This window comes from Impatiens glandulifera, chromosome 7 (assembly GCF_907164915.1).
Source record: "Impatiens glandulifera chromosome 7, dImpGla2.1, whole genome shotgun sequence".
NCBI lineage: Eukaryota > Viridiplantae > Streptophyta > Magnoliopsida > Ericales > Balsaminaceae > Impatiens > Impatiens glandulifera.
The window spans coordinates 49,784,904-49,845,428 of NC_061868.1; the positions used below are offsets into that span (position 1 = coordinate 49,784,904).

Consider the following 60,525-nt stretch of genomic DNA (forward strand, 5'->3'; position numbering starts at 1 on the left):
AAATTTTATAGATCTAGGGTTTAGATTTTACAGATCTAGGGTTTACATTTTACAGAAGTATTATGGATTTAAACTGTTTGAATTTTCAGGAAACCGAAGCACCGAACTTGAACAACCCAGTAGATGAAGAAACTTAACCTGAACAGATCCACCCTTGTTGAACCCGAAAGGTACCCTGAACAGATCTAGTGGTTTCGGGACAAGAAATGATCCTTCCTTGTCCCGAAATGGTTGGTTTCGGGACAAGAAATGGTCATTCCTTGTCCCGAAATGGTTGGTTTCGGGACAAGAAATGGTCCTTCCTTGTCCCGAAATGGTTGGTTTCGGGACAAGAAATGGTTAGTTTCGGGACAAGAAAGGGTCCTTCCTTGTCCCGAAATGGTTGGTTTCGGGACAAGAAAGGGTCCTTCTTTTTCCCGAAATAGGTGGTTTCGGGACAAGAAAGGGTCCTTCATTTTCCCGAAATAGGTGGTTTCGGGACCTGAAATGGGTGGTTTCGGGACCTGAAAGGGTGGTTTCGGATCCCGAAATGAGTGGTTTATGGACTTTTTTCTTATGATTTCACTTAATTTTTGCAGTCACATTCCTAGTGTTGGAATGACATTTTCCTCCGAAGAACAACTTCTTGAATTCTACACATCATATGCCCACTTAACGGGATTCGGCATTACCAAATTAGGGAGCAAAAATGTAGGTGGTAAGAGGAAATACTTCAGCGTTGGTTGTGCCAAGAGTTTTATGAAAGAATCGAAGTCAAAAAATAAGTTTCATCAGCCTAGACCAATAGCGAAGACAGATTGTAAAGCAAAGATTAATGTTGTTGTTCGAAATGAAGGAGAATATGTGATAACAAGTATTTCTCTTGAGCACAACCATTCTTTAAGCCCTAAGAGAATACGTCATGTTAGATCCTACAAAGTAATTGACGGAAATGTAAAGAGAAGATTGGATACAAACGATGAAGCTGGAATAACTGTGGCCAAAACATTTCAATCACTTGTAGTTGAAGCTGGAGGGTATGAAAACATGTTTTTCGATGAGAGGACATGTAGAAATTACGTTACAGAAGCACGAAGGTTGAGGTTAGGGAGTGGGGATGCTGAAGCACTCACTAATTATTTCTTAAGAATGCAAACCAGGAACTCAAACTTCTTCTACCTTATTGATTTGGACGAGGAATCCCGAATTAAAAACGTGTTTTGGGCAGATGGTAGGTGTAGAGCTGCCTTTGAAGATTTTCATGATGTTATCTCTTTCGATACAACATATTTGACAAATCGCTATGACATGCCTTTCGCTCCGTTTGTTGGTGTTAATCATCATGGTCAATCCATTTTGCTTGGATGTGGGTTATTGTTAAGTGAAGATTCAAATTCTTTCACATGGTTGTTTAGAACTTGGTTGGAATGTATGCATGATAGACCTCCAAATGCCATAATCACAGACCAATGTCGATCCATGGCGATTGCAATTGAGAAGGTATTTTATAAAACTCATCATCGATTTTGTTTGTGGCATATAATGAAAAACTTCCTATAAAACTTGGAAGCCATACTGAATATCATCTAATAAAGAAGAGGCTGAAAAACATTGTATACAATTCCATAAATATTCAACAATGCGAAGAGGATTGGAATAGACTAATTGAAGATTATCAGTTGGAAGATAATGTTTGGTTGAAATCTTTGTATTTGGAAAGATCTAAATGGATACATGTTTATGTCAAAGGACAATTTTGGGCCGGGATGTCAACATCTCAACGGAGTGAAAGTATGAACGCCTTCTTTGATGACTACGTGCAGTCCAAAACATCCCTCAAACAATTTTCGAGCAATATGATAGGGCTCTGTTGAGAAATATCGAGAGAGAAAAGAAATTGGATTTCCAATTGTTTAATTCTTTGATACCAACTGTTAGTGGATTTGCCTTCGAAAGGCAATACCAAAACTTATACACTCCAGATATATTTAGATTGGTTCAAGAAGAAGTTAGAGGTTTGATGTTGTGCGACATCTCAGCCATTGAAGAGGAAGGTTCAGTTTGTATATTTAGAGTTGAGGAAATCATGTTGGGGGTTAATGGAGAACATCTAAGAGATGTTTCTTACAAAGTACATTACACCGAAAAGGATTGCAATGTGAAATGTCAATGTCGATTGTTTGAGTTCAGAGGTATTTTGTGTAGGCATATCATGGCTGTGTTGAAAAAAATGAGGATGAATGAGGTACCAATGTATTATATAATGGACCGGTGGCGTAAAGATATTAAGCGTGGGTATCAAAATATCACCAACATTTATGATTCAGATATGTCCGTGGAAGAAAAAAAACGTCACAATAGTCTAACTCGATTGATGCAAGAGGTTCAACAAGTTGGAGTAAAATCTGAAGTAACTTGTTCTTTTTGGATGAACAGAATAAAAGGCTTGATGGAACAGTTTATGTCACTTAATTATGGAAGCACTGAAGCATCTAAAGACCAAAGCACAGAAGCATCTCCATCTCCATCTCCATTTCAATCTCCCGCTACATCCATTTTGATACACTCTCCTAACAAAGTTAGAAGTCGAGGACGACCACCAACAAAGAGAAAACAATCTTTAATTGAGAAAATCCCCAAGACTTCGAGATCAAAAAAGAAGGGAAATACGGCCACAACATCTACAGTTTTGGATTCAACACAACAACAACAACAATGGAATGATCCACTTTCAACTCAATTATCCTTCACATCACTTTTGTCCTCTCAAGTATATGTCGAAGATAATGCGTGTGGGGATAACATTCAACGAAGATAGTACTTATTTTGATCTTGTTGTAACTTTGAATATTTTTACATTTTTATCATGTTGATCATTTTTAACGAAGATAGTCTCTAACCAAGTTAAAACAAGTTAAAAACCAAGAGAAAACAAGTTAAAAATCTAAATTTCGGGTCCCGAAACCACATTTCAGGTCCTGAAACACCATATTTCGGGTCCTGAAACCACATTTCGGGTCCCGAAACACCATATTTCGGGTCCTGAAACCACCCTTTACGGGCCCCGAAACCCCTTATTTCGGGTCCCGAAACCACATTTCGGGTCCCGAAACCACATTTCGGGTTCCGAAACAACATTTCGGGTCCCGAAACCACGTATTTCGGGTCCCGAAACCACTTATTTTATACTTGGTTTTTAACTTGTTTTAACTTAGTTTATACTTGGTTTTTAACTTGTTTTAACTTAGTTTATACATAATTATAATTGAAGACTAGAAAATAATTGAAGACTAGAAAATAATTGAAGACAAAAAATGTACTAAATTAATCAAGAGTTTCTCTTTATATACAACTTATATGTTTCAGGACAGTCTACTTTTAAAATGTCTACAAACTTCTGTAAGATGTTCTTGATATTTTTGTTTAAGTTTGAACGGATGATCATTGCAGTGTATTTGACTCGCAATGCTTCAAGCATTCCCCTTGCCTATAGGAAATTATAATTCAGCGGTTATTAAAGATTTGCCTATAAAATCTTGATTTACCTCGCATTCGAATCACCTGCATAAATGAATCCCACAACGACTTCATCTCGGTATTCTATCATGACAAAATCATAGAACTGTTTATTTCTTTGCTTGTTCTTCTTCATATATTGAGATTGAAGGCGTGCTGGATGTTCCATGATATGTATGGGATATTTCTTATGTTTTTTGGAAGCAACCAATTCTTTTCCCGCGACATCATGAATTTGGGCAGGCTCGATGATCTTCGTCGGCTTGTTCTGCGTCATGTATGGAGATTTAAGGCATGCTGGAATTTTCATATGTCACACTGGATTTCTCCTTCTTTTTTTTGGAGACCCATCTTTTTCAGGTACTTCATCTTCATCTTCCTCTTCGAGAACACCCTTTTGACCCACCTCAGTGTGAGCCACCTTAGTGTGAGCCACCTTAGTGTGAGCCCCCTTAGTGTGAGCCCCCTCAGTGTGAGCACGCTCGGTGTGAGCCCCCTCAGTGTGAGCGTCCTGATCGTTTACCCCATCATCCTCAGTGGGTGTTCGATCTTTGAAGTATCTGTGCATGGCATCCCTAAAAGGTTTATTATTGTCAATTGCTCTATAAATTATGTGGATGGCATTGTCATACATTGGCGTTGCATCCCAGCCTAAAGTTAAAGACTCTAGTCTTCTCGTGGCTTTTTCAATAAACAACATACATTTAACAATCCACGCCAAATTCTCTGTAAAACTCAGTTTATCAACGTCCGGAGCTGCCGTGTTAATAGGTGTTATATTCATAGGTGGTAGGCCTTCATTCATAGGTGTTGATTTCGTTGGTTCTGACCTCTTCCGAGGTGGTGACCTATTCCTAGGTTCTGCTGCTACTTCCGCCGCCGCCTTTGGGGTCTCAAACACCCCCTCATTCAAATCCTCCTCCTCATTCTCCCCCACATCATTATCCTCCTCATCGTTCTCCCCCCACATCCCCGGTAGTGCAATTCGTCCCACAACGCTTCCACGTCCGAATCCTCCATTTTTCAACTCCGTATCCAGCCTAAACTTCAACGTCGTGTCATTCCAACATGACAGTATTGGAAATCGACGGTCATTAACTCCTCCCAGTTGTGGGTTGCTCACCCTATACACGTAGAACAGCTGAAAACAAACATATGTTAATTAAAACCAATTATTTTTGCAAACAGAGAAATTAATTAGTGATAACTTACTATAAGGAACGTCTGTGGTCCTTGGAAATGTCGTTTTTCAATCTCCTTCACTTTTGCGCATGATTGAACTAATCCTTCAAGTAAAAATATGCACCAATTGAACTTCTTGATATTATGAACATCTGAAATAGATTTCAGAATTCTATACCTGCAAGTGAAAAAAACATATTTGAGGATTAATTAACATGTAATATAAGTTGTCATGCAAATGAAATAACAGAAATGAGATATACCTTGATAGTTGACCTAGGTGATCACACCAGAGAAAGTAGCTGACAACAAATAATACGAAGTCTATCTTAAAATTGTTGTCAGCAGCTTTGTTCTCAATCATTTTCGTCGGCATATCAGTCACTAAAGGAGCGCCATTAAGAGGGTTACCCCATCGAGTCCTAAAAGCCTTCAGCTTGTCATCAGTCTCGTTATTCTGATATTCTACAATGTCCAACTCCCCTCTGGGGAGACCCAATATCATTTCAACATATTCTTCTTCGATTTTCACTTCCTCGCCATTCTCTAGAGTGAAAGAACATTTATCACAGTCAAACTGCCTGACTAGATAACGAGATATCTCCCCGGGGCATTTTGAAAGCGATAATGAAAATAGATGGCCAAAGCCTATTGACTTCACAGCCTCCTTTTGATCATTAGACAGTAGTTGCAGAAGATTGAAAAGCCCAAAAGAAGATGTCCTAGTTAAAAAAAGGTTATGGGGGGCTGCTTTGGGAGCTGCTGCTCTGGGGGATTTCGGAACTAATTTGGGAGCTTTTGGGGATTTGGGAACTGCTTTGGGAGATGCTGCTTCTTGGGCATTCCTTTTACATTTATTTGCCCTACAAAAACAAAAGATAAACATTTAAAAAACATGAAGCAGATAATCAGATAAAAATAAACATTTAAAATCAAATATTTACTCATTTCGGGTCCCAAAACACCATATTTCGGGTCCCGAAACAACATTTTGGGTCCCGAAACAACATTTCGAGTCCCGAAACCACCCATTTCGGGTCCCGAAACCACCTATTTCGGATCCTGAAACCACCCATTTCGGGTCCCGAAACCACCCATTCCGGGTCCCGAAACCACACTTTCGGGACCCATAACAGCCAATCAAATCAAAATCCAATTTCGGGTCCCGAAACCACACTTTCGGGACCCATAACAGCCAAACATTACAAAATCCGATTTATGGGTCCCGAAACTACCCATTTCGGGTCCTGAAACCACACTTTCAGGACTCATAACAGCCAAAAATATCAAAATTCAATTTTCGGGTCCCGAAACTACACATTTCGGGTCCCGAAACAACACATTTTGGGTCCCGAAATAACACTTTCGGGTCCCGAAACCACACTTTCGGGTCCCGAAACCACACTTTCGGGTCCCGAAACCACACTTTCGGGTCCCGAAACCACACTTTCGGGACCGTTCATTCAAAAAACATATCAAAATCAAATTTCTGGACTATATAATCATACTTTCGGGTCCCCGAAACAATACTTTCGGGACCCATAACAGCCAAACATATCAAAAATCACATAAATCATCACATAGAAGCAAATACACACAAAATAATCAACCATTTCTATCGTTAAAATCATTAGAATCAGCAGAATCATAAAAATCCATAACCCTAACCGCAAAAACCTAAACGGTCTTCAAATCATCAAAATGTTTTAGGATTCTAAAGGAGATGTTATTTACCTTGTCCTTGGAGATTTTGGAGTCTTGCATGAAGATGTACCTGGACCACCAGCCTGAAAAAGAGAAATGATATTCACGAATGCAGACAGTGAAGTGAACGGAAATATCCGAAGGAGAAGACCTACCATTTTCGATCGAAAGAAAGAAGATGAATAAAGTTGAAGAAGTAGTCGGGGATACCGCCGCCGGAGAGAAAAATCGCCAGAGAAAAATCGCCGAAAGTGGTAAATGAAAAGAAGAAAGAGAGAGGAAAGAAGAAAGAGGAAACGTTTTTTTTTTCTTTTTCTTTTTTTTTTCTTTTTTTTCTTCTTTTTTCTCTCTTCTAGCTAGCAAGGCCACGTAGGATTCGTAGCCTTGCTTTCGCTAACTTGTCGTTGAGAATATCATTTCTCTTTTTTAAATGGACAAAGTTGTCATATTATTTTTATTTTTATAATTAATTTGTCACTATTTTAAATGAAATGATATTTTGAAACGTTTTGAACGTATTTTTATAAAATTGAAATTTATATATTTTAATTTGTCGAAATTTGTTTGGTGATTAGAAAGTGTATAAATCTAATACAAAATTGATAAATAAATTAGTATGATAAATTTTCTATTTATTTTTTAAAGAATTTCGTAACTTCACAAAAAAAAATTAAGATTTTTTTAAAAATATTTATTTTACGAGAGTAAAAAGACAAAGTCCTAACAGGATAAAATTCAAAATTTGAATCCATAGAAAATTTGTTTTTTTTTAACTATGCAAGTTAAGTGGTTGGATCGGTTAAGTTTAGTCTGTTCTGTTATAACAGTTTCAACAGCGTATAATTAAGTTGTAACAAACATCAAAAAGATTAGAGAGAGAAACCAAACTTTATTGGGCCCCACATGAATTAGTTTGTAACAGAAAAGAAAATAGACAAAATGAAAATAAAATTTCAAACAGCCTCCACCATCTCTGTATTCATCCTCTCATTATTTTCTTCCGCCAGTTTATTATTCTTTGCCGTCTTATAAAACACCGCGTATATTACTAATTGGGCCGCCGCAAATAATATCCCAAGCCCATTAGGTGCCTACAACAAAACCCAAAGCCCAAAACATCAATTACACTAAACTCAAAATAATAATTTATAATTAAATAAACGTACAGCAATATGGGGATCGAAGTCGGTTATAGTTCCATAAACGGTCCAACAAACGGCGTTAGCAAATGTAGCTAAAGAAAGAGTAAACGGCATATACTCCACGCTTTTAGTTGTAATCACCAGTTTCTGTTTTTATTTATTATAATTAATGAATAAATTTCAAAATATATTTTCAAAAAATAATAAAAAATGATAATTACCATGACGGATAATGGGGCGGCGTACATAAAAACATTTCCGACCATGCAAATACTACCGACGATAGTCGACCGGAGTTTGACGGAATGAGTGAGAGAAAGGACAAGGACGGCGAGAACCGCCACGAAAGACAGCTCAACCAGAATAACCGCCGCCACCCGGAGTCTCAACCGTTTGTTTGAGTAAATAATGAATATGAGCAAATAAACGAGTTGGATGAAGAAACCGGCGCCGTTAATTGTAACGACGAGTAAACTGTGGGGATGAACCATAGGCAAACCGTAAACAACCCACAAAGCGCAGTTAACTACGGTGGCAATGTACGGCACCGGCGAATATTGCTCTACTGATTTTTTCTTGTATATAGCTAAGAATGTCGGCCTAAATTATGAATGAATAATTAGGGATTGATTGATTTGAATTTGATTTATAAGGTGTAAATAAGATATGAATCTTACAGTGGAGATAGGAATAGGATAAGGGCGATTACATTTCCTGTGGAAGAAATTTATAAAGATTTGAAGAAAACCCAAATGGTTCTTGAAAACAAGTAAAAGAAAGAAGGAGATGGATTGTGTATCTGACCTAAAACTCCGACTGCCGTGCGAACTTGATCTAAAGAAACCATTTCTGATGTGATCAATGGAAGTGATGATCGATTTCAGAGAGGAAATGGAGAATTGGGTTGATGATGATCTTCTTGATCTGAAATTCACTGATTAATGAATTAAACACTCTCTCGTGATCTATGTAAAGAAGAAGAATAAGAAGATATAAGAGATGAGAAAGTATTTATAGGGTATCTTCTAGCTAGAAGAACCCTTTTTTTTTAATTGATATAAGTTATTGAAATTCGGATATAAGTAATAAGAAATTACATATAGTTACAAATTTTGACTTGCTACTTTATTTCTTCCAATTTCCAAATGATGAATACCTCATTTATTGTTTTACAACTTATCTTGAAACAAGTTTACTATTTATTTTTATTTTTGAACAATAAACTTTTTTATAATTTTTTGATTTCCTTTCAAATTATATAAATATACTAACTCTCATCGGCCACCTTCACTATAAATTCAATTGCAACAATAAATTTTATTCATGTAGTTGGCTTCCTCTCATGACTCAATCAACCCAAATTCGCCTCTAGCTTGAAACCTTCAGAAGTCATATTCACTCAATCCACATGGATACCGTCTAGATTCTCTAGAAGTCGTCTCACGACTCGAGCATATATATATATATATAAAACAAGAAGTGGGTCAAGAAACATGATTTGTAACGTTTATATCATAAATAATAAAATAAATAAGTTACAAGTGTCAAATTCATCATAGTTTAAAATGCATAACATGAAAATTTATACATCTATATTCTCATTCGTTCAACGTGATGATTATATTTCTTTGTGGACAATTATTTCGATAATGGTATATGTCATCTTAATAAGAATAATGATGTTAATATGTTCAATTGACACTTTCTTTTTTTTTATAACTCATTTTAAGGACAAGATAGGTCAATTCCATATCTTTAAACATCCCAACAATCCATGTGATCATTTCAATATAAGCATAATGTTTTGATACCATATGTAATATATACTTCCTAATTTCATAAATGTTAATGCCCAATATATATTTAGATTATATGATTTTTATGAAGATAAAACCATAACTTGTTCCATATCAAAGGAATCTTGATTTGGAGGACAAAGTTACTTACTCTTTTAATTAATTTGACAAAAGAATTTACATTAACGATTGAGGGAGAATTTGAGAGAGAATGATCGGAGGGCTCGCCAAGAAAAAATAACAAAAATTTTCTATATTCTCTCTTCTCGCCATTTTATTTTTTTTCTAACCAGTAAAGTGGTGACATGTCATTCTCTCTTCTCATTCTCTTTCCCAAACCAATATTATAAACTCAAATTGAGCTTTTTAACCTTACAACAAAATTGGGTAAAAAAAATTTTTTGTTAGGCTTAAGCCTAGCACAACTCCGGCATAAATTCGCCTCTAGGTATGATAGATTTGGTTGATTTTGACTGACCTGAAGCCTAAAGGAATAGAAAAATAGTTGATTTTTTTGGATACAAAGTCTCTAATAGATCTAAATAAATCTACTAAAGGTGATTTAGCCAAATAACCAAATAGAGTAATATTATACACAAATGAACCATTGTCTATAATTAAAATTGATTTGAGTTTTAAACATGTTAATGTTTGAATAGATTGGAAATTTTGTAGATATAAACAATATATAAAAAGGTCGCTTTTAACCATGAGAACCGTGGGTAGTATTGTACCCAATTTCAATATAATTACTTATCTCCAACCGGTCTTTGACTAGTAAAGAAAAAAAAAAACAAGTGAAAACTAAATTTAAGATTCAAGATCTAGGTAGGTAAGTTCTAAATATTTGTTAGGATAATTTTAATATGCATATGTAGGCTTGGCAAATTTCCGGTGTTCGGGGACCCAAATTTCCCCAAAAGATAGGGTTCATGATTTACCCAAACTTGACCAGTTCTGATCCGGACCCGATTTTTAGATTACAAGTTTTGAGTTTTTTATAGATTTTATTTTAATCTATCTAATTTTTGTTTTTATCCAATTAATAATTTAATATTTATTTTCACCTTTTAAACTATTTTTTTTACCTATTTTAAAATAAGATAAACAAAAATTAATTTTAAGTAATTCTATACACAAATTTAAAGAAATTTAATACATATTACATCTATCATAATCTCAATATGCATAAAACTAGCTAGTTGAATACCATCTTAACAATTATAGAATTAATATTTTTAATCTATTTAGAAAAGTCCAGCAATAACATGAAAAAATACATATTTCCACTATTTTGGCACAAAATTACATATTTATCTAATATAGTAATATAACATACAACTTAAGTCCCCTTTTCACAACAATATATCCAAAATCAATTTTAGCAAATAAAATACTAGATCTAACTCAAACAAAATATTAGATCTCCAAAATATATTAAATTCAAAAGACTAGATCTAACCCAAATAAAATAATAGATCTACAAAATATATCGAATTCAAAATACTAGATATAACCTAAACAAAATAATAGATCTCCAAAATATATCAAATTCTTAAAATCTTCATTTTTCAATCATCTTCTCAACGTCATCTACATCTGTAAAAATTCAAAAATAATTAGCTAAAAATATTTACAAATTATGATCGCAAATGATATAATTATACCAAAATCTTTATCGCAATCTAGGTCCAAATTTATATCTACATCCATGAACGATGTTTCATTTGGAGGTTCACCTACACATTATTAATAAAAAATTGAATAATAATAAGAAAAGGAGAATAAGAACTTTATTGTTTTTCAAAATATTATTAACAATACTTGATAACCATTTTTTTTCACATATAAGAGCCTCCAACATCTCCACATTAAGCACTCCGATAATGACCAACAATTCTACCACTAGTACAAAACGTAGACTCTGAAGCAACTGTTTACAGTGGAATCGCCAACAAATCTCTTACAATTGCTCGTAACGTGGGATATTTAAAGTTATTATTTCAATAAGCGAGAATATCAATATTCATGGTTGTTGGGAGTAATTTTTCCTCCAAAAACATATCTAGCTCAGATTTCATTTGTGTGCTCATATATTCGTCGCTCTCACAAAAGCTACTAAAGTCTGCAGGATAGATAATACTCATTGACCGGAGAATATTTGTGTCACTCGTGGTTAGTGGGGCATTGAAAATATCATTTGTGTATTCCTTCAACAAATGATAAAATTTTTGACGCACTTCAACTAACTTTGTTTTCCATTCACTTGGGTAAAAACGTATAAAATAATATTGAACCAACTTCCATTTACTTCTCGGATCCAGAATACAAGCAACAATCATCAAGATATGTGTATCTAACTTTGACATCATTAAAATTTTCATATCTTAGATCTTTTCAATGGGAGACTTTTTTTAAGTAGTGAAAGTCAGTTTAATCTCACATATTTTAGCAAAACATATATTGAACGTAGAATATTTTGTTGAAGAAAACAACTCAATCGCATTGAAAAATAGTTCAAGTCTTTCACACACTTTTTGGGAAAGATCTCATTCATTATCGTTTGGCTCGTGTTTGTATTGTCAATCCCGAAGAGAGCATCGACAAAAAATCAACTTATATTGCAAAGCAGTTCTTAGCAAGAAAAAAGTTGAATTCCATAGAATTGGAGAATCAAGAGACAATTTATTACCCATGTGAATTCCAAGTGTCCTTGTATTATCTTCAAATTTCTCAATCCTTCACGGCGAAGCCAACCAATACACGACATTATCACGTACTTTCTCAATTGACAACTTAATCACATCTAACCCATCTTTCACAATCAAATTCAAAATATGTGCACAACAACGCATATGAACATATTCACCGTTAGATAACAAATGACTTTTGTGCAACCTACGCACCACATCTTGAACAATTACATCATTTGTAGAGTAATTGTCAACGGTGATGGTTGACAATTTGAAGTCAAAATTCCATTCCAACAATGTATTCGTTAACACATTGGCCAAAGTTTCACTCTTATGTGGACATGGTACGTAGATAAATCTCAATAAAAAAAATTTGCGACACTCATTTATCGTCGATAATTGTCCTGTCACAACCATATACCCTTTTAGTTGGTATGTGCAAGTCCACAGGTCAGTGGTGATAGCGATTCTTGATTCATTTTTTTAGCAAAAGATTCACTCTAACTTTTTCAGCCTCATAAATCTTTAACACTCTTTTTTTGTGGTGTTTCTCAAAGAAAATTGCATCGATTTTTGACGAACATATTCAAGTAAATCTCTTATCTTGATGTGTTCTACCCAAATTAGTGGATTGTCATGGAAAAGATAGGCATGAAAAAGTGGACCCGACGGTTCGGGTATCCGAAGGAACCGAATCGATCAATTTGGGTAGTTTATTTGATTTTCGGTTCAGTGTCAAAATTGGGGCAGAACCGATCGGTTCGGGTACCCAATGAATAACCGAGTCCATAACTAAAATAAATTAATCATCCACTACTTCCCTCTCTTCTAAACATTGGTCGTCTTGACATTTAGTTCCCTTCGTCCGCCGCCCAAAGAAACCGTCTAGACCTCTAGTTCCCTCCGTCTGCTGCCCAAAGAAGTCATTTGGACCTCTGGTTCCCTCCATCATCCATTTATGGTGATTTCAACCAAGGTCTTTCCTGTTGATTTGATCTTATTTTCTCTTCTTTCTACTCTCAACTATTGTTATCTTAGGGTAGAAAGAAAAGAAAACAATAATAGTTGAGAGCAGAAAAAAATAAAAAATAAGATCAAATCAACATGAAAGACCTTGGTTAAACTCACCATAAATGGTTGATGCAGGGAACTAGAGGTCCATGCGACTTCTTTAGGCGGCAAACGGAGGGAATTAGAGGCCCATACAGTTTCTTTGGGCGGCGGACGGAAGGAACTAGAAGTCCAAACGACTTCTTTGGGCGGCGGACGGAGGGAACTAGAGGTCCAGACGACAATGTTTAGAAGAGAGGGAAGTAGTGAATGATTAAGTTATTTCAGTTTTAGACTTATTTTATTCATTGGGTATCCGAACTGATCAGTTCCATCCTGATTTCGCCCCAGAACCGGAAATCAAAGAAACTATCCGAACCAATCGGTTTAGTTCCTTCGGGTACCCGAACTGTTGGGTCCACTTTGCCATGCCTATGCATATGAGCTATTTGGGTCGGATATCAATTATTACTAATATTGAATTGTTATTTCTTAACAGATCTCTAATCCTATTTGAGTTAACCATCCGGACCGATCTGAAAAATACCCGAGAGATTATGTTTTTGGTGGAATTACCCATCTAGACCGGTTCGAAAAATACCCAGAGATCATGTTTTGGCTTTGTTTAGAAAATGTATATTAACTACTAGTGGTAAAATTGTCGCTAAAACAAGACTTAATTTCAAATTCTAACATTTTTTTAATCATTCTAAAATCACACAGCCTGTTTTAACTAATAATTTATTTTAATATAATATTGTTTTGATTGATAACTAGGACGGTCAAACGGGCCAACCCATGGCGGGGCGGGCCTACCCACTGAAAATTCTCAACCCAAGGTGGGTTGCGGGTTAGGCGGATCAGTCCGCGAGTTGTCTCACTACAAATAAATAAAAATCATTAATAATTCTAGAAAATAAGAATTCAAGAAAATGATGAAATAGTCATAATACACACCAAACAAGAGTTTTGTCTATCGTTACACATTAATTGATCAAATAGTTCAACAAAGTAATTAAAATTTGAAAATTTCATAAAATAGAAATTTCAGTAAAATCAACATTATTTAAATATCATCAATCGAGATATAATCCATGTCAAATCATTCTCCTTCATCGTCTTTCTCTTCAATGTTTGCACTAGCATCCTTTAAAACATTTGGTTATTGCTTGGACAATATTGATATAACTATTACGTTGCCTTCATCATGATGAGCACTTTCAAATTCATCAACATCCAAATTAATACCTTGATTTTGAGAGGAGTCCATTTCGAAAATGAATCTGTTATTTAACATAATATTTAGTTTCAGACTTTCAGTGTGAAGTTTCTGGAACTGGAACCAAGTTTGAATCCACGAACTCTTAAAAACGAGAACGAAGAGAAGAAATGCGGAACAAATAAGTACCCGGCGGCCAATGGGCGAAGTATTGAGTATTAACTACTGTAGTCTGGAACCAAGTTTGAATCCAAGAACCTTTGAAAGCGAGAACGAAGAGAAGAAAAGCGGAACAAATAAGTAATTGGCCGATGGGCAAAGTATTGAGTATTGACTGTTCTAGTGTTGTTTGGTAGAGAAAAAAACTAGGGTTGTGCGGCATATGTCTATAAGACTATAAATTAGATAAAAAAAATTCAACCCGCGGGCCAACCCAAGTTTGACCCGCTTAGGCCCACGATCCGAGCGAGCTGGCCCGTATAGGCCCACTTTCAAATGGGTTGCTAATATTTCAACCCAACCCGTCTAAATTGTTTGGCAGGGCGGGCCAACCCAACGGGCCTAACCCAAATTGACGACTCTATTGATAACATATGATATTTTTCATTAACATTCATTAGTATATTTATATTTTGGAGAAATGATTGGGAGCGAAAATTTGGGTAAGAGAATGATGTGACATTGATTGGCTTAGAAAATAAAAGAATTTTCTCTATTTCCTCTTTTTTTTCTATTTTTTCCAACCAATGATATAATTTCACCTCATTCCCTCTCACATTTCTTTCCTCAAATTCCTTTCACCTATTACTACTCTATATTCTATTATAAATCATATATGACCTAAAATTTTGCATTTATTATACTTAGGAAAAACACAATCAATTTAAGTGTGTCAATATATATACAAGTCTTTAATTTTTAAGGTCTAGTTTGTTAGGTTAAAATTAGTATGTTATCTACTAATTTCACCCATATGATAATTTTATATTTTTATTAAAAAAGTAGCACTGAAAACATTTCACATAGAAATTGCAGTAGAAAGTTTTTTTTGGAGGGAAAAGTAGTAGAAAGTTATATTACACAAAAAAATATATTCTGTTACTATTGACATTCAACCATAAAAACAAGAATAAATAAATTTAGGACTAATCATCGAACACAATCGTCAAAAATATACATAGCTTAAGAAACTATGATGACCTTAATTGAAAGTTTAGGTCTAACATCAAAAGTGACAAGAATGTAAACATTCAAGACAAACCATCAAGACCTTTAAACTGATCTAGATCAATAGTCACCAATATAGATGAGATTTGATCGAAGAACCATCGTTACCAGATCTTGGTGCTGGATTTCCTTTGGTCCAATCGAATCTGAAAGATAGGTTCAAAAGACATTGTTTGAGTCATTTTCAATTTTGTTCTTCACAAGTTATATTCAAAAGAAAACTCACCATTGTTAACCGATTTGTAACACAACATGCATGCCTCTCATTAGATCAACCACCGTTCCTGCAAGCTGAAAAACAAAACACCCTAAACAGTAGATAATCCTTCACAACCGATATTATCAAGAAAATAAAATTAAAAAAATATAATAAAACAATCAAAATAAATAAAAAGATAGATATATAGATAGAGATGCGAAAAGCATTAAACATTTGTTGGTACATAAAATTTTGGGCCCAACACAAATAAGCCCATAATTTTAACATTCATTTTTCCTTCCTATTGCATTAACTAAGAAAGAAACCAAGTCTTTATACTATAGATTATTATTAAACTAAGATTTCAGACAGCCGCCACCATCTCTGTATTCTTCCTCCCAATCTTTTCCTCTGCTAGTTTCTTCTTAGTGGACTTATAAAAGATAGCATATATTATCAGTTGGGCCACCGCAAATAGTATTCCCAGTCCATTAGGTGCCTACAACACAAAGCCCAAACTCAAACCCCAAAACAAGATTACACTAAATTCAAATGAAATTGAAATTTCTGATTTCAAATAAACTTACAGCAATGTTTGGATCGAAATCCGTTATGGTTCCATAAATAGTCCAACAGACAGCGTTAGCAAACGTAGCTAGAGAAAGAGTAAACGGCATATACTCCACACTTTTTGTTGTAATCACCAGTTTCTGTTATATGTTTTTGTTAATAATTAATTTCACAACATGTTTAATAAACAAAAAAAACATTTACTTACCATGACCGATAATGGGGAGGCGTACATAAAAATATTTCCGACCATGCAAATACTACCGATGATGGTCGACCGGAGTTTGGTGGAATGAGTGAGATTAAGGACAAGGACAGCGAGAACCGCCACGAAAGCCATCTCAGCCAGAACAACCGACACGACACGGAGCCTCATCCGTTTGTTTGAGTAAATTACGAAAATGAACAAATAAATAAGCTGGATGCAAAAACCGGCGCCGTTAATTGTAACCACGAGTAAACTGTGTGGATGAACAATAGGCAACCCGTAAACCACCCACAAAGCGCAGTTCACAATCGTAGCTATGTAAGGTACCGGGGAATATTGCTCCACTGATTTTTTCTTGTATATAGCTAAAAAAGTAGGCCTGTTTATATACATAATTAAAATTAAAACATGCATATAATTAATTAAGTAATAAGTTAAACAAGATATATATCTTACACTGGAGACATGAACAACATAAGGGCAATTACATTTCCTGAGGAAGATGAAATGAAAAAAACGAATTAGTTAATGAAAAGATGAATTGATCATTTGCATGTATAGATAAATCTGACCTAAAAGTCCGACGGCCGTGCGAATTTCTTCAAGAGAAACCATTTTTTTGCGATGAACTTGAGAGAAGATGAATTGGGTGTTGTAATTTCGATGAAAAAATGAGTGAATTTAAAAGACAAATTTTGAAAGCTGGATCTCTCTCATCTGGACGACATGTATTGGGCAGTAAAGGTGAGGAAAACACATGTACACAATTTGATTTGAATGCAAACTAAGTAATACGTTAAGTTAAGTCAGATGAGGAAGAAGTGATCAGACCTGAGATATTAGCCACTCGTGAATAGAATATTTATAGGTCTATAAGAGAACCCTAGGCATATTTTTTCTTTTTTTCAAAATTTACATTTGATAAAGTGATATTGTTTTTTTTTCTTTCAAAATTTACATTTGAAAAAGTGATATTGGTTTTTTTTAAAAGGTGAGAAGGTATATTATCAAAGGGTTCTTCGGGTTGAGATTGGGTTATTTAAAAATTAATGATTATCGATAATTTTGATAATTTTAAGGATTTTTTTATATTAAAAAAACTTAAATAGATTAATATATATTAGCTTAATTGTTAAATTGGGGTACTTATTTAGGGCCAAAGTTCAAATATCTTCTTTTATACCACAAATTTAGAGCTCCTTAGTGTTATAGTTTTACAAAACTTAATAGTTTCAAATACTCTTAATTTATTATATACTTATCATTTATAAATAAATAAAATATTAATGTCACTAATTTAATTATTAAATTTCAACGAATTAAGGATTTTGATTACTAATTCTATAAAATTCAATAATTAAAATATTCAATTCGTTGAACCCTAAATTATAAGGTTTGAAAGAAGATGTCTGAAATCTCAATTAACCCATAATAATGAGCTTTAATTTGACTATTAGCTAGGCCAATATATTGATAAAATAATTTCAGAAAATCAATAGTCAAAATCTCAAATTACTAAAATTGAATAGTTAAATTAGTGATATAAATCTTTATTTATTTATAAATAACACGTATATAATAAGTTAACTACTTTTAAAACTGTTAAAACAAAACCTAATTAATTTTTGTATAACTTTAACACTAAATAGTCTAAATTGTGAGGTATGAAAGATTCAGTCTGAAATCTTCATTGGTCCTTAATAAGGAGCCCCAATTTGATAATTTCATACTCAGTTATTTTTTAAAAAAAAAATCACTCCATCAACAATTTTTTTAAAATAATTAAGAAATTGTTTTAAAAATTCCTGTCAAACAAGTTCTAAGTCATTATCTTATACAATTTTGTTAGATATAATTAAGATATTGAAAATGATTAAAAATATCAAAATATTTTTTTTTATTTATCACTAGTTTATTATGTATTAAGTTTTATTGTTTATTTATTTAAATCGAATAAATTTTTGAACAATTAAGACGATAAAGTGGTGTACAGAGAGGACAGACACGGGTCCTCTTGCATGGCAGAACCATTGGTTTTACAGAATACAATTGTAGTTTTAATTTATAAAATATATTTTATTATTATAAAGTCAAACTCTTCGGGATCAAATTAAATTCCTGGTATTCCGTGCCTTAAAATTATTTTACTATCATGTATGTGGTCTGAAACAGTATTAAGTTTTTGAATGGTTATTTTTCAAAAAAAAAAAAAAATTGTCTTTTGGTTAGGTAGTTAGGGTATCTTGTCTTTTTGTACCACTTTTTGTTGGTTTAGATTTTAATTTATTAAATTATTATTATTTAAAATTTGATGTTAATTCTCTATAATTCAAAAAGAAAGATTAAGAAAATAACTATGATAGAACAATAATTTATAAAACACCTGGTAAAATTTCAAAAAAAAAAAAACTGAAAAATACACATCAAACAAAGCTATTAATGTAAATGCCATGAATTTCATAGGCACTCTCCACGCCTGATTTTATTGAGGAAGAAAGAAGCGGTTCTCTTTTATAAAATTCATGCTATATTAATGATCTTAGTTATGAACAGTTTATTTTTTTAACTTATTGTAATAGATATTTTATATCATTGTTTATTTAGTTACTCTATAATATTTAAAGGGGTTGGTGTTATGTCTTTATTGTCATCACATCTACCATTATAAAGACAATGGTTAATTCTCAAAAGTGATGTGACTCCAAACATAATACACACTCGGACTAATTTTTATTTTTAAAACGATGATTCCGTTTGTTTTTTAGGATGCGATTAATTCTCACGGGTGCGATTAATTCTCACGGGTTAAATACCTAATTTGCAAACACACTTAATCATTTAACCAGAAACAGAAGTCTAACTAACTAAAAAACCAGAACATCGCAGATAAACTGAAAATATCCGCATTTTATTACCAAGGGATCACTCGGTTAAAAGTTAAACTTAATATGACATAAGCATGAACATATAATGATAGTATCACATTCTCATAATATTTTGATAAAAAAAAAATAATGAATTTATACTTTCTTCATTTAAAATATCCTAAAGTAAAAAACGATATAGAAAACAAAATTTCAAAATATGTTGTTTCTCCTAAATTTTGGACTCATCCACCTAAATCTTTAATATATTTTAAAAAAAAGTTATGTTAATAACTTTTTATTTTTAACATTAAAACATTAAAAAGAATTAAATAAAAAAATGCATAAATCTTGTTGAGCTCTCCATTCTTCTATATAGTCACTATTCACAATCAAAACAAATCAAAACAGGTCGTGCTAGTTTTGAACAAATATAAAAAAAAAAAATTAAAAAAATTAGTACATTTTTGTTAGAGGGTAATCTTTTTGGATTATGAGTATTAATCTACTATTCTAAGGAGCCAATTAATGTATATTTTTTTATAAACTTTTCTTCATCACTTTACCCATGTTTGGCATGTCTCTAATACACTAATTAATTTATGAATGATATGGCACACTCGGATCATTTAAAAAATTATATTTTTCAGTTCAATTAAAAAAGCTCGTGACATTGTGGGTCCAGCACTCCAGCTACTTAATTATTTTACAGTTCTGGAAAAATAATAAAATAAATTTTAAAGGAAGGAATTCAATATTATACTTATTTTTATGAAAATAAAAAGTAATATGTCTTCAGTTAGAACTTTGTTTCATTTTGGATTATTTGAAAATATCTAGTCTTCAATTAATTTAAAATGTTGTTTAATAAAAAATAGAAGATTAATTGTGGATTTTGTTATTCCAAAGAAGAAAAAATATATTTTTAGAATTTATTTATTTATTTATTTACGAGTTAACTATTAACTTATTCTTTTATTTAAAAACTTTAAGTTTCATACCAAAAAAAAAAAAAAATAAAAAAAAATAAAGCAATAATATTTTATTTAATGAATAGAGAAATTTAAATATTATTTTAAAATACTTGGGTAAAAAAAAAGTTAAAAATAATTAAACAACCCAATTAAGATCAAACCAGCTGAATTTACTTTGGTATAATTTTGTAAATAATTATTTTATTTACTTTATTTAGAGTAAGAAATGAACCCAAAACAATCTCAAATGCTTGAAAATGGGTATGTAAATTGACATTATAGATCAAGACATGTTTACATGAAAACATAAAAAAGAAACGTACATATATATAATAACTTAAAATCAAATCAAATGATAAATAAATTATTTAAATGTCAATCATGAAGAGATACCTAGAATAGCAATTGCTTGAATTATTGTTGTGTCCAATTCTATAGTGTTTAAAATGTTGTTTAGCCAAATTCAAATTGATTTTAAATTTCTATCATCTTATAGAATAAGTCATCATTTTATCTCATTAATAAAAATATGAAATACAACCAATTCTAGTTTGTTTCCAGAGTCTTCGGTAAATGTCACTATCTTTATTTCTTTAATATTTTACAGAAGTGAGAGTCCCAATACAATAAATTACCATTTGACTGTGACTATTATGAGTTATTTATGTGTGACAACAGAATTATTAATCACTGACCTTATTTTAAAACATTATTATTTTTGAAAAATAAATTGACTTTGTTAATAATTTGTCAATGCATGTTAGAACTTAGAAGGTAAAAGAACATCTTTTAAGTTTTACTATCATTATTCACAGTTAGAATATTATAATTTATTTTAAATTGTATTATTTTATTAAAATTATTATAACAATCATCATCAATGTTTATATATAAACAATTACATGACTTTCTATCAACTAAAAATAAAAATTCCTAATTTGTTTCCACCGAAAAGCTAGCACATGATGAAATTATGGAACTCCTTAAAAATTAAGGTATTTGATGATCAGGGTTATTTAGAGTTATGATAGACTTGTAAATTTTTTATAAAAAAACATTATTATATAAATAATAAGTCATTCTACGAGTGAAATGAAAATTTAAAAATTATATTTTCTATTGTATTCTCAATTTAATTATAGAATTACACAACATTCTCTACAAAAAAAATAAAAAAATAAAATATATATATATAAATCTTCTACCACTATCATTACTTATTTAAATAATTATGTTGTTATTTAAATACTTTAACATCTTATATATCTCATTTATCAAATTTATTAATTTATTAATCAAAATATTTTATTTTATTAATATAATTAAAAAACTAATACTTCAAAGGTTTGAGAAATTTTAACATCGGTTTACGTGTAAAAGAATTTTTTTAAAATAAAATATTATTTAAAAAAAATTTGACACGTATAAAATTAATTATAAAAATAATTAATTTGAATTCAAATTTAAATAATTCTTTAAATTTTAAATAATTAAATTAAAATTTGATTTTCGAAATTTGAATTTAAATTAATTAAAAATAATTAATTTAAAAGATTATTTATTTGAAACAGAGAGTCGTCAATTGACAATAAAAGTGTACAAACGTATTTTTTATAATATTTTCGTTTAGTTCGAAGTTTGGTGATATTTAGAAAATGGCTTTCGCGCTTCATCCTCCGTACCCGTTTATAAACGGTCTATACTTTATAAAATATTGACTTTTAAAAATTGGTTGTATAACGTTTTATTTTAACCAATTATTCTTTCGGTCTTAGACATACACAAGTTTTTGTGTATTTAAAATTGTAACAATAATATTTAAATGTTGATACATATTGATGATGACTAGGGAGAAAAATACCCCAAGAATATCAATTTAAAAGACATTAGAGTTTAAAAATAAATCTCAAATAAGCCCTTATCAAAATATTTTGTGGAAAATATTCAAAAAATATTTTGAAATCATTTTCTATTTTTTAAGGATTTTTAGAAAATGGTCTGAAGTCCCAAAATTACAAAAAAAAAATGGAAATTAAAAAATGCAACCAAACAGACCCTAGGACCGGTGTCCTCGGTCTTAGGTGCATTTTTATTGGTCGGGGTTAAAAACCCTCAGTCCTGGCCCATGGGTCAGAAGTTCCTCGGTCCTAGCTTAAGATTCTCGGTCGGGGTGTGGAAGTCCATCGGTCGAGGTGCGAAAACCACCGGTATTGGGTTAGTTTGGAGCTAACTTCATCGGTCATAAGTTTTAGAGTTCTCGGTCAGATGTGAGACTCCTCGATCCTAGGTTAAACTTCTCGGTCATGGCTGAAAAACCTCGGTCGGACCTCTCGGTCATAGTTTTAAAAACTCGATCAAACCTCTCGGTCCTAGGTTAAAAAACCTTGGTCGAACCTCTCGGTTGGACTAGTTTAAAATTTAAAATTTTCATTTTTTTATGAAAATATTGATTTTGATCAAACATGATCGGGATGGATCAAACATGATCCAAATAAGTTTCAAACAATATTAGAAACATGTTAAGAAGTCTTTTGGGCTTCTATTCCGGAACAAAAACTCAAGAACAGAAAACTCGATTTTGAAAATTTTTAAATTAAAATTTGGAGGTTTTTGTTTTAGACTGATTGATCAATTCTAATTTAAAAAAAAAACTTAGATATGATCATGTAGTCATTTTTCATTTAAGAAATCTAACAATCAGGCAGTATATAAACTTATGAGAACTAAAATATAAAAATTTCAATTTCAAATTGTAAGATTGAATTAAAAGGTGATTGAAAGTTTACCAAAGATTGAAGAATACTCATTAGACCCTATGGAAGCTTTAGGGATGTCAATATCCGACTTTTAAGGCCTTATATGAAATTTCCGAAAATCCAGAAGCTAAAACTTTATTGGCACATTTCTATTTTTTTTATTGAGGGCTTGAGAGGTCATCTATTGCCTTCGAATTTATCACAGTGGTAGGGTGATCATTTGAGCTTTCGATTCAGCCGATATGATGGACTATTGACGAAGCTCCATCTTTGACAAATCAAATATGAGATTCGTTCTTATCAATTTTGTCGTCGCGAGAGGAAGAAGACAAACCAGACGTGAAACGACGTTGTTTTGGACGTAAACTCGAACGTGGAACGCTCCATTAACGTTTTGTCCGCGTTCCATCTGCGACTGGGCATTCCGTCGCGTTTCAACTAACGACATTGGAGCATGCGTTAGCTGATCCTATGTTTCGCGGAAGCGCGCTCCTTTCGTTGTAGCGAGTGATGTAGGCAGCTCTTGGGCGTTGGATGAAAATTCAACGCCTATCCGATGATTGTGGTTTCGGCTGCAGCAATCCTTATGGATTTCACCTACTCCCGATTACAAATTTATTTATTTTATTTAAACCTTAAGAATTTATTTGAAATTGATTTTTCTTTCACCATTTGGATTTATTTTTAAATCTATAAAAATATACACAATATTTAAAATAAATATAACACATATTTGTTAATTTATTTTATTTTTGCATATTTTTGGGTTAAATAATTAATTAATTTGAGAAAAAAATGAGTACAACATTTATCTCAAATTAATTATCTTTAATTAATTAGGATTAAATTATCCTAATAATTAATTAATGTTTGATTAGGTTTGACATTCGAGTTAATAATCTTGATTTTATTTATTAAAAAATAATTAAAATAATTATTTTTAAATTCATAAATTGGGTGGGTAGAATTTTAGTGTTTACAATTAAATATTAATAATTTATTTTTTAGAAAGCTGGTTCCGCTTCTCTTTTGGATTGCGGTAAATCTCCGCGGGTTGAGCACATAGCTCGCAAACACTTAAATTTTTATAACTAGGCGCAGAACATACCGTTTGACGGGCTCGAACTCAGTACCTCGTGGAGACTAAAAATATTTTTTCTTGTTAACGCTTGGTTAAAAAATTGGATATATATCTCTTATTACTGTTATGCTAAAAGAGAAAAAAATATTAATAAACTTTAATCTTTATAGAAAAGAGAGAGCTCCATCTGAGGTTGTTGTATTTTGGGATAAGAACTAGTTTAAAAAAAAAACAGTTTGATATTTTTATTATTTTAATAAATCATTATATTTAAATAAAAGATAAGTTAATATTTTGTTTAATAAATATAATGATTTGATTGATATAAAAGAAGAAAGGTTGTAATTGAATTTTGGATAAAATCCCTAAATAACTTAACCAACTTCAATAATCTAACTTTTCATAACAAGATTATTTAAATAACCATAATTCAAAAAGATCTTAGGGTGTGTTTGATGAGGGGGAATTGGAATTAGAATTGGCATTGGAATTCTAATTCCAATTCCATGAGAATTGGCATTGAATTACAATTCAATTCCTATGTTTGGAAAAATGATAGAATTGTAGTTCAATTCCAATTCCTATGTTTGGGAAAATGATAGAATTGTAATTTAATTCTAATTCCAATGTTTGTATAATAAAATATCGGTTCAAAATGTTAACTTTTAAAATATGTTTTCACGTTTTGGCACGTTTAATATGTTTTTGACATTTTTTCACAAATTTTACACATTTTTCACGTTTTTCACATTTTCACACGTTTTTTACGTTTTTCACACATCTTCACACATTTTTCACGTTTTCACACGTTTTTCACGTTTTCACGTTTTTCACACGTTTTAACACGTTTTTCACACGTTTCAACACGTTTTTTACACGTTTTCACGTTTTAACACGTTTTCACATTTTAACACGTTTTTCACGTTTTCCACATGTATTTCATGTTTTTTCAAACGTTTTTCAAAACAAAAGTTCCATTTCTCTCTCTACACGTTTTTCACGTTTTCACGTTTTTCACACGTTTAACATATTTTTCACGTTTTACACATTTTTATGTTTTTCACGTTTTTCACACGTTTTAATACGTTTTCAAACGTTTTCACGTTTTTTTACACGTTTTAACACGTTTTTTACGTTTTTAACAAGTTTTTCACGTTTTTCACACATCTTTCATGTTTTTACACGTTTTCACACATTTTAACACGTTTTTCACGTTTTTCACATTTTCCACATGTTTTTCACGTTTTTCACGTTTTCACGTTTTTCACACATTTTAACACGTTTTTTACATGTTTTCACGTTTTTTACATGTTTTAACACATTTTCACGTTTTTTACACATTTTAACACGTTTTTCACGTTTTTCACACGTTTTTCACACGTTTTTCACGTTTTCACGTTTTTCATACGTTTTAACACGTTTTTCACGTTTTTCACGTTTTAACACGTTTTCAAACGTCTTCATGTTTTTTACACGTTTTAACACGTTTTCACGTTTTTAACACGTTTTAACAAGTTTTTCACACATCTTTCATGTTTTTTACACGTTTTTCACACGTTTCAACACGTTTTTCACACGTTTTAACACGTTTTTTACACGTTTTTCACGTTTTTACACGTTTTCACGTTTTATCACACGTTTTTCACATTTTGGCACATTTAACATGTTTTTGACATTTTTAATATGTTTTTTTTACATTTTTAATATGTTTAACATGTTTTTCACACGTTTTGATAGGTTTAAAACGTGTTAAACCTATAAAAAATGTAAAAACGTGTTAAACGTATCAAAAATGTGTTAAATGTGCCAAATAAGTGAAAAACTTGTTAAACGTACCAAAACGTGAAAAACGTGTTAAACGTGTTAAATGTGTTAAAAATGTGTCAAACGTGTCAAAAACGTAAAAAAAACATGTGAAACGTGTCAACAACATGTTAAACGTGTTAAAAACGTTTTAAACGTGTTAAAAACATGAAAACGTGTCAAAAACGTGTCAAAAACGTGTTAAACGTTCCAAACATGTGAAAAACTTGTTAAACATGCCAAAACGTGAAAAACATGTTAAACGTGTCAAAAATATGGTAAACGTGTCAAAAACGTAAAAAAATGTGTTAAATGTGTCAAAAATGTGAAAACGTGTTAAACGTGTCAAAAACGTGTTAAGTATGTGAAAAACTTGTTAAACGTGCCAAAACGTAAAAACGTGTAAAACATGTCAAAATGTGGTAAATGTGTCAAGAATGTAAAAAAAACGTGTTAAATGTGTCAAAAACGTGAAAACGCGTTAAACATGTCAAAACGTAAAAACGTGTTAAATGTGTCAAAAACGTGAAAACGTGTTAAACGCGTCAAAAACGTGTTAAATATGTGAAAAACTTGTTAAACGTGCCAAAACGTGCAAAATGTGCCATCATATAAAAAACGTGTTAAACGTGTTAAACGTGTTAAAAACGTGAAAATCATGTTAAACGTGTCAAAAACGTGTTAAACGTGTCAAAGACGTGAAAAACTTGTTAAACATGTCAAAAACGTGTTAAAAAAGTCAAGGACGTAAAAAACGTGTTAAATGTGTCAAAACGTGTTAAACGTGACAAAAACGTGACAAAAACGTGTTAAACGTGTCAAAAACGTGTTAAAAACGTGAAAATCATGTTAAACGTGTTTAAAACGTGAAAATAATGTTAAACGTGTCAAAAACGTGTTAAATGTGTCAAAGACGTGAAAAACTTGTTAAACGTGTCAAAAACGTGTTAAAAAAATCAAGGACGTGAAAAACGTGTTAAATGTGTCAAAACGTGTTAAATGTGACAAAAACGTGTTAAACGTGACAAAAACGTGTTAAACGTGTCAAAAACGTGAAAATCATGTTAAACGTGTCAAAAATGCGTTAGACGTGTCAAGGACGTGAAAATGTGTTAAATGTGTCAAAAACGTGTTAAACGTGCCAAAAACGTGTTAAACGTGCCAAAAACGTGTTAAACGTGCCAAAATATAAAAATATGTTAAACGTGTAAAAAACGTGTTAGAACGTGTAAAACGTGTTTAATGTGTGAAAAACGTGTTAAACATGTTAAAAACATGAAAAACGTGTTAATTTGGAATTACAATTCCGACCTAAAAAGATAGGAATTGAGAACTATCAAATTACACTATATTGAATTCCATTGGAATTCTAATTCCAATTCCAATTCTTAATATTAAAGTGTCTAACAAACATAAGAATTGGAATTGGACCCTCCAATTCCAATTCCAATGCCAATTCCAGGATTATCAAATACACCCTTAAAGATTATTCAAACCAGATAGTCCACCAAAGAATAATTGGAAAGGTAACCCAAATATGTAGGTCTGCCATATCAGTCGCCTCAATTCAAACTTTTCAACAACTACCTAAGGACTTGGGTATCATCCAATAAATCTCATTAATTAATACTCCACAAAAGACTCCAAATACTAGTCACTCTTGACAATACAAAAATAAATGAGTGGACAATTGAACCTCTTCTTGACACATATAACAACGACTAGTCATAATACAACATTTTTTCATTCACATTTATATACTTTTTATTATATATATATATATATATATATATATATATATTATATACTAATACTCTAAGAGTTAGTTTGTTTGATATATAATTTTTTTAGTTTTATCTGGATTTTGAATAAAATCTTTGTTTGATTTTTTTTAAATTAGTTTTTTTAGAATTTATTAACTACTTTACCCTTTAAATAAATAAGAGATTAGATATTAAATAAAAATGTATTTTGTTATTTAAATAGATAAAATGAATAATAAGACAAATAAAATGAAATAAAAAAAATATATTTTAATTTGGTTAAAAATTCCAAAAAAAAACACACTTTCTTAACATCAAGCACATGAATATTATTTAAATAGATTAAAATTTATTTAAATAGCCTATAATCCAAATAGTTCAATTATATTATACTTTGTTGATAGACCCAATAATAAATGAATAATAAATAAGTATATTATGGTTATGTCTCTCATCCATATAGATAATTAATGTATTATGTTAACCTATCCAACTAAAGATAAATGCACGTTCACTCTTAAAAATACTCAAGTACTATCCATATATAGTTGAAAAACTTAAACCTCACATTAGATATTTCAGTCTGATCGTTTCATCAAAGATCAATATCCATAATTGAGAAATTCAAAATCGATAGAAGATTTAAATAACAATTTCATGAACCGTTTCACTACAAATCCATGTATGTTTCCGCGACTTAAATTTATCTCGATTTATCGACTTAAAATTTTAAGATTATAGTTTTGTAAAATTGAAAAAAATAAATTAAAGATCTACTATAAAAGAACCCACATTAAAAATCACAAATTAAGATTTATTTAAATAGCCTATAACCCAAATAGTTTTATAATATTGTTTCTACAAACAATATAACAGTGTCCATGTGAGGGGTTATAAAGAGAGACCTACTATTGATTTTTGTGATGGGGATAAATAATATTGACAATGACATAGTAAGAGGAGGAGGGTCAAGTCTAAGCAGCACTTTGTTTGGGACATAAAAGTAGAAGGGCCAAAGGACAATAAGTTGAGATCACATGTAAAGATACTCTATTTTTAGCTAAACAAACCATCCATGGATTGCAACCGTCCCAATACAGTCATATCATTTCCAGTTTCAATGGCTTTGATGTTTTTGCCTGTCAACTTATCAATTTTCATCTTAGGCTCAGTTTGATTCAGTTTCATCCTTCTTGATGATTGGTTGGGTCATGGGTGCTACTTGAGTTTTTGGGAATCAAACTAGGCTTTAACAAGTTTCCTACATCAATATCATTGAAGATAACATTAGTACCATAAACAATAGGATCAGGTCTAGGTATTAGGTCCTTAGTAAAGTGACTGTCTTCATCTACTTTGGGCGCAGGTCTAATCTTTTTGAAGTTGGATAGAACTGAAATAATGTCTAATAATGTTTTAGGAGAATTTCAGAGAAAAGCCCTAAAACTTTGTCTAAAGGAGCACAAATGGTCCTTGTACAAAGAAATGGTACAATTAAACCCTGTTTTGTTTGTAGACAAAAAATGATGAAAACGGCCAACAATCGGTTAAAGCAAGACACACTTTAGTTGGAGGAAGTTAAAGATCGATTTCAAAATGGAGCACAAATAACAAAGCAAGCCGTTGTCATGCCAAATAATTGCTAAGACCTTGTTTGGTTGGGGTTATTTACATCAACTTTGGTTTAATTTAAAATGTTTAGTGTTGGTGTTTTTGAGTAAAAGTATTTAAAAATTGTTAATATATATAGTAATAAATTTATTTATTTATTTTTGTAAATATAAGTTATTTTAGTTAGTAAAATAAGGACGGATAAAATGTAGTTTGAGTATGACGAAGGAAAAAATTCATTAATATAATTGGAATTAGTTTAAAAAAATTTAGGGTGAACTTAAAATTTAAAAAAAAAAAAATTATAAATAAAACGAATAAATTATTATGAATTTTGTTATTTTTTAAAATAAAATATAAATTAAAAATACTTAGAAAATTAAAAGGTCATCACATATTGTTTTTTTACCTTAAAATATATATATATCAAAGACATCTAAGCCAAACATAGATATGCTCTTTTTATTGATTTAATTTAAACAATTAAAACTAAAAAAGGGAAAAGATGTAAGAGCTTGTTTGACATTTTTTTTAAAATTCAATTATAATAAATTATAATTTAATTAACTCATTAATTATCGTACTAAATTTATTAATAAAAATATGTGAACATTTTTATTTATAAAAAGAATCATTATATATTAATATTATTTTTCAAAAATATATTAAAGTCCAATCACTTGGACAATTAAAGACACTTTGTTTTGGGCCTAGTTTACAACCTGAATTGATTTTTATTGGACTTTTCAGAAGAAGAAAAAAACAATATGAATTAAAATAAGACTGACTAATGCAATTAAAATTTGTAATTTCTTAAATATATAAATTTTTACAATTTTAAATTTTAGAACTGAAAAAAAATAAATTTATATTTATAAATTAAAATAAGATTATTATTTATTATAATAAATAAATTAGTATAATTAATTTTATAAATATAACTTTTTATATTGTAATATACTTATTATATCAAATAATTGTCTGTTTTACAATTAACTAGTTTACAAACCATATTATTTGAAATGAACTTTTTTAGTTGAAAATACCAACAAACAAACAAAAAATTGGAAACTCAGAAAGATAACCTGCTATACACATTTAACACAAAGAATTGGAAAGCAAATAACAGAAGGTTACATCTGGGGACAAAAAAAAAAGAATGTTACAGTTGAAGGATTTTCTCAAAAAGACCAACACATGAATTAATATATGAAACACAACCATGTGGATGACAAAAAAACATTTGACCATATCCATGTGAATGAACAAAGAACTCAGTTCACAAGCATGTTTGCTGCAATACAATGCTGGAAGAGTGTACATGAATGATGCAAAAATCCAGACAAAATATGATTTAAATGAAAACTAAAAACTAAAAATATGCAACAATTTCCACAATGCTTACTTGCAAGTTGCAAAAGGCCACAAAAAATAAACATGTATAAACGAGACCGACCAATCGAGATATGGAGGAGAGGCAACTGACATTGCTGTCCACATGGTCGTTATGGGCATATATTAAAACAAAACATAGACTCTTGACCATGCTCGGCTCAGCTCAATTGATTGGCTATAGAACCAAACCGCCGCCTCCACCTCCTTCCCCTTCAACCGAATGCATGCTTGTACTGTTGTATGTACCCTGTTGTTAGTGATGACACACCAACAAGGGAACATATGCTAAACTTGGAAATTGCCTCCAAAATTGGCGATGACCAGACTCATGGTATGAAAACAAAAAGACCAAAATGCATGCATGCAAGGACCGGAATATACAGACTCACTCAAATCTCAAAAGGCAACCGATCTACTTATAGCCAACTTAGCCCATTCCGCAGATTCCTTCACCAAATGATCCTCCGATGTCAAACATTCCTTCAAGAACTCTTTGCTTGATACAGAATGCTGAATCAAAGGCCCGGCGTTGGGCCCAAGTGTGTCCGCTAGATCTCCCAAAACTCCAATTGCAGTCTTACTCACCACGTCATCCCTGAAAACAAAACACCATCAATCAAATCATCAAATAAATTACTAAGGTAAATTCTCCATGGTTCGAGTGAAACTCACATGTCTTTCTCTGTATACAAACTGTCCAAGAACTGTAGAACATGTGGTGCATAAGGCATCAGTAACTGAGTTTTAGGTGATCCCTTAAATCCCTGAAAGATGCCAGAGTAGGCTTCCAATATCCCATTTCTCAGAAGATTAGTGTATTCGATATCCTCGTCAGCATCTGATGTGTGAAAGGATAGTTCAGCAGCTCCCTGAAGCATGGGCATTGCATACATCAAGTACTTCTCAAAGTTCTCTCCGATAGCCAGAGCAATATCGCCAAAGCAGGAGAATATAGGAGGCTTCACAGAACGGTGCAACTGATTGCTCGATAGGTCCTTTAATAGTTGAGTCATTATTCCATCGCAATAAGGCAATATCTTATCCTCAATCGCTCTGCATACATCACCCACAACACCAACTGTGATTGCACACACCTGATAATCTTCAAAATTCTGAAGACCCGTTTCCAAATATTTATAGAATTCTGTCATGTATTTCGTAAAATCCTGACCCATAGCGTAAGCGAGAGCCCCAATCGCGAGCATAGCCTCCTCATGTGCCGTGGCACTCTTAGAAGCAAACACTCTCAAGAAGAGATTCATCATCTGGTCAGCATATTGCAGAAAAACATACTTTGTAGTTTCGGACGAGCCTAACTTCTGTATAATGACCTGCAAACATCCACAGAGAAGTCCTTGCAGCTCGTTTTGCTTCTCCCTCTCGTCAGAAGAGAGCTGTTGGGCTTCAACCGTCTGGTGGAGCTCCAACATAATCAGAGGAACTAGTTGCATTACCATGGGCCCACTTTCCTCCGTGGATGACCTAACAACTTCATTCAAGGTTTCATATGCAGCAGTTCGAAGACGTGATTCTCCAGAATCCTCTCTATGAGTCGCAGCTAAAAGAGATTGAACGATTTCCTGCAAGTAAGAGGATAACGGGGATGTTGATTCGACATCCTCGTAACCTTGTGCGAGAAAATAGAGAGCGCCGCAAGCCTTTTCAGCGACATTTGGGACATCTTTCATGCTGTGGAGTAGAACATTGATTATCTGTTGGACATTTGCAGGAGTGATTATCGATGTCTCTATAGCTGAACCATGTAGGAACTCAAACATCCTTCCTAAGGTCCAGGCGGTTGTGTCTTTCACATGGCTGTTTGGATCGGTCATCAGTGCATTGAGCATGAAGGGCAAAGCCTTGTCAACAAGTGGAACGAGTTTGTCAGGTGCAGGACCTTCGAAAATGGAACCAAATGCATACGTTGCAGCTTCTCTCTGTCTCCAATCGGGTTTCGTTATATTCTCTTGAATGAAAGGCATGACAAGAGGAACGATGTCATCACCGACAGTCCTTGCAACAAGACCCAAGCACGTTCCCCCCGCCATCGCAATATTCCAAGCTCCTTCATCCTGATCTTGATCCTCTTCCTGCTTCAGCAAAGTCTCCAGAAGCATAGGAACTAGAGCTGGTAGTGCCTTCTTAGTGAAGTAAAAACAAGGAATCTCAGAATCACCACTGAATTCACCACCATATTCATCCAAGATATCTATCTCTTCGTCGCATATAGAGCTCCAGAACTCCATGGCCTGTAAAGCAACGGGCTCCTCATCGTCCTTCACTGCCTTTGCAGTAATATTGAATATATCATGTATGTAAGGAGCTAATTTGTCATAATAAGATGATGCTATGGCAACTAAACACTCGAAAGCTGCCTGACGTAACTTCAATTCAGGAGAAATAGTCGCCTCACAAACAACTCTCATGATATAATCACGTTCCATGTCATTGGAAAAGTTGGCTTGAGCAAATCCTAGGGCATTATATAGAGCCCTTGTAGCAGCAAGTCTCACATCAGTGCTAGCCTCTGAGGTGTTCATTCCTTGAACGACGGCAGTAAGGATTTTATTCACCTGGTCTTGGTCTATAACTTGAGGAGAAATTTCCTCGCACAAGTATCCAAGAGTCTCGAGGGTTGCCTGCTTGGCATGGACTGACTGTTGGTTAATGTTTGACAAGAGAGATCCTATCAGTTCTGGCCATTGTTTGTGAGGAAGCTCTATTCCAGATACTTTTGCAATGACTTGCGAGGCTGTTGAGCGAGCCTCGTAGGCAGGAGAGGATAAAGTCTTTAATAAGGATGACTTAATTTGTGCCTTTACCGAAGCATCGAGTGACAACCATCTCTGTACTAATTCAAACTTTCTATGCTGCTCTTTGGCATCCAAAGCATTCTTCAAGATTAAACCTGCTAGTTTACGACTCTCGACGGGCTTTTCATCATTTGCCAATTCTCCGGAGATAGAAAGCAAAAAAGTTGGAAGGTTTTGCTCTTGAAACTGGCGCAGGTTATCCTCTGCATGCTTCCGCACAGACCCATCAATTGACTGTGCATTCAGAAGTATCTGAGTGACTTCCATTGCCATTTGAACCTGACAAATAGCTATCAAATCAATATACACAATAATTATGATAATAACCACTCATTTAAGTAGCACAGAAACTACAGCAATATGAAGACTTTGAAGAATTAAACTAAATACTGTTGTGCAACCAAATGATACAAGAATACAAATTTAAAATGCTAGATAAACACACTTAAAAACATTACAAAGAACACATGAACGAAGTTTGTCGAAGATAAATAGAACGATATGTTGAAAAGCATGTCTGCAACTTAAACTAAAATGAAAATTCAGGAACTCATGATGATGGAAATGAAAAAGAGAGTTTACAAATTTCTAGGAGCAAATCAATTATTAACCATTCAGGGAGCAGAAATCAACAAAAGCTAGAGACTGCAATTAAATTCACTTGATCAACACCCGAAACTATATTTCAAAAATAACAGTGCACATATCAAGTAAGTTCCAATAAATTAATCTCATTTATTGTGTCCCACTTGATAGTGGATTACTTAATGGAGATCAACCCAATTTGAATAAACAATTTCCAGAAGGTTCTAGACATGATAAGATTGAATTCGATCAGTAGTAATCAGTGTCGATCAAAGGCAAATTCCGTCCGAACCCAAAACAATAATTGAATTTATTTACCAGATCAATCTAACATAATGAAAATTCAACAATTCCACACACTGCAATTCACAAAAGCAAAGATTGAGCATCGCATATTCGGACAGTGCTCAATCAAAATGTACAAACACCAGATCCCAAAACGTTTGAAGATCGGCACTGAGCTGAATCAGCAGGAAAACAAGACTATACATACATAAATGAACTGTTTTAGCAAAAGTAATATAAGTCAATAAACTTACAGATAATCGATGGAATTGGCCGTTGGACGCTGGACGCAGACAGAAGAATAATGAATGGAAAGTGATGAGGAAACACGAGCGGCGTTTCTGAAACCCTAGAGAGAAAGAAGTAGGCAAATCAGCTTCTTCAGCCCAATAGCTTCAGGAATCGCAGGCAGGCGATTTCCAAATTATATTGGGGTTTTCTTCAAATTACTGCTGCCACAGTGGAGACGGATTTAGGCCGTGCGATTACGATCTGAGGGTGGTGAGTGGCTCAAAAAGAACGCGCGATCCTGAGGCGCGTTGGAATAGGGAATTCTTACTCCTTTGTTATCTATTTTATTGAAATTATCTAAGAAATTAAATGAGAAATAAAAAATATATATAAATAAAATTGGCTCATCCCATGTCTCATTTTTTTTTATATTAATTTTGTATGCTTAAATTTAAAATAATAATAACAAAATTATGTTAAGTTGAAACTAATAATATAATACAAATTCTTAACAAATTTTAATACACATTCTTCATACTTTGTCAGTCTATTAATCTGGAATAGTATACTATTGTTTTTGTTTAGTAAGCATACTTCTTCATTAAACTGAATTTTCTTTTTACAAAATATAGGAACTTACCATTTTTATTATTTTTTGTAATGAAACGATTCATTAATAATCTCAAAAGTGGAATGGTGAAAAATCAAAGCTACACGAATTCGTGATATTAAGTCATTTTCACTGTGGCATTATTGTGACTTATAAGTGTTATAATAGTTTTTCTTATTTAAAAAAAATATATATATATTCATATTTTTATATATTAAGTAGATATAAACTTTGAAATACATTTCTATACCTTATCTTAAATATATATATATATATATATATATATATATATATATATATATATATTGACATTTCTATGTATTAAGTAGATATAAACTTTGAGATACATTTCTATACCGTTATTTTATAGTTTCACAGAAAAATAACATCTACACAGATAAGTTTAATGAAATATTTCAGTTGAATTTTCATATTATATGGATCACCATTAAAAAAAATGGAGTAATCATCGTTTACGAGGAAATTTACCTTGTACTGTATTATTAAGATTCGTTTTAAAAATATTGTCACAATATAGTTTCAACTAAAAACACTCCACGATGTTCTTTATGCCATACAAATATAAAAATTATTTTACGAGATTAACTAATAACATAACTCAATGTACATATACAACATAGTTCAATTTGATATCATATGTGTTATGGCTCTATATTTAATTTTAAGATGTGACATGAAGGAATCATAATATTATTAGAGTCAGTTTTAACACAGATAATATATTCAATATATACAGGGAAAAATCATATTAAAAAAATATTAAAAATGATAAAAATAAAATACACTACTTATTTACCCTTGATTTTGACAAAATTTTAATTAGTGTTTAATGTATACCCATATATTTTAGATATTCAATATTTTCGTTTATAGAAATATATTTAAATATTTAAAAAAAAAAAACCATTAATCTTCTACTACTTCTACGTGTAATATGTTATATAGAAGGACCTACCGAACTGGAGATGTGATGCTATTGGTTGAGTGACTTTACACTTAAATCTGATTGGTCCACGTCATCATAAATGACATGTTTCTGAACTCTCATTTGTTGTCATGACGAAAACTAAAGCGATTCAATTGTAAGAGAGAGACACCATAAGCAAAAACTTCCTATAAAATCTAGTTATTTCTCCATTATTATTATTACACTCAAAACATCATCGAATTCCATCGAACTCCATAGAGAGAACTCATACAGGCGAGATTGCAGCCATGACCGGCTCTTGGAGAAGAAACGGCTCCATGATCGTGTTTTTGATCGTCTTCATTGGTAAGTTCTTCTGTTTTCACTCACCAGATCACATTATTGCATATCTTCTCTGCAAAACCCATCAGATCTATTAATGGATTAGTAGAAATGTAGAAGATGATGTTTTCAAATAATTTGATAACATGTTTAGAATGTTTAGAATTTAGTGAGTATTGTTGATTTACCTGCATTTCAATTGACAGGATGTGTATTTGGCATTTCATCTGCCAAAGAGGAAGCTACCAAATTAGGAACAGTTATTGGGATAGATCTTGGAACAACCTATTCTTGTGTTGGTGTTTATAAAAATGGTCATGTTGAGGTTATAGCAAATGACCAGGGTAACCGTATTACACCTTCATGGGTTGCTTTTACGGATACTGAGCGTTTGATTGGTGAGGCTGCGAAGAATTTGGCAGCTGTTAATCCTGAAAGGACTATATTTGATGTCAAGAGACTCATCGGAAGAAAGTAATGCGTCTTACTTAACCATTTTGTATATTCTAGATTCCATTATTCTTTTGTCACTTGGAGTTCTCATTTACATTTCGATTGATATTAGGTTTGATGACAAGGAGGTACAAAAGGATATGAAGCTTTTTCCTTACAAGATTGTGAACAAGGATGGAAAACCTTACATCCAGGTTAAGATTAAAGACGGTGAGGTCAAGGTATTCAGCCCTGAGGAAATCAGTGCTATGATCCTTGTTAAGATGAAAGAAACAGCTGAAGCATTCCTTGGAAAGACTATTAGGGATGCTGTCGTGACAGTTCCTGGTGAGTGAAGTTCTTCTTTTAGCCTAGTTGATTGTATTTTGTAAGACATAAGCTGAGTGTTTGAACTTTTTAAATGCAGCATATTTCAACGATGCCCAAAGGCAGGCTACAAAGGATGCTGGAGTCATTGCCGGTCTGAATGTTGCTAGGATCATTAATGAACCAACTGCTGCAGCCATTGCATATGGGTTGGACAAGAAAGGTGGTGAAAAGAACATCCTGGTCTTTGATCTTGGTGGTGGAACCTTTGATGTCAGTGTTTTGACCATTGATAACGGTGTCTTTGAGGTGCTTGCCACAAACGGAGATACTCATCTTGGAGGTAATGAACTATGAATGAATGAATGATTGATTAATTCATTTCAATGAAATGAAAAATCATAGGACTATAGAAGATCATTTAACATTATTTTTGTTCATTGAACTTGCAGGTGAGGACTTTGACCAGAGGATCATGGAATATTTCATCAAGTTGATCAAGAAGAAGCACGGAAAGGACATCAGCAAGGACAACAGAGCCCTTGGAAAGTTGAGGAGAGAAGCTGAACGTGCAAAGAGGGCTCTAAGTAGCCAGCACCAGATCCGTGTTGAGATTGAATCCCTCTTCGATGGTGTTGATTTTTCTGAGCCATTGACCAGAGCCAGATTTGAGGAGTTGAACAATGATTTGTTCAGAAAGACCATGGGGCCAGTGAAGAAGGCTATGGATGATGCCGGTTTGCAGAAGAACCAAATTGACGAGATTGTTCTTGTTGGTGGTAGTACAAGGATTCCCAAGGTTCAACAGCTCCTTAAAGACTACTTTGACGGAAAGGAACCCAACAAGGGTGTCAATCCTGATGAAGCCGTTGCTTATGGTGCTGCTGTACAAGGAGGCATCTTGAGTGGAGAAGGTGGTGATGAAACCAAAGGTAAGACTTTTATTAGTTGATCTATCTATTAATGAAAATGTTGGTTAGTGCAGATGATTAAAATGTTATGAATTTAACTGAATTCCAGATATCCTTCTATTGGATGTTGCACCTCTCACCCTTGGAATTGAAACTGTTGGAGGAGTAATGACAAAATTGATTCCAAGAAACACTGTCATTCCAACCAAGAAATCTCAAGTCTTTACAACCTACCAGGATCAGCAGACCACCGTCACCATTAATGTAAAACTAACTTCCCTTACCTTAAAGTGCGAAGATGAAATGATTCAAATGAGGAAATTGATGATTTAACTTTGATTTGATTTATCTTGATAGGTGTATGAAGGTGAAAGGAGTATGACAAAGGATTGCAGAAATCTTGGCAAGTTTGATTTGAATGGAATTCCTCCTGCCCCTAGGTATGTTCACTGTTAGAACATTCTAACCATGACTGAAAAATAAATTGATTGATGGATATTATGTTGACATCGAATGATTTATGTATGAAACAGGGGAACTCCTCAAATTGAAGTAACATTTGAAGTAGATGCCAATGGTATCTTAAATGTCAAGGCTGAGGATAAGGCTTCAGGGAAATCAGAGAAGATTACCATCACAAACGACAAGGGTCGTTTGAGCCAAGAGGAGATTGAAAGAATGGTTAGGGAAGCAGAGGAGTTTGCAGACGAAGACAAGAAGGTGAAGGAGAGAGTTGATGCCCGTAACAGTTTGGAGACATACATTTACAACATGAAGAACCAGATCAATGACAAAGACAAGTTGGCAGACAAGCTTGAAAGCGACGAGAAGGAGAAGATTGAAGCAGCAGTTAAGGAGGCTCTTGAGTGGTTGGATGATAACCAATCTGCAGAGAAGGAGGATTATGACGAGAAGCTTAAGGAAGTTGAGGCAGTTTGTAATCCGATCATCACGGCTGTTTACCAAAGATCTGGCGGTGCTCCTGGTGGAGCTGGAGCCGGAGGTGAGGAAGAAGATGAAGATGATTCACGCGATGAACTTTGAAGTTAAAACTGGATAATTTTGTTGAAGAGAAGGAAGGAAGAAGATGTAGGATATAATATTAAGAAGGAGCTTCTTATATATACTATATATGTCATTGTAATTCTTTCCTGCCTTTTTTTTTGTTTTTTGGTTCTCCCCTCTATTAGGAAGGAAGGAGATGATACATTTTGAAAAAGTGGACATTTATCTTATTATTTTTCTGTGCCTTTTCTTCTCTTTTACTTAGGAAGATAATAAGTCTAATTTAAATGTGTAATCTTCTTGGTAATCATTTATATATTCTTCATTTTTCGGTTTAGTTATTGAAAGTTTTTACTTTTTTGGATTTTCTATTTGTATTTATAGAGTATTTACAAATTGGGATGGATGAAGATTAACACAAGATAAAGTTACTAAAAATATTGTTCTTATTCTTAATTTAATTTGGTGTTATATTATTGTAAGATATTGAAAATATTAATAATTTAGTATTATATCATTTATATATAATATTCTTTATAATAAGTATGTACGATTTGACCCGTTTGACTTTATAATGATATGGAATTTTTGTTAATAATTATTTTTAGATTAGTTAAAATATTTTTCAATCAAAGTGTTTCTAAATGAATATTAATTTTTCAATCTCTTACACTACTTTGAGCAATGAAATGAAAACTATTCTCTATTTGAAGGAACAAAGATATGTACGAAAAAATTCATACAAGTTTCAAAATTTTAATACACAAAATCATAAAGTTTGTTGTATTAGTCCTGATATAGAAACTAAAAATGTAATCCATTTATTAAATTAATAAAAAAAATCAACAAATTATTTGTTTCCTACATTAGGATGACATCAAACTTGCTGTTGGGTATGGATTTTCTAAATAAAATAAATATTTGTCTGTAAAAAAAAGGGTTAATATCAGTTGATTTTGTGGAGATGAATATTTTTTTATAAAAATTATAAAAATATATTAATATATAATAATATTTATTTTTAAATTGAGAGAAATAAAATCTTTACTATTTTAATTAATGAATAAAGTGATATAAATAATTAAATATTAGATAAAATTATGTTTAATTATGCTGAACTTTTATAACGAAAAATATTAAATTTAATTAGTTTGAGTTAAGATTACAATATTATGCATTAACGGTTCACCATTTATTACAATTTGAAATATATATATGCTAACTAACCTAGACTAATAAAAACAAGTACAACTCTTTAACTAACTATGCTAACAACATTTATATTTAAGATTCAACATCAAATTTGATAAACTCAAGACATTTTAACAATAAAAGTTGAAATTTTTAACTAACTAACTAATTTCTCTCTCTATATATAATGATGCTTAATTTTTAAAGTGTTCGGATTGCCGGGTCGAGAACTGTGATTAATTTGGATATATATATGAGAGTAAATGGATACTTGAGTTGTGGGTTGACCCGTCCATAAATTTAAAATGGTTAAAAATAAAATTAAAAATGTTATTTGTATGTTTTGAACTTGCAACATAACAAAACAAGTAAAACCTTTTACCAAGTGTGATTAAGATCTTTTACCAAGTGTGATTGAGATGTGGTTTGCTTATGGATAATAAACCGGTATCATTTGAAAGTGGTTAAACAAATATGAATCAAATATTTGATTGACCAAACTGTGATGTCACGGTGCTAATTATTAAAAAATATGAATCAAATTTTGATTGACAAAATGAAAGTGTAAAGTCACGAGATTAGAAATTAATTCGAAAAAAAATATGTGAGAAAATAAGGGCATGCTTGTTACGTGATTTTTGTACTAGGAATTGGAAAGAGAATGAAATGAGATGTTTGGTTGGTGGTTTTGATTCCAGGATATTGATTTGATTCCCGGATACTCAATAATCATTTAATCCTCTCTAAAATGGGATGAATGAATCCCATTACGGAGCGATACACTTTCTTTCTCATTATCTCCACTCTCTTATTTTCTCTCTCATAATTATAATTATAATTATATTATACGTTATTTTATAATTAACATAATAATAAATTTTTATTTATTTATGAATAAATAATTTCAATCATTTAAATAATATTTAAAATAAAATTTTAGTAATAATTACATTAACTAATTTTATATAATTAATTTTAAATATTATATATTAATAATAAAATTAAAATAAATTAATTAAAATATAAAAATATAAAACTAAAAATAAAATAACAATTTTATATAAAAAATATTAAAAAATTAAATATAAAATATTTTAATAAAAATTATTATTAAAAAATTATACCATGTTATAATATATTATTAAATAAAATATTATATTTAATTTAAAATATATAATATTTGAAAGACTTTGTCTTATATTATTTATATTTAATAGATAATTATTTATTTATAATTAATAAAAAATTTAAACATTCAACCTTTTTTTGTTATAAGTATTTTTATTTTTATTTTGAAAAAATATAATTAATATGAAAAAATGTTAGATGTTTATATTTTATTAAATTATGTCACTTAAATCTTTTATAAATTTTAAACAATTATGTTATAAAAATAATAATATTTTATATTTTTAATTTAATAAAATAAAATTAAAATTAATCATAATTTTAATAACAAAATTATATTTATAACTTTTCTCTTATAAATCTAAATGTTGTTATCAATTAGAATGAGAATGATTAAAACTCTTAACCAAACACTACACTTTTATAATCATACTCATTCACATTCCACACATCTATCAATCCCAATTATATTCCCATTTCATTATTTGAACCAAGCATACCTAAGTGAATAAAATGTGGAACTTTATTTGAACCAAACATACCTAAGTGAATAAAATGTGGAATGAGAACGTTATATTTTTTATTTTAATATATTATTCGTAATTTATTAACAATTTTAAATATTGAATAAATATTATTAAATATTTTTTTTTATTCTTATCCGTGTGTATGGTAGGTAAATTTTGCTAATTTTTTAAATTGATCTTATAACATTAATAAAATATAAGTTTCAATATTTTTTCTTTTATAAGTTTCTTTTAAAATACTTTCATTAGAATACTTATTTATATAAAATAATATTTTAAAAAAAAATATTATTATTTAAGCCTAATTTTAGGCGTTTCCAAAATTGAGTATATTTAAATATTAAATGTATATAATAATTCATTATTATTTCTCATAAATTTTAGTATCTATTAATTTTTATTTCATAAATGCGATCATCAGATCACAAAAACTCTTGATAAGCCGACACTTGTAATATCCTACGGCTAATATATACCCAACTCTAGAAGTGATGTAATTGGTTGAATGACTTCGCCCTAAAATATGATTGGTCCACGTCATCTCAAATGACATGCTTCTCAACCCTCATTTGCTCAAATGACGAAAAATAACATTTTTCCATAAGCAACGTTTCCTTTAAAAAGCTCCATATGTCTTCGCGAAAGCTCTGATCGTATCACATTCTCACTCCTTCTTGAAGGTTGAAGAAGACCAACTTCATTGAAGAACTCTATACTTTTCATATATATATATATATACAGAAAGAGAAAAGCAGGCGAGACAGTAAGTTGCAGCCATGGCCGGTTCTTGGAGGAGGAACGCCTCCCTCATCGTGTTGACGATCGTCTTCATTGGTAAGTACTTCTGTTTACACTTCATCAGATCTCATTCCTGTTGTTATTTTAGTGTGTTTTTAGTTTGATTTGTGATCATTATTGCATAGATGTACTTTATAAATCCGTAGATCTAGAATTGATGAGAAGTTAATAATCTTTTCTGAATGCTGAGTAATGTACACTAAACATGAGTAGAAATGAGGATAATGTTGTATTCGATAATTTGATATCAGATTTAGTGTGATTTCTGATTTATCTGCATCTCAATTAACAGGATGTTCATTTGGCATTTCATCTGCCAAAGAGGAAGCTACTAAATTGGGAACTGTTATTGGGATAGATCTTGGAACAACATACTCTTGTGTTGGTGTTTATAAAAATGGTCATGTTGAGATTATAGCAAATGACCAGGGTAACCGTATTACACCTTCATGGGTGGCTTTTACGGATACCGAACGTTTGATTGGTGAGGCTGCTAAGAATTTGGCAGCTGTCAATCCTGAAAGGACTATCTTTGATGTCAAGAGGCTCATCGGAAGAAAGTAATGCGTCTTGCTTAACGATTTTGTATTTTCTAGATTCCATTATTCTTTTGTCACTTGGAGTTCTCATTTACATTTTGATTGATGTTAGGTTTGATGACAAGGAGGTACAAAAGGATATGAAGCTATTTCCTTACAAAATTGTGAACAAGGATGGAAAACCTTATATCCAGGTTAAGATTAAAGACGGAGAGGTCAAGGTCTTCAGCCCTGAGGAAATCAGTGCTATGATCCTTGTTAAGATGAAAGAAACTGCCGAAGCTTTCCTTGGAAAGACCATTAAGGATGCTGTCGTGACAGTGCCTGGTGAGTGAAGCTTTTCTTTTAGTCTCTTTGATTGGAAAGTAGTTGTTTTATTCAAATAAGCTGAGTGTTTAAACATCAATTTGTCTGCTCCAAACTTGCAGCATATTTCAATGATGCTCAAAGGCAGGCCACCAAAGATGCTGGAGTCATTGCTGGGCTTAATGTTGCTAGGATCATTAATGAACCTACCGCTGCAGCCATTGCTTATGGATTGGACAAGAAAGGTGGTGAAAAGAACATCCTTGTCTTTGATCTTGGTGGTGGAACTTTTGATGTCAGTGTTTTGACCATTGATAACGGCGTCTTTGAGGTTCTTTCTACAAATGGAGACACTCATCTTGGAGGTAATTATCTATGAATGACAGATTTCAATGAAATTCCATCATGCTGAATGAAACAAAATCTAACATGTTTTTCTTTTTCTGTTGTTCTAACTTGCAGGTGAGGACTTTGATCAGAGGATCATGGAGTATTTCATCAAGTTGATCAAGAAGAAGCATGGAAAGGACATCAGCAAGGACAACAGAGCCCTTGGAAAGCTGAGGAGAGAAGCTGAACGTGCAAAGAGGGCACTAAGTAGCCAGCACCAGATCCGTGTTGAGATTGAATCCCTCTTCGATGGGGTTGATTTTTCGGAGCCATTGACCAGAGCCAGATTTGAGGAGTTGAACAATGATTTGTTCAGAAAGACCATGGGGCCAGTGAAGAAGGCTATGGATGATGCCGGTTTGCAGAAGAACCAAATTGACGAGATTGTTCTTGTTGGTGGTAGTACAAGGATTCCCAAGGTTCAACAGCTCCTTAAAGACTACTTTGATGGAAAGGAACCCAACAAGGGTGTCAATCCAGATGAAGCCGTTGCTTATGGTGCTGCTGTACAAGGAGGCATCTTGAGTGGAGAAGGTGGTGATGAAACCAAAGGTACGTCTTTTATTGATTTACCTATCTATTATTGAAAAATGTTCAATAGTGCAGATTATTAATATGTTACAAATTGAATTGAATTTCAGATATCCTTCTATTGGATGTTGCACCTCTCACCCTTGGAATTGAAACTGTTGGAGGAGTAATGACAAAATTGATTCCAAGAAACACTGTCATTCCAACCAAGAAATCTCAAGTCTTTACAACCTACCAGGATCAGCAAACCACCGTTTCCATTCAGGTATATATTCTTAATTCTTCTACTACTAGTAGTTTTCAAGGAAGCATTACAATTACATTACAGTGCATCTAAATCTGATTCTGATAACTTCATTGATTCTTATGATAGGTGTTTGAAGGTGAAAGGAGTATGACAAAGGATTGCAGAAGTCTTGGCAAATTTGATTTGTCTGGAATTCCTCCTGCTCCCAGGTTTGCTTCACATCTTCTTCTCCCTTTGTAAAGTTGATACATTTATCCATCCTCTTAACTTGGTTTTGTATAACAGGGGAACTCCTCAAATTGAAGTGACATTTGAAGTTGATGCCAATGGTATCTTAAATGTCAAGGCTGAGGATAAGGCTTCAGGGAAATCAGAGAAGATCACAATCACAAACGACAAGGGTCGCTTGAGCCAAGAGGAGATTGAAAGAATGGTTAGGGAAGCTGAGGAGTTTGCTGATGAAGACAAGAAGGTGAAGGAGAGAATCGATGCCCGTAACAGTTTGGAGACATACATTTACAACATGAAGAACCAGATCGGTGACAAAGACAAGTTGGCAGACAAGCTTGAAAGTGACGAGAAGGAGAAGATTGAAGCAGCAGTTAAGGAGGCTCTTGAGTGGTTGGATGATAACCAATCTGCAGAGAAGGAGGATTATGACGAGAAGCTTAAGGAAGTTGAGGCTGTTTGTAATCCGATCATCACGGCTGTTTACCAAAGATCTGGCGGTGCTCCTGGTGGAGCTGGAGCCGGAGGTGAGGAGGAAGATGAAGATGATTCACGCGATGAACTTTGAAGTTAAAACTGGAGAATTTTGTTGACGTGTAGAATGTTTCAGAAAAGAGTCTCTTTACGGGCTTTTCCCTTCCTTAGTTTCTTTTGTTTTAATTTTTGTTTCACAAGTTGAAGATACTTTAGAATATGGATGCATTGGATTTTATGGTGTTTCTTCGGGTATTTTGTGTTATGATGATTTGGTTTTTATGTCTTGATTAAGAAGACCATGAGGGAATATCAATAATCATAAATAGAGATGTTGAATTATATTTACTCATCTTTTTTAAGTGTAATAATAATTTTCAATTTTAATTATTTAAATTTGTTTTAAAAACTGTTTTGAATTTTTTTGTTTTAAAATAATAATTTTTTATTATAAATAAAGGCACCAAAAGAAAAATAAATAAATACATAATGTGAGTGTTGTTTAGTTGAGAAGAAAAGCATTATTTCTTTGTTTGTCATATTTAAAACTATATTTGGTTATTCATATATCGTAGCACACTTTCCAGGTTAGGATTCTCGAAATTCACATGACAAAACTTTGTTCCGGTTAGGATTCTCGAAGTGTTTCACATGACAATTTGTTCCTGTTAGAATTCTCGAAGTGTTTAGGGTTTAGGGTTTAGGGTTTAGGGTTTAGGGTTTATGGTTTAGGGTTTAGGGTTTAGGGTTTAGGGTTTATAGGTTAAGATTCTCAAAGTGTTCCACACTTTGTTCCTATCACATACCCGGACTCCTCGGATTAAAATTCTTGAAGTGAATCAAATGACACTTTGTTCTTTATCACAACAAAATATATATGATTACTCGGGACATCACATAAATAATTAAGCAATTTGTATATAATTTTTTTACTAAGAAATCTGGGTTATTAAATTAACTTAAAAAAGAACTGTACACACAGATTTCAAATATCTGAACCAGAATTAGTAACTAATTCATTCAAGCACTTTCTGAATTCAGTATACAAATTTATTAAATAAATTTAAAGTTTAGTCTTAAATATGATCCCCACCATCAAATTCAGAATTTGGAGAAAACTGTTTTAAATGAAGGCAACCAATCTCCTCCTCCTCAATCTTAAAAATCTAAATCTTCAACTCTTAAAGACCAGCTTTTGGATCATCAGAGTTGGCTGCTACAACACCCATTCCGCCATCTTCTGTAATTCCGGGGGCCTTGTCCTGATCCGTTGATTCAAGCTCAGACACGAGTTGATCAATCTTGCGGAATTGGTAAGGCCATCTAGCGTTGTAAAGAAACTGGCGAAGATCAAACCGGTTATCCTCCGGTGAATAACTCTGCACAATGAATTGAGAATCAACCACAAGATTTTTAATAAATTTGTTTTTAAGAAATAATATATACTTGTTCTAGTCAGTCTTCTTACCTCAGCATGATAAGAGGGAGTGAGCACAGTCATTTTATGTCTATTTATGGAGTAGTACTTGTAGAAATGTTTCACTTTTTCCGACACTTCAGCTGGAGACAATCTCGAACCCCATTTGAAACATAGATTCTACAAACAAACAAACAAACAGTCATAACTAACAAGAAGGAAATCTGATTGAATTATAAAGTTGTTATTCTTAGGAGAGAAACAAACCTTGAACATCGATACAGGTCCACATCGGAAAATCTTTCTCAACCTTCCATAGACTGAAAGCTCTTCATATGTCATTCCCATGTCCACTTCATCAAGCTGTTTGTTTCAAACATGTAAGTGTTTTTATCTAGGATTTGTAGAACAAATATAATCAAAATTCTATAACTTCTTTTTCTATTTATACCTGGCTGTAGTTGGAGCGGATGGGCTCAAGTTCAGCAGTTGGAGGAGCAGCTTCAATTTCTGCTAAGGATGAATAGCCAAGATGAACCGCAGCCCATCGCAGAAAACTACGAAGATCCTGTTTGCTAATACTTCCAATTGGATTTATATCTGCAGAACTACAATCATACTGTCCAACAAAGATCATCTAATCAACATCACTATCCTAATAAGCTACTACCAATTCAAAAAAAATTATTTATTTATATACACCTTAGTTAGGTAACCACGTAAACCTTCGTCAACATTGGAGCTGCCTAATACCAGATAAAAACCAGGTTTCTTGTGAACCCAAGGGAGAAGTGAAGCTAACATGAAAGCCAGCACCATCCTAATTCTGGCTTGAATATTTTGTAATGCCAAGTTTTCAGTGTTAGACCCGCCATCTATCTGCAAGTATTTAAAATCATTACCTTAACTTATCAACAAAGCCCTGTAAGCCCTGTATTTGTACATATAGGTGGGGGGGTTTCACCTTATAACGCGGTCGACTTCCTGTAAGTATTTCAAACATAGAGAGAAAAGATGAAACAACACTATCTATAGCAACATCAAGATGCCACGACCCAATTTCCTCAGCTAGCACCTTTGCTCGTGTCCTTGTGGCATCAGAACTGAAATTAACAAACCTTGTTACTATCTAATGTGTAATTCTTACTGCTATTATACAGTATAACCTTCAAAATGGTGAAATTCTTAACTTACTATAACCAATAATGCATTTTTTATTATTTGAGAATTTGTTTTTACGAGAAATTAGTCAAACTAAACCCAGAAAGACTGACCTATTTTCTGATCCCATGAAAACAGTGTAAAATACACGTTTTGCAAATTCCTTGCTATCAGTAGGGAACTGTCCATCACGATAATTACCAATTCGTATAGCATCTGCTTTGACTTGTTCATCTCCGTTCTTAATATCTGTAAAAGCGCAATTCACCAATATCAAAGATCTTCATCGAGTTTAGTAGTATGTATGGGTCAAAGCTAACCTGTAACCACAATCTGGCACATGTAGCCGACAATAGCTGCAACAGAGGAGCTATCAGCCCCACCAGAAAGGGGAAGAAGAAACCCTGATGCTCCACTTCTTCTTAGATAATCCCAGAGCCAACAACCAGGTCCAAAGGCAATTTCCTCCTCAGGAGTATGATATTTTATCTATGAATAACGGACACTAGATGAAAATACAGCTACTTTTTCTTCCTTTTAATGAAGACAAAAATCGAAAGTGGCAAGAAGATGTTCTGAATGCTAGAGTATCCATCAAAGGCTTCAAATTTCAAAACCACAATCAGCTATAGAACTAACCTTCAGTGGACTTGAAAGGGACGCTCTCAGGTTAAAAGACTGACAAAGCTTGTGATGAACCACTACAGATGAAATGTGAGGTTTGTCACTTGCTTGCTCTTGGAAGCTACTTATAGATCCTCGAAGACTAGAAACCTGAAATTAACACAAGTAGTTACTTAGATATCATGCTAAAGAGATAAAATCATTAGATCAATAAGATCCAAATTCAAAATGTTAACAATATCCCTATCAGGGTTTTTTGCCCAATTAAGATCCAAATTAAATAATTTAACTTAAAGATATACTAAGAACTATCCATTAAAGCCTTGGAGAAATTTAAAAGCAGGCATACCGCATCAAGATCAATTTCAGCTATTGCCACCTCAACATCTTTCAAAGAGAATTGTGAGCCTTGAGCAACAACATCACCGTTCACAACTACACAACAACACCCATCTGGCACAACAAAAATGATCATTAAAACATCATCAAACATCTTTATTTTCGAGTTAAAACAATATTATACCATAGTAAAGGCGTCCACCATCACACCCTTGTTGATTGCTATACATGTACACTCCCCCTCTAGTATGTGTAGCATCTATAAAAGCACGAAGGCGAAGATCAAGCTTCCTTAGTTGATGGTGACTTCCACTAGCATTCATAAATACCTCAACTCCGTTCAATGCAAGTTCAGCATGTGGTGGACTAGAGGTGAAAAGCTCTTCACAAACTTCTGCTGCAACCGCTCTGTAAACAAACTGAAAACTTGAGCCTAAAAAGTTTATTGCTTTAAAGGTGGTAAACTAGTGTCATCGATAAAAACACCTACGTATCTAAAAACTGGATATATCCATAACCAAAAGGCACTGTTTCCTGGGATAATGATTCGGCAATTCCACTTGGGAGATGAAATTCCACGAGCTCCTTGCGCTTCCACGCTGTAAACCAGCGAAGCTCCCTGTAGTTTCCATCATTTGCAAGCCACATTTTCGGACGAATCATTATAATTTTTCTGTTTAGACAAAGCACTTGACAATTATAACGTTCTGATCCTCTAATAACAGGCATGCCAAAGCTACATAGTATACCATCTGTCCAGTCACCCAGCAGAATATCATCCAAGCAGTCCCATCTGCAAGAAATTAATCACAAATTAAAACTGCAGGCTTGCAAAGCAATGGTGCATCTATCTATCTATCTATCTATCTATCTATTCATTCATGGTTTGATTACTCACGCGTGTGAAACGGTGTCGAGTTCTAAGAAGTGATCTTCGCAGCCGTATCCAGTAATTTCGAGCTCTGGGCCAAGTCTAATGACTGCCCCTGCTTCTTTAGCCCTAGAAATGGATTCCTTGATATTTTTTAAGTTGCAGTCAAAATCCATTGCCCATTGATTCAAATTACAAGTAGCCACCTTCAACAGCCTCATCTTCTACGATTTCTGTGTGTAAAACAGCCGGGAACCCGTCTCTAGTTCAATCCCGTGGCAATTAAGATGAGTAAAATGAAGCAAATCGTTTTTCTTTGTATGAAAGGATTGTATACGAAATTGATAAAGAGAGAATCAACAGCAGCGGATGGGAGGGATCTGATTCTACCTACACTATGGAATTCGACAAATGGGATTGTCGTACGACGTTTCTTCTTCTTCTTCCTGTATTCGCTTAGTTTAAGGTTAGTTTAAGACCAGGCCAACTGACCAAATGCCGTCTGTGAAAGAAAGAGAGGACGGCATAGATATTTTTTATTTGTATTTTGTTTTTATAGATAAAACTATTTTTATTATATTATTTTTTTATAAACTTATTTTTTTTTTTTTTTTTGAAGAATCGGAATATCATCGGAACAAAAGACACAAATATCATCGATTTCATACAAAAACCGCAGAATAGATTAGAATTGTCATCACTACATTTGGTGAATGGATGAAATTCAAACTAAGACCAAATAAAATAAGAAATCACATGTTATTGAGATTCAAGAGATCAATAAAATAAATAGTATAATAATATATGTACTTGATGAATATGAGGGGTACTCTTGATCGTTACAAACATGGGGAAACCCTATTATATGTATTTTCCCCTTTTTTGGTAACTACAATTTGGCCAATTTCATATCATACAAAAGAAACAAGCACCACCTATATTTATATTTATATATTCTTCTGATACCTTCCTCTGTTTTCTCCGTCGTCGTCTGTCAAAAAAAAAAATGAAAACAAACAATTCTTCTCCTCTACATTTGTCGTCAAGCCCGAACAGGTAACCCGTAATTGTAATAGGTCCTGATTCGGCCATCCCAACCGCCGGCCACCATAACTAACCCCCACATGTGTGAAGTTGACGAGTTCTGGCAAGCACTCTTAAAAAACTTGTACTCAGATCGACTTATCTTTGGCGCTGTCACAGCAGCATTCACCGGAAGCTTCTCCTCCGGCCAAGTTGCCGTCCCTTTTGTTAATGAATCCAAGAGAAATGCTCGTCTCAGAGATAATAAACAATCGGGTGATGCAGACTCCATTCTTTGGCATAATTCTTCTATGAAATGTTCGTTTCCAGACATGCATTTTGCCAGATCGTCTTGTTGTGGTGATCCGATCGCGGTTGTCTTTCTGCCACACCAGGGTATGGCTATTGAAGCGTTGGTGGATGAAAAGCTTTCGCTTGAAAATATCTTTTTCACTTTTTTAGGATGGGGAGGAGACCCTTCTTGTCCCATGAAGTTCCATACATGGATGCTCGAATGTTCCTCACTCGCAGAGATTACTCTTTTTCCATCCGAGGTAAATGATGCAGTTACCTGACTTCCCAGAACCCGTGAACCTATATCAAAAGGAATAATCAAATCGCATCCTTCAAATCATCCACCAAAATACCAACCCAAACATATTCAATAAAAAATAACTCACTCTTGAATTTGTACATGACGTCGTGCCCATTGATTAGCCGAACTTGTGAATCCGCAGAAGTGACAAGTAACTTATTCGGGTCATCCGGGGAAAACTGAACACCACAATACAAAGTGTGATCATCATTCATGAATCCAAAACTAAGTTTTACAAAACAAGTTTAAAGAAAATGCCATCAATTTACCTCAAAGCCAGTTATCCTCTTGCAAGGAGACTTCTTCTTCCCCTGTAAACATACGTGATCGTCCAACTTAAATTGGTTACCTGCATCAAACCAACAATTAATAACTTAAATACCATTCCTGATCATAAGGTTTGTTTCGGGCTCTGGACATGTTTTTTTTTTAATACATACCTACAATGTCATAAAACCGGCAACTTCCATCCATCGAACCGATAACTCCTCCCTGTATATAACCTCCTTTTAAGATGGATGAACAATGTCTACGAAGAATTAATGATTTGGTGTAAAAAGAATAACATACATTTCCACTTGGGTAGTAGCAGACGGCAGTCACGATTTCTTTGACATCAATCCAGTCGACAACTTTACATCCATGCACTTTCCAGATACGAACTTTTCCGTCAATTGAACCGCTGATGAAATAATTATCATCCACAGGATTGAATTCTATTGAAGTCACTGCATTAAATCAAACATTTTAATGTAAAAAATCTCCATTTCTTTTTAAAAAATCATCAAAAAAAAAGCTCACCATAGTTATTGTGGGAGAAAACTTCGAGGCATTGATGTTGCCCGACTCGCCATAGCCTCACTGTTTCATCGATCGAAGATGACAACAAATACTACATAGACCGAAAAATTAAAAATATTTTAGTCAAACCTGTAAAAAATTAACCAAATGAGAATCAGTCAAGTGAACAGAAAAGAACAAACTAACTAACCCCTTTTGTGGACCATGAGAGAGCCAAGATCTCACCACAGTGCCCTCGAAATTCATGCAAAGGTTCTTCAGTTATCTTGAAAACCTTCGGTGGTAAGATGACACAAGCAGATTCAGACGATTTCTTCATCTTTCTCGTCGACTTGCCACCACCACCATTGTTGGTTTTGTCTTTATTTGAATCTAAAGACACTAATTTTGAAAGATGGTTTACAGATAAGTACAAACAAGAGGGATCAGTCTGTTGAATATCAAAATGGTGGTTAAGACTCTCATCATCAACATTATCATCTTCTTCATCATCAATCACCTTCCATATACGTACAACTCCATCTTCACCACCAGTTGCTAAGTATTTACCATCGTGGCTAAACTTCATCGCCAAGATTGCTCCGTCGTGGGCTTGAATTTCTTGACCTTTAAGCAACGAAGATAGCTCCTTTCGATTCTTCTTGTATGCATGAACTTGAACCCTTTGAATTCCAGTTCCTGTTGTAGAGCTATTTTTGCTGCCAAATTTCTTAAACCAACTTTTCTTAACTTTCTTTTTCAAATCCACTAAATTGTTGGCTTCTTCTTCCTTTCTTCGTAATAGCCGTTGTACTAAAGAAGATGAACCAAATGTTTTTTGGAATTCCTCCGATGTAATAAGCTTATCCGTACCCACTTGACGCAACCCATTAAAAGAACTATTCCGACTAATTCCATCAGCCATCAGAAACTCCATCCCATTATCCAAGTTTCTGATTTTCAACAGATCATCTTCTTCTCTGGACAATTCAGCATCTTCGGCCGAACAGCAAGTCGTCATGGAAGATAGACTAGACAGAACTCTGTCCTCCAGGTATGAATCTCTCAGCACGGTTCCACTGTCTTCTCCAACTCTGTCAATCCCAATTTTCACTTCATTGTTTAAAACATTGTTAGACTCTTCTCCCTCTTTTATTTCCTGTTCTAAGCCTGATGAACCCATCCAGTTCATAAATCTACTACGTCGTTGTTCATAACTAGCATCCAAATTCTTGGCCCAAGATTCATACCCAAATTTATCCCATCGAGGGCTGGGACTGCAATCCTCAGAACAATCTGATTCAAACTCAGAAACTGAAGTGATCTCTTCACGAGAATCAAAAAACTGTTCCTCTTCTTCACTAAAAGAATTCATCACCATCATCCCTCCAGTTCAACCATAAAAACCTATATCATAATATAAATTGGGATAATTTCAGTCAAACAGAAAAAAACCCTTTTCATCATCTTTTCAGAAATGAAAACCCACATAAAAAAACAATAGAATACACATCATAGATTTATCTAGATAGACGATAGATCTTGCTATAAGATGAACAATTCAAATTGCCATTGCCCATAATCTCAAACGATAAGTTGAATTCTAACAAGAAATGTCCCAAATCGATAGTTCAAGAAATCAGATCACCCAATACATGAGAAATAAAAAAGGAATATGAATAACCTGTTCCTGAAATTTGCGGTCAAACCCAGATATGTTTCAACACACACACACACTTGTGGAACAACAATGAATCAGTCTCCTCCAACAACAAATCCTGGGAAATGAAAACGTCAATTCCAATAGCAGTTCGATCGGACCGACGAAGTAGAAGGTAAAGAAAGATCCAGACGACGACTCGAACCCAGAAAGGAGAGTTCAGAGAAAAAGAAAAGGTCTAGAGATGGGTAGATCTCTCTTTTTCTCTCTTCCTCTCTCTTTCTTTCTTTGTTTCTTTCTCTCTATCTCTCTCTATACACCCACTGTACAAAATCTCATTAATATGGCCACTCTTTGCCCAATTTGATGCACCCTTTCAACCAGCGGTTGTAACAAAGCAACTCACTTTGCACCCGTTTTGTTTTTTTAGAAATATTCTTATTTTTTTTAATATTTATAAATAAATATCACCCAATGGTTTTTTTTTTAATTAATAATACCCATTTAAACTTGAATTTTATTTTTTTATTTATGAAAATATCTTATATTTTTTTTAAAATTTTTATAAATAAATATCACCCATTACATAATGTTTTTTTTTTAATTAATAATACATTAATACTAAACTTGAATTTTATTTTTTTAGAAAAAAACAATTTTTTTTAATTTTTATAAATAAATATCACCCATTACATAATGGGTTTTTTTTAATTAATAATACCCAAAATTTTATTTTTAAATATATAAAACAAAAAAAAAATCATAAATTGACACTACAATTATTAACATCCAAAAGAAATTACATTAATTAGTTAAAATGGGTAATCTAAATATAATTGAAATATTTCATATTGAGAAAATTCAACCATGCTAAAATTATTAACATTTCTATTCCTAATTTATCTAATATTGAGAAAAGGCAGGCCTAATTTAGTTAGTTTATTGTATTTGGTCAAATAAAAAATATTAAAATTGATTTAAAATGTGATTAAGTTAATGAAAACCCCACAATCTGCGTAATCCCTGAAATAAACGTGATCTTACAGTCTAATCAAATCTAAATCCCTCAAATTAATACAGCTAACACATGATCTTACATCATGCCTTTTGGGTTTTAATTAATTAATTTGCTACTAATTATTTATTAACTAATTAATAATGTTTCTTAAAAGGTAAAAATCATGAGAGCCACATGAATTGCATAAATCCATTCTTGGGTTATAATCTAACACGTCCGTGTATTATAGTAGTTATATTATATATGATTATTATAGATTTAATGTTTTGTAGGCCAACTAAAAAGCATAATCTAGAGCTACCTCCAACCAACCTTTAATTCAATAAAATAATTAAACTTGTATAGGAGTATGATTTTGACTATATTACTCAATTAATTATACAATATTCTCAAAATTATTATATCTTAGTGTTAATTCTTATTTAAAATATCATAATTGAAAGGTGGTCAAACTTAGTCGACAAGAAAAATAATTTCTCGACCTTCCACTCGTAAAAACAATTGCTTGTATTACATTAACTTGTTTTTATGATAAAAATATATTGTATTATAAAATATGTTTGAATAAAATACTATAAGTAATAAAGATATAAATTTTTTAACAAAAAAATAAAAAGGCTGAAAGAAGGAAAGGAAAAAAAAAATTGAAATGGGTAACAAAAATAGATATAATACTATTTAAGTTTAGTTTTTTATGAGATCAAAAACACTAAGTATATTTTAATTTGGACAAACATACTTTATCATATAGTAAGTAATAACATTACTCAAATTGTTTTCTGAAAAGTCTCCTTTACCAAGCCTTTCCATAATTTCGGAATATAGGTGGGCATCACTAGTTAAATATTATGAATAATATTCTAGATGACACCTCAATTATAGTTCACAAAATCATGAGTAGTGTAAGAAACATACTTTTATGAATTCAAATGGTGAAGATGACATTTATTTGCAATTAAGAGATCTTCTATTCTCAAAACATTGTCATTAAGTATGTCTCATGATTAATGACATTTTACCTAAATAAAGACTTTTTGAAAAGTGCTCACAATTATATTAATACAATAATCATTGTCAAATAATAATAAGTTCATGCGATTTAACATTTTTCACAGTTCACAATTTCGCTCACTTTGTAATGAAAATTATGCATATCTTACATTTGCATCATGTCATATATTGTCTAACGACACGTTATATATTTTTAAAAAATATGATATGCGAATATTTTTTTTCGTCTTTCAAAGTTGGAACCCAAATTTAAAAAAAAAATGTTGAAATTGTTTCCATGAGAAAATAGTAGACAATTGCAATATGAATTTAATCGGATGATTTTATGTTTCTAGTAATAGATCTCTAATATAATTTATGAGAGAATAACACTATTATTCACGACATGCTTCCACCATCTAAATTAGAAACCTCTAGTATTTTTGGGGTGTTTTGGGAATTTTTATTTAAAACTAATTTAGGATATTATTTATTTTTTTACAACTAATTAATGACATTTAAACTAAATAAATATAATTCACATAAAAAATTATATTAAAATTAATTTTTATATTTTAATTAAATTTCATTAGTTATTAAATATACTAATTAAAATATTAAATAATAATACAATAAATTATAATATTAATAATAAATTAAATTTTTAACTGTTAATAATATAAAACAATTTTAAACTCATATTTTTACTTTAATTAATTAAAAAGGTAAAATTATATTTTTATACTTTAAACATATATATATATATATACTAAAAATTAAATTATAAATTATCTTATATTTTTTTTTTGATAATTTAAACTAAATAAAAATATAATAGTATAAATAGCATGCATTTATAGTCATGCATATAACTTAATTATAACCCAATATAATTTTTACCAGTGTAATATACACTCCATTCCGTAAAAAGATAAAAACCCTTGAAACCTTCTGTTAAAATAAAGTTTTCAATTGTTTTTAAAAGGATATAGTATATAGTTTTAAAATATAAATTCCTTATCATATATTTATTTTTCAATTTATGTCACCATGCTATTTTGGAGAAACACCTGCACACTCTTGTATACAAGTCATATGTAGACTTTTACTTTTTCTTTTTCTTGATGAGAGAGTCTATAATATATCATATCATCATGATCACTTCAAGATATAGAAATGAACTGTTGAGATTATATAGAAATTATTTAAAAAAAAATATATATATATATATATTTTATTTTTTTGATAAATATGATATTATTAATTTGGGATAAATAACTAAAATATTTTTAAAATCTAATACTTAAAAAATGTTTGAACAAAGTTCATTTTATTAAAAAAAATAGAGAAGAGATATAAACATTAGGGACTTATTCAGTTTGGAATTATTTGAATAACTCAACATAATTAAACATAGTTTCATTCCCCATCTAATTTATCGGATCACTCAATTCATAAATTAAAATACAGTATATTTATAAAATATATATTTATCGTTATATATTAACACATTTTAAGTCTTACCAAAAAAATTATAACTTTTTAAAATCATCACTAATCATTAATTTTAAATATGTCAGTTATTTAAAAATTTGAATCCAAACGAGTCATAAGTCTGAGATGGGTACATTTTTTTAACTTAAGTAAAGTTACATTACTTCATAAAAAAAATTCAATTAATTCACTGTCGACGAGATATTCAGTTAGTTTTTTCATTTTATTTTATTCAAGTTTATCTCAAATATATTTAAAACTCATTTTAACTCTAATTAATGGATCCGTTATATCGAGTTTTACACCCTATCAAGCAGATGACCATTAAATGAACTCAAAAGAGTTGAATGAAACAAAAAGTAACTAGAAACGATAATTCAAAACAAACCAACTAAAATGATGTTTAAATAACTCTAAAGTTATAAATAATATAAATAAATTTAATATTTTAATTCATAATCAAATTCAAAATCGAATAAAAGATTAACTGAATAATTCAGTAAACTAGTGCCATATATATTTACAAAATAGTTGAAAAGTATATTAATTACCATTTTGTTTTAGAGTAATAATTAATAAAATTAGAAAATAATTTTCAAGGTTCAACCAAACCAGTGTTGACTTTGACCTTTGATTTGTCCCACACACCATTCAACAATTCCACCCTCCCTCTACCGACGGCTTTAATTTTTTTTTTTTTAAAATCTTTTGACCATTATGTTGTCTCATTTTGGTTTTGATATTAATTAATTAATTAATCTATAGTTTATAATTAAGTTCAAAATTTTGGACAATTAAAGTCTTCAATGCTAATCACTACTACTACCACTAGCTAGGAAAATGGTAACGTTAAAACGTTTAACAAATTAATATATATATTTATAGCTCCACATATCACGCATGTATTTTGTAGGGTCCATCTTAAAATAAAAATAAAAAAGTTTGTTCAATATAATGTCGGTGAGTTAAAATTCAAAAACTCGTTATTTTCATTTATTATATTAAACAATGATAAAGATTAAAGATTATATATATATATATATATATATATATATATATATATATATTATGTCCCATTTATTCTCAATGAAAGATATGTGTGTGGTCTAGCTCTCAATGGGATCATAAAAATTTATCCTCTTGGTATATTGCACAAATATGACTATTATTCTATTCCTTTTAGCATTTATTCAATCGTGCCTATTTTGTAGTGTCGTTGTCTAAGTTAGATATTGAATGGGAAATTATTTTTTTGAAATTTCAACATGGTCATTTGGCTTTGGTCCAACGCTAAGTTGTTTTTGTTCTAACATTAAGTGCCTATATCATATTATGTTTGTATGGACCAATTTTTATGATACATTTCGCTTTCGTGGTTAGGTGATTATAGTCACAATTTTACCTTGAACTTTTAAATCTGATTAATATGTTTTTTTATCCTTTTTGCATGAAAGTTAAAACTAATTAATGTGATTTTTTTTTTCAAAGTTACAACAACTGTGACAAGACAGGACAATGATATTAAATTAGAAAGGATGTTTTCAGTTGTTTGTTGCAAACCCATAAAGAGAGAAGACATTATAATTAACCTATCAATTGTGGATTTGTTACACTAATATTAATTGAGAATTTTATTTGAATAAGTTGGCAGTTGAACTCTGTCAAATTTAGATTTGTATACTGATCCGATCAAGTGTCAAGAGTGTTTTTTTAGCCAAAGATTACGGGTTCGATTTTCACTTAAAACACCTTAAATGAAAGTATAAACCGTGATTGTAGAGTGTGACATAATTCTAATTTTCTATTTTCAACCAAAAAAACTAAAATAATTTGTTTTGGTTTTTCCCTCAACTTCACAAATTTTATAATCGATGTTTATTTAAAAATATGTATATATATATATATATATATATGATAATGCAAAAGTCAACATTAATTTTTCGATAAAAACAACCATAATAATAATTAAAACCGACCTTGCATATATGTTTTGGTCAAAGTTACAACTGGTGACAATTAAGACAAACAATAATTTTCAATTAATAAAAAAAGATGCTTTTAGTTGTTTGGTGCAACCCATTAAGGAGAAAAAGACATTATTCTTTTCCAATCTATCTAGCTAGTGTTGAATAATTACGACTAAAAATAATATTGTTGGGAAGATAGTCATAATATATCTTTTTGGGATGTGCAATAATTTTTGAGAAGTTCAAATTAAGGAATACATTATTATTACTTTTTATAACGAAAATACTTTGTTTTTTCATCATCATCAATGTCCAGTCTATTTCATATATTATCATTTCATGAATTATACATATTTGAAAAATATTTGAAAATACAATTCATACAAAATATAAAACAGTATAATTATAAAATGAATAAATATATATCACGAATTTAATTCTCACTTAAAACGTCTTAGATAAAAGTAAAAGTCACGTTTATAAATAAAATTAATAAATATATAAAAACATAGACAGACATGAATAGTAAAAAAAGTATACCGATGAAAGTGAAACATTATTGCAGGAGATTTTATATATATGTAATAAAATAAATGAATGAATGTCCATACTGATCGTCTTATCCATTGAATTGATGAGACAAAGTGGGCAGAATCATGTCAGATTATTGCTTCATTCTATTCCAACACTCTCACCCTTGGTTTCAAATCCTTGGAATTTCTTCTTCTTTTTTATTTTTTCAATTTTAAAACATTCAAATATTTGCATAAATAAATAAATAAATAAGAAAACCCACCTGATCATTAGCTTATAAAAACAAATGACCAATTATTGTCCCATACTCTTTTGAAAATGTATAGTAAATGTGTTTCAGACACCCATAAATATATATATATAGTCACATTATCTTTGATTTATTGGGTTTTTATTTAAATAAAAAACTCTTTTTCTTTTATTGTTGAATAACATCAATATTTTCATTCTATTTTGAAAAATAATTAAATAAATAATAATTTCAGTATTTAA

At 31.9% G+C, this 60,525-nt stretch overlaps 6 protein-coding genes across 7 annotated transcripts; 2 read left to right on the plus strand and 4 right to left on the minus strand.

Annotated features, from left to right (window-relative positions):
- Positions 1-16,071: 16,071 nt before the first annotated feature.
- LOC124910152 (bidirectional sugar transporter SWEET4-like) lies at positions 16,072-17,100 on the minus strand. The gene is made up of 5 exons (XM_047450768.1): positions 17,058-17,100; positions 16,942-16,978; positions 16,486-16,864; positions 16,295-16,417; positions 16,072-16,206 (listed from the first exon to the last, which is right to left on the minus strand). The coding sequence occupies exons 1-5, from the start codon at positions 17,098-17,100 to the stop codon at positions 16,072-16,074; spliced, it is 717 nt and encodes a 238-aa protein (XP_047306724.1).
- Positions 17,101-30,581: 13,481 nt separating this feature from the next.
- On the minus strand, positions 30,582-34,831 carry LOC124945450 (importin subunit beta-1-like). Its single transcript, XM_047485895.1, has 3 exons — positions 34,670-34,831; positions 31,405-33,824; positions 30,582-31,327 (listed from the first exon to the last, which is right to left on the minus strand). The coding sequence occupies exons 2-3, from the start codon at positions 33,816-33,818 to the stop codon at positions 31,129-31,131; spliced, it is 2,613 nt and encodes an 870-aa protein (XP_047341851.1). The 5' UTR covers positions 33,819-33,824; positions 34,670-34,831; the 3' UTR covers positions 30,582-31,128.
- Positions 34,832-36,398: 1,567 nt separating this feature from the next.
- LOC124945452 (luminal-binding protein-like) lies at positions 36,399-39,541 on the plus strand. The gene is made up of 8 exons (XM_047485897.1): positions 36,399-36,550; positions 36,733-37,000; positions 37,092-37,306; positions 37,386-37,628; positions 37,738-38,217; positions 38,306-38,460; positions 38,554-38,636; positions 38,730-39,541. Exons 1-8 carry the CDS (start codon positions 36,493-36,495, stop codon positions 39,238-39,240), a joined length of 2,013 nt encoding a protein of 670 aa, XP_047341853.1. The 5' UTR covers positions 36,399-36,492; the 3' UTR covers positions 39,241-39,541.
- A 3,137-nt stretch (positions 39,542-42,678) lies between these two features.
- Positions 42,679-45,800, plus strand: LOC124945451 (luminal-binding protein). Its single transcript, XM_047485896.1, has 8 exons — positions 42,679-42,881; positions 43,138-43,405; positions 43,497-43,711; positions 43,813-44,055; positions 44,153-44,632; positions 44,722-44,876; positions 44,985-45,067; positions 45,144-45,800. Exons 1-8 carry the CDS (start codon positions 42,824-42,826, stop codon positions 45,652-45,654), a joined length of 2,013 nt encoding a protein of 670 aa, XP_047341852.1. The 5' UTR covers positions 42,679-42,823; the 3' UTR covers positions 45,655-45,800.
- A 750-nt stretch (positions 45,801-46,550) lies between these two features.
- LOC124945443 (glutamine-dependent NAD(+) synthetase) lies at positions 46,551-50,470 on the minus strand. Of its 2 annotated transcripts, XM_047485888.1 has the most exons (14): positions 50,000-50,470; positions 49,592-49,894; positions 49,286-49,509; positions 49,112-49,215; positions 48,778-48,912; positions 48,459-48,627; positions 48,252-48,387; positions 47,942-48,080; positions 47,680-47,856; positions 47,429-47,596; positions 47,245-47,340; positions 47,029-47,157; positions 46,743-46,939; positions 46,551-46,704 (listed from the first exon to the last, which is right to left on the minus strand). In XM_047485888.1, coding segments are annotated over exons 1-14 (2,172 nt in total). In that variant the 5' UTR covers positions 50,194-50,470; the 3' UTR covers positions 46,551-46,703. The 2 variants fall into 2 exon arrangements, with proteins under 2 accessions (XP_047341844.1, XP_047341843.1); XM_047485887.1 differs by having other exon boundaries at positions 46,551-46,939.
- Positions 50,471-50,748: 278 nt separating this feature from the next.
- On the minus strand, positions 50,749-54,361 carry LOC124944751 (WD repeat-containing protein 44-like). The gene is made up of 8 exons (XM_047485090.1): positions 54,055-54,361; positions 52,582-53,777; positions 52,392-52,482; positions 52,161-52,318; positions 52,031-52,082; positions 51,860-51,939; positions 51,676-51,769; positions 50,749-51,589 (listed from the first exon to the last, which is right to left on the minus strand). The coding sequence occupies exons 2-8, from the start codon at positions 53,752-53,754 to the stop codon at positions 51,015-51,017; spliced, it is 2,223 nt and encodes a 740-aa protein (XP_047341046.1). The 5' UTR covers positions 53,755-53,777; positions 54,055-54,361; the 3' UTR covers positions 50,749-51,014.
- Positions 54,362-60,525: the final 6,164 nt, after the last annotated feature.

What these genes read in the sequence shown, in the direction of transcription:
- LOC124945452 (XM_047485897.1), top strand. Translation starts at nt 36,493, where the DNA reads ATGACCGGCTCTTGGAGAAGAAACGGCTCCATGATCGTGTTTTTGATC. An exon ending in GTTTTTGATCGTCTTCATTG is followed by an intron (nt 36,551 to 36,732) that starts GTAAGTTCTTCT and finishes TTCAATTGACAG; the next exon opens with GATGTGTATTTGGCATTTCA. An exon ending in GGAATTCCTCCTGCCCCTAG is followed by an intron (nt 38,637 to 38,729) that starts GTATGTTCACTG and finishes TGTATGAAACAG; the next exon opens with GGGAACTCCTCAAATTGAAG.
- LOC124944751 (XM_047485090.1), bottom strand. Translation starts at nt 53,754, where the DNA reads ATGATGGTGATGAATTCTTTTAGTGAAGAAGAGGAACAGTTTTTTGAT. An exon ending in TTTCTCCCACAATAACTATG is followed by an intron (nt 52,319 to 52,391) that starts GTGAGCTTTTTT and finishes GATTTAATGCAG; the next exon opens with TGACTTCAATAGAATTCAAT. An exon ending in CGTCATGTACAAATTCAAGA is followed by an intron (nt 51,590 to 51,675) that starts GTGAGTTATTTT and finishes CTTTTGATATAG; the next exon opens with GTTCACGGGTTCTGGGAAGT.
- LOC124945443 (XM_047485888.1), bottom strand. Translation starts at nt 50,193, where the DNA reads ATGAGGCTGTTGAAGGTGGCTACTTGTAATTTGAATCAATGGGCAATG. An exon ending in CCCTTTCAAGTCCACTGAAG is followed by an intron (nt 48,628 to 48,777) that starts GTTAGTTCTATA and finishes CGTTATTCATAG; the next exon opens with ATAAAATATCATACTCCTGA. An exon ending in TTCATGGGATCAGAAAATAG is followed by an intron (nt 48,081 to 48,251) that starts GTCAGTCTTTCT and finishes TGTTAATTTCAG; the next exon opens with TTCTGATGCCACAAGGACAC.
- LOC124910152 (XM_047450768.1), bottom strand. Translation starts at nt 17,100, where the DNA reads ATGGTTTCTCTTGAAGAAATTCGCACGGCCGTCGGACTTTTAG. An exon ending in ATGTTGTTCATGTCTCCAGT is followed by an intron (nt 16,865 to 16,941) that starts GTAAGATATATA and finishes GTATATAAACAG; the next exon opens with GCCTACTTTTTTAGCTATAT. An exon ending in CCTCCCCATTATCGGTCATG is followed by an intron (nt 16,418 to 16,485) that starts GTAAGTAAATGT and finishes AACATATAACAG; the next exon opens with AAACTGGTGATTACAACAAA.
- LOC124945450 (XM_047485895.1), bottom strand. Translation starts at nt 33,818, where the DNA reads ATGGCAATGGAAGTCACTCAGATACTTCTGAATGCACAGTCAATTGAT. An exon ending in TTGTATACAGAGAAAGACAT is followed by an intron (nt 31,328 to 31,404) that starts GTGAGTTTCACT and finishes TTTTGTTTTCAG; the next exon opens with GGATGACGTGGTGAGTAAGA.
- LOC124945451 (XM_047485896.1), top strand. Translation starts at nt 42,824, where the DNA reads ATGGCCGGTTCTTGGAGGAGGAACGCCTCCCTCATCGTGTTGACGATC. An exon ending in GTTGACGATCGTCTTCATTG is followed by an intron (nt 42,882 to 43,137) that starts GTAAGTACTTCT and finishes CTCAATTAACAG; the next exon opens with GATGTTCATTTGGCATTTCA. An exon ending in AAACCACCGTTTCCATTCAG is followed by an intron (nt 44,877 to 44,984) that starts GTATATATTCTT and finishes TTCTTATGATAG; the next exon opens with GTGTTTGAAGGTGAAAGGAG.